At 45.9% G+C, this 63346-nt stretch overlaps 2 protein-coding genes across 2 annotated transcripts; both read left to right on the top strand.

The window, feature by feature from the left end:
• Positions 1-26223: 26223 nt before the first annotated feature.
• On the top strand, positions 26224-27657 carry LOC311167461 (ataxin-10-like; the record flags this gene model as incomplete). Its single annotated transcript, XM_084228481.1, has 1 exon — positions 26224-27657. One exon carries the CDS (start codon positions 26224-26226, stop codon positions 27655-27657), a length of 1434 nt encoding a protein of 477 aa, XP_084084607.1.
• A 12880-nt stretch (positions 27658-40537) lies between these two features.
• TRIM27 (tripartite motif containing 27) lies at positions 40538-55848 on the top strand (the record flags this gene model as incomplete). Its single annotated transcript, XM_084228482.1, has 8 exons — positions 40538-40957; positions 42054-42149; positions 44426-44656; positions 50202-50224; positions 51695-51810; positions 51930-51962; positions 53706-53732; positions 54801-55848. The coding sequence occupies 8 exons, from the start codon at positions 40538-40540 to the stop codon at positions 55394-55396; spliced, it is 1542 nt and encodes a 513-aa protein (XP_084084608.1). The 3' UTR covers positions 55397-55848.
• Positions 55849-63346: the final 7498 nt, after the last annotated feature.

Here is a 63346-nt window from a genome sequence, read left to right as displayed (position 1 = left end):
AGACTGAGAGGGGACCTAAATGGACACTTCTCCAAAGAGGACATTCAAGTGTTCTACAAGCATGTGATAAATACTCATCATCATTTATTACAAGGGAAATACAGGTCAAAATCAAAATCAAAACTGGCCTATACCCCAGTTCTTGTATGCATAAATAAATAAATAAATATTTTTAAAAATTACAATGAGGTATCGCTTCACCCCTGTGAAAATGGCCTATGTCAAAAAGACTGAAAACAACAAATGTTGTCAAGGATGTAGAGAAAAAGGAACTTCATCCACTGTTAGTGGGAATTTAGTGCAGCCTCTATAGAAAATGGTATGGAGATTCCTCAAATAACTAAAAATGGGAATAACATATGGTCCAGGCAATACCACTGCTGGGTATTTACCCAAAGAATATAAAAGCATTTATACAAAAAAGATTTATGCTCTCCTGAATTCATAGTAGCAGTAATCACAACAGCACCATCAAGGGACCAACTAAAATGTCCACAACAGACAACTGAATTACGAAATTGTGGTATATACACTCAGTGGAATGTTACTCAGCTACTTAAACAGATGAAATAGTGCCTTTTGGAACACAATCTTGATGTTACAGGACAGGGAGAGGGAACCCAGAACCCCCAAACCTGCCTGCTCTAAATAGGTTCCGCCATCAGCCACATCAAGACAAAACATATAAGCTCTTTCATGGAAAGAAACTTTAAAATAATTACTGTGCAATACAGAAAAGGAGAAGAATATAGTTTCCAAATCAAGCACCCAAAGTTACCCATCCCCTCATGGGTAAATGTCCACCCAAAAAAATAAAAATAAATATCCACCCAAACGGGATTGGCCCAGAGCAAGGCCAGAAAGCTGCCACAAGTTTAAAGCACCTTCTGGCAGGTACCCATAGAAAAGGGTCAAAAACAACCAGAAAATTCTAGGAGGAAAAATTCAAAATCAAAATCAAGATGCAAGCTGCCAGGCCTCCCTGGTGGTGCAGTGGGTTGAGTGTAGGGCTGAGAAACTTTCAATTCCCAGGTGGCCAGGGAGCTACCCACATGGCGGGGCAGACCTCTCCTGTCTCACCCACTGCTCCTCTCAGCAGTGTATTTCTGCCTGTTCTGTTCCCCGCTCTGTCTCTGGTGAATCCTCTCACCCCCCTACCCCCCGCCCCTGCATTTCTGGCCTGTAGCCCAGTTCTTGTATAAATAAAAATAAAAGTTAAAAAAAAAAAGATTTATTTAAAAAACAAATACAAGCTGCCATTGTTAACCTCCCCACGGGTCTCTCACCCACATCTGTTTTACCCAGTCCAGGACCAAGAAGCAAATGCAGCTTCTTCACATGTCTCTGCTCTCTGTGCCTCCTCCAGGTCTCTTCATTGCTCCCCATCCTTCCTCCCTCTTTCCCAGCTTATTCTCCCTGCTGAGCTCCACCCTCCCTTGGGTGAAGCAGGGAACCTGGAACCTCCCCTTTTCCTGGGAACCACCCTGTTACACTGAGATGATTATGCTAAATGAATTGAGCAGAAAATAAAAACCAGTCACCTATGGTTTTCCTCATTAGTGGACAGTAAATAACAAAAGATAACAAATTGACAAAACACAACAAAAATAACTGTTAGTCTCTGTAGAAAAAATACTGATTACCGGAGGGGATGGAAGAGAAGGGGAAAAAAAGGCGGGGGGGGGGGGGGGTGTGAAGCACATATATATATATATATATATATATATATATATATGAATGAAGGGTGAAGTTGTAATCCCAAAATTATAGAATTGTGTAGAAATTAACAAATTAATAAAAACTTGAGAAAAAATAATTTAAAAAATTGATCTAGGGCTTCCCTGGTGGCCAGGGGTTAAGGAAAGCTCTGTCAATCTACTGCCAGCCAGTACAGCACTGAGTTCCATCCCTGGCCAGGGGGCAACCCACATGGGGCAGCAGACCTCTCCTGACTCCCTGCTGCTCCCCTCAGCAGTTTACTTCAGTACATCTGCCTGTTCTGCTCCCCAATCGCTCTGTTGGGTTCTCTCACCTCCTGCACCTCTGGCTTGCACCCCAGTTCTTGTATGCATAAATAAATAAATCTTTTCAAAAATTAAGTCTAAAAATAAGACAAATTAGACTGTTTCTGTTTTAGGATACAGTAGCAGCAGCAAAAGAAACGCTGTCAAAGAATCACATAACTATCAAGTGTTTTTATCGGACTTAAAATGCACATTTACAGTAGTCACATAAAAACAGTGCGTCACATGTTACCCTCCTATGAGTCATTCAAATAGTAAGAGAGCCGTTTTAGTCCTTGTTATTCTTTTTTTTTTTTTGTATTTGTAATGACCAAAGCAAAACATTTAAAATTTGAGTCCTTGTTATTCTTACTGATAAGAAATGTTCCATGAACTTGGAGGACCAGCATGGCACGTTTCTTTCCTTATTGTCATTAATTTCCAACTTAATCATCATCCCTAGTTGCAGTATTAACAGAGAGTACAGTGTTTCCATTTGGGGACCCCAATGACCCTGAAGGATTCCTAAATTTCAAATTAGAAAGCCAGGCCACTGAGTTTGCACGCCCAGCGGGAAGGACCCGGCCTGGGTTCTCCGCTGCCATTCCTGGGGCTGCCACCAGGTGGCGGTGCTGAAAACGGGCCCTTCTCTGCACCAGCCTGACCATGCACAGTGATGCCCGCTAAATAGTCCAGATTTCTGATCACCCCCGGTGCGCCTTCTTAGGAGGTAACCCCCACCCCACCTGCCACCTCTCCACTTTTTCAGGGCACATGCTTCCCTCCGTTAGGGGTCTCCAGCGGCAGATAGTCATTTTCACGTCTTCCAATCTAAAAAGCGCCCGTCTCCATCAGCAAGCCTGCACCCCAGTAACTGTACTGTACCCCTGATCAGTGGTCTCTTGCTCCTTGGGGAATCCGGGATCCCTGGTGTGGAGCAGTTTTTCCTTCTCAAGCAATCCTCTGACCAGGAAAGGGAGTGGGGTGTGACTGTCCCCCTCCTCCGCGGGAGGGCGCTCCCTATCCGCGCGCTCTGGCGCCCGCGGCGAGTGCCGCTGTCTTAACGGGCTTGGAGTCCCTTTCACTTGTCATAGCGACCAAAATAACTTTCCAGCACCTTTCTGTGAGAGTGGGAGTAAGAAGGGGTAGAGGGGACCTGCATTTACTCTCCCGGAGGGCATCCCACTACTTGTGACGTGTGCGTAAGGCACCAGGAGGCCCCAATAATCTTCTAGAAGTGGGGTTGGGTGCCCAGAACGTCCGCAGCTGGGCCTGCCTTTCCCTGTGACCCTAAGGATACAGGCAGGAGGCCAGGTTCTAGCCCTAGTCCTATTTGTCCTCACTGCCCCAGAGTCATAGGCTGGAATCTTGCCTTTTCTGATGCCTAACAGGCGAGTGCAACCCTGGGTAAGGAGGGGTTGACCCCTCAAGGACGACCCCATCATCCCAGAGCTGCTGGCTGATAAGCCCAACTGAGGCTTATCGCTAGGAAATCCCTCCAGGCCCCAGGTAAAGCAAGTCTCAGTGAGCAGTCTAACAGGGGATTTTTGTCTTCCATGCCCTCTGAGTTGCTGGAAGTGATGGAGGTTAAGAGTAGAAAGGTTGGAAAGGAGGAACCACTAGACCAGAAACCTGGCTCCTGCAGTATGGAGAGCTTTATCCCTGGCCTAGAGGGATTTCTTAGCACTAACCCTTCAGGCTCAGTTGGGCTTATCAGCCAGCTGCTCTGGGATGATGGGGATGTCCCCAAGGGGTCAGGCCCCTCCCTACCCAGGGTTGCTGGAGGTGGGGGGGAGAAGTGATTAGCATAGCTGTGGAACCAGCTATAAGAAGTGAAAAATCCTTAGGCATAAACTGCTATAGCAAGTATCAGAGCAGGCCAGAGGTGGGGATATGCAGATGAGGGCCGTTATAGAGAATTACTGATGCTTACAACTCAACCTCATCACACTCCAGCAGTTATGAGGTTAACAAAAGTTAAAACTACACAAAGGAGCAAGACCCTCCCAAAGAGAAGACAATATCAATGCAGTCTCTGCCCTCGCATGCGGCAGCAGTTCTTCTGCCCCACTGTGACAATGCAGGTGTTTCTCTTCACCTACCTTTTCCTTTTGCAGAGCAGGAGCAGCAGCTTCTCTGCATGCTACCTTTGCAAAGCAACTGAGGCAGCTTCCTCCCCAGGCTGCCACCTGTGACTTTGCAGGCCTCTCTTAGCAAACCTGGCCCTTTCAGGGCAACACTTTCTGCCCACTTGTGTCTATGCAAGTGTCCTTTCTTCTCCTCTCCCTTTTATAATAAACCTGACCTTTTGGATACAACATCTCTCTCTCGTGGAGAAACTTGCCTGGAAACTCGTCTCTGTACAACCTCAAATATGGCACAGTTTTGGAAATTGTGAATTTATGTGAGGGAAGGAGGGAGGTAAGAGAAAGCAGAGTATGTGCAATTAATTAGCAAGAGTACCTCTTCATTTAACATGATCATAAAATATCATATCCCTGTGTTACAGGGCAACCCCAGTGTGAAATGGGTTTGCCTGACCCACCCATGCTTAAAAGGGACTTATGAGACTCAACCACAGGTACACACAAAAAGGGTAATAAGGTCAGGAAGGACACAGGGCAGGTTTTCTATGATCCAGCAGACCGGGTAATGGAGGAATCAGAGTACTCAGTGGCTTTTGCAGGTCTTTTATTTAGATTTACCAGGTACATGGCAGGCAGGGGTGCTGGGGGGCCGGGAGGCTGACAGGCCTCCCAGCCCCCAGCAAGTCTTCACTCTATCTGGGCTCTCCGAGTTCTCTGCTTCTCTCTTGGCTTCTGCTGCTCTCTCAGCTTCTGCTGGTGTCCCTGTGACACCGCCCTTAAAAGCCCAGTCTTAGCCCAGGTGAATCCCATCTACATATGCCCACACCCTACTCTAGGTGCCCGCCATCAGGCATGCATTTAGGACCGCAGGGTTCCATCATTTATCCTAATGGCAGGAAGGCAGAAAAGCCTGATACTTTTTTCCTTACCCTACAGGCTTATTTACCAAAAGGGTGGGTGTAGGGGCAAAATGGCCACATAGCAGGTTTTCTGATCCAGCAGACCGGGTAAAGGAGGAGTCCTGGAGCCCTCAGTGGCTTTTAAAGGCTTTTATTGGGATTTACCAGGTACACAGTAGGCAAGGGTAGTGGGGGCCCGGGAGGCTGTCAGGCCTCCCAACCCCCAGGAAGTCTTTACTCTGTCTGGACTCTCCGATGTTCTCTGGTGGTCTCTGCTGCTCTGCTCTCTTGTGGTTCTGCTTCTGCTTCTCTGCTCTTCCATTCCTTCTCTTCTGCTGCCATCTCCGTGATGCTGCCTTTATAAGCCCAGTCTTAGTCCAGGTGAATCCCATCTACCTATGCCCACACCCTACTCCAGGTGCCCGCCATCAGGCATGCATTCGGGACCACAGGGATCCACCATCTATCTTAATAGTGGGAGGGCAGAAAAGCCCGATACTTTTTACCTTACCCTACAGGGGGGATGAAGAAATGGATAACTCAGGAAGGAAGAGAGAGAGAAATTGGTGAATGCATCCTACCAGTTCCACTGAGCTGGAACCCCAATAGCACGCTGAAAGCCGTGGAAAAACCAAGCACCCCCCACCCAGGCCCACATGTCCGATTATATACCAAGCCTGGCTGCTTAACTCCACCCCAGTTCCCACATAGAGCAAGTTAGGGTAATTAGGCAGTTTTAGGGACATTGCAGGAGGGGACCTCCAAAGAGTTAAGGAAGGCTTCAGAGATAAGGAATTCCACTGGGAATAATAAACCGGTAGGCGCCAACCTGTTTTTCTTCAATAGCTGATGTTTAACTTTCTCTTCCTTAAAATGCAGGGGTGCTCATCTGGAAGACTGGACCATAAAGATAAATCTATCAAACAAGGGGGAAGATGCAACAAATGGGGAGAGAAAAACCTGTTAGATAAGGAATGTGAAGATCCCCTGCTCAATAGCAGTGAGCCCACCTGGAAACTAACCAATCAGGGAGAGACCACTAAATAGATAATGAGGGAAAGAAGGTACATATTCCCTGAGACATGACTCTATTTTGGCTTCCTTGCCCCTCCCTGGCCTGGTTACATGGCCTGGTAGTCCCACTTTATTTCTGTTCCTTTTCTCCTCAATAAACTTTTCTTTCTAAGACAAGATTTGCTTCTCTCTGCTTACTTATCTGAAAAGTCTGTGAATTCCTTTCTACAGCTTCATGAGACAAGAACTTGTGGTAAAGCGGCAGCAGCAGCTGTTATAGTAGCTACACACGCAGGCATCACTTCCCTCAGTGGGGATGATATTACTGGATTTGTAGTCCTTGGTGTCTTTGGTCTGGGGTGGGGGCAGAGTCCATAAAACCTACTTGTGGAGTTGTTCAGGACATCCTTTCCTCCCCAACACTTGTATGTTGGTAAAGTAAAATCAGGGGCACCAGGGTCTTTGGAAGCTTGTAGACAGACATGCGTGCATTGAACTATTCTAAGAAATAAGCAGGAAATTTTAAGCAATCTGTGGCACATCAAGTAACAAAGACTATTTATAGACTAACAAAGATTCAAGGTCCAAAACTTTCAAAAGGAGCTAGTAGTGTTACAGGGCAAACCCCAATATAAAATGGGGTTGCCTGACTGTGGGGCCTCACCCCCACGCTTAAAGGGGACCTATTAATGCTAAACTGCAGACATACACAAAAGGTTGATAAAAGGTTTATTTACAAGGGAAGGGGAAATGGAGAAATGAATAACTCGGGGAGAAAAAGAGGGAGATAATTTCATAAATGTGTCCTACCCATTCCACTGACCAGGAATCCCAAGGACGCGCTGAGCTGGCAAAAACCTAGCATGCCTCCTGGCCAAGCCAGCCACCCCAGGCCACATGACCAGTTAAATACCCAAACCTAGAGCCTAGTTGCTTAACTCCGCCCTCAGGTCCTAAACCTTCCCTTTGGTGATCATGGGATTTGTAATTCCCAGTGTTGTGGGGGTGGAGTCCACAAAGCCTGTATGGAGTTTGCTCAGGACATCATTTCCCCCTATCAGTAGCACAGAGGCACCAAACCTTGTCAAAAACCAGGAGGGTAACAAAGCCTGCTTTTTTTCAAGTGTCTGTCAGTTTCTCAGGTGTGCATTCAAAGATGCTGTAGACACCGTTGGCCTGTGTCTCGGTTTTGTGACAGCAATTTTCCTGTGATACTCATGGCCTTCTATATTGCCTTTCTTAGGGGGGAAAAAAAAACAGATAAATTATACTTGCTTTGGGGAAGACAGATGGAGGCCCTGAAGAGAGCAGGTAGCCCAGAAACCACTTTAGCCCACAATTAAGTTACCATGTTGGTATTTCTAAGCCAGAAGCTGTGAACCCACAAAACCCAAGGGTGACAGAAGAGGGGAGAAGGGGTGAAGAAGTTGCATTTCAAAATTCCAGCCACTGTGCAGGATTCAGAAACTCACACACAACCATCTGAGACAAATCTCTGGAAATGACTTCCCTGTTGCTTTTCACTTGTCTTCTCAATTGTCTTGTCATGAAACCTTTGAAAATGACATCGCTGGTCATTGTGCACTTGGAATACTAAAACTGTTACAGGGTTTCTCGTCAGGAAATTCTTCATATGAAAACTGAAAGTTAACATGTGTAATTTAATGTTTAGTATTAACAAGTTTGCCTTCTGTCCTGGGGGGCAAATGTGGTGGGGGAGAGCAGTTAACTCTTCCCTAACCAGGACTCAAAACCTTCACCTTGCCTCCTTATTCTGACCACAAAACCAGGGTAAGTGAAGTTTTCTGAAACTGGTATTTGAGAAATCCCAGTGTATACAAACGTCACTCCCTTCTCCCTTGCCTAACTAACCAGCACGAAATGATACCCGATTATGCAAGCCCCCCTGTTCTGCCCCAACCACTAAAATTCGGACAAGTGTTGGCAGCTGCAGAAGATGTAATCAGGAGCGTGTGGAGGGTCTGTTCCCGACGTGTGATATAAATTGTAGATTAAAGTAAATCACTAAGGTAATCCTTCCGACACTGACAGTACCACCTTGTCTTTCTCCTCATACATTATTGGTAAGTTATTTGGAGACAGAAATCTGTTTTGCCATGGTGTTTATTAAATAAATGCTGACTCATTAGTAAAGTCGTAAACGATAAAGTCATTCTAGCTTGTTTTGAGACAGAATGGGCAGAGCCGAAATAGCTCAGTTGGGAGAGCGTTAGACTGAAGATCTAAAGGTCCCTGGTTCAATCCCGGGTTTCGGCAGGCGAGATATGTCCTTTTTAGAACCTGTAAATGTTTAGGATCTTAAAGTTACCTGTGATGTATACCAAAATACTCTTTGAGCTGCAAAAAAAAAAACCAACTTTTTTTTGAAACTTGTAATAGAAGACATAAGAGGATTGTGCAGTAAAATGATTGTTCCAGTGGGAGTAACCCAGGCTTCACTCCATTATCTTAAAAGATAAAAGGCAGAGCCAAAGGTGCTGAGAGAAAACAACTGTCCATTCTCCTTTACTATATTTAATATCTTCTTTCTTGATTATGTTCCTTTTCTCCAAATCTACCCTTTCTTCATTCCCATAAAGTTATTCCCATAACCTAAGGGGCCTGAAAGATATTTCTACTTCGTGACCCCATTCCCCCCCAAGCCTATCTGTCAACTTCATACACACAGGGGATCGGTCTTCAAGATCAATATGGAAAAGAGAAGTTTAACGTGAGGGATATTAATTACATTTTATTTTTGACTTCATGATTTACCGATATTTATTAAGTGGAGCCCTATGCAGCTTTGAAGAGAAAGAGAGGCAAGATAGGGAAACTGAAAGTCATCCAGGCTGAAATGAGTTGGTGGGGGGGGGGGGGATTGGGAAAGACAGAAACTGAGCCTTGAAGGAGAGGAGAGTCCAGATCTTATTCCCTTTGTTTCCTTTTCTTTCACCTCCTAATATGCAAACCCTTTACACATCCCAGCCTCAGCCTTCTTACTCAGAGGGTAAGTTTTCTCCCATTTCCAAAGCATATTAATACTCCATCTGAGCTTTTGAGCCTTCTCCCCCATTCCTTTCTGCCATTGTGTTTGATCTCTCTCTCTCCCTTACCCCTCCTAAATCTGCATATGTACAACACCTAAATCTGCATATGTAGACAACAAAAATAGAATACTCTCCTGTCTTGCCCTCAACCTTCTTCCCCAGTCTCTCCTTCCACCGCCTACCAAACTTGTTGCTACAACAGTATTTGCTCCCGCCTGTTTGCCTCAGCAATTGCTCATCAGTTGAGGTCTGGCCTCCAGTCCTAGGAGACCATACTAGCAATCTCCCAGCTTTCAAATGCTTGGCTCTTTGTGTATGTGGAGGGGGGGGGGGGCTTAACTTAATTTTGTGTAGGATGCAAACTATTGCCAACTCTTCCTTCACAGAGCAATCTTCCTTTGGAACTTGGGACCTGTGGCCTATTCTTCCCTGTACACTCTGTCTGCTTCACATCAGTCTCTCCCCCACACCTAAGAACACCTTAGGAACAGCCACTTCTTGCCCAACAATGGAGGAGTGGATAGAGACATGACATGTATACATAATGGAATATTACTCAGCTATAAAAAAGATGAAATCTTGCCATTTGCAACAATGTGGATGGAACTGGAAGGGATTATACTATGTGAAATAAATCAGAAAGAGAAAAATACTGGATAATGGTTTCACTCATATGTGGAATATAGAAAAACAAAGGAACAGACAAAAATAAACCAAAACAAATCCTAGAAATCTTACAGTAGAATTAAATGTGAGGATAAAATGGAAGAGGGCCTAGTGGGCTATGGTGGAGGATTATAGATGCTTTAGTATTCAGCTAGGTGTGGTAACACAACTAAGGAGGTGTGAACCTATGACCCCTATGTAGTGAACAGTGTTTTAAACCAATGTTAACTCCATTTTTAGAAGACACACTTTTTTAAAATGGAAACAACTACTTCTCAGAGTTTTGACCTCTGAGAAAATATTTTTTTAAGATTTATTTTATTTATATGCATACAAGAACTGGGGTACAGGCCAGAGGTGTGGGGGGGTGACAGTATTCACCAGAGACAGAGTGGGGAACAGAACAGGCAGACTGACTGAAATACACTGCTGAGGGGAGTAGCGGCGAGTCAGGAGAGGTCTGTTGTACCATGTGGGTTGCTCCCTGGCTGGGGATCAAACTCATGTTGCAGTGGCTGTGGCAAACTTCATAGGTTGCGTCTTAACCCCTTGCGCCACCAGGGAGGCCCACTCTGAGAAAATTTTTAATAATTTTAGATAATTATAAATTCACACACAACTACAAGAAATAATACAGGGATCCTATATACCCTTTACCTAACTGTCCCAATAGCAAAGCTATAATACAGTATCACCACCAGGATATATTGATAAAGGCATGATACAGAACATTCCCCATCAACACTATAACCCTTCATGCTGCTGTTTTACAGCCACACCCTCTGAAGCAACCACTAAATCTGCCTTCCATTTCTCTCATTTTGTAATTTCAAGAGTATTGTATAAATGGAACCATATCATTTGTAACATATTGGGATTTTTTATTATATATTCACTGTAATTCTCTGGAGATGCATCCAGATTGTTGAGTGTATCAGGACTCCTTGGTATGAATAACCACAGTTAGAATATTCCCATTGAAGGGCATCTCAGGGCTTTCCAGGTTTTTACTACTGTGAATAAGACTGCTACAAACATTTCATACAGGCTTTTATATAAACATCATTCTTCACTTCTCCCAGATAAATGTCTAGGAGTGTGGTTGCTGAGAGATATGAGACTTGCGAGTTTAAATTTTTAAAAAACTGTCAAGCTGTTTTTCCAGATGGCTGCACCATTTTGCATCCACCAGCAGTCTATCCCTGTTTTATTTTAGCTGGTCTGAGAGGAGTAGTAACCTCTCTCTTTTTTTTAAAGATTTATTTATTTATGCATACAAGACCTGGGGTGTAAGCCAGAGGTGGGGGGAGGGAGGGAGGGAGGGAGGGAGAGAGGGAGGGAGAGGATTCACCAGAAAGAGTGAGGAGCAGAACAGGCAGATCAACCGAAATACACTGCTGAGGGGAGCAGCATGGGAGTCAAGAGTAGTAACCTCTCCTTTTGGTTATAATTTGCATTTCCCAAGTGGCTGATGAGGTAGAAAAGCTTTCCAGGTGCGCGTATGCCATAGATATAACTTTGGTGAGATGTCTCTTCAGGCTTTTTGTCCAACCCAGTAAGAACATTTGTGAAGTGCCTGAGTGAAACCTGAAATTCACACCTGTTGCAAATCTGTCCCTGCAATGCAAATCTTAAACAGTTGTATTTACCAAATGTGATTAGGTCACAGGGCTCGGGGAAAGGCCCAGGGCAGTGTGGAGAAATCCCCAGGGCAACACGTCACTAGGAAGAATTTCTTGCATTGCTGACTGCACCACCCTTCCATGCCTGAACAACCTAATGTCAAGCATAGGGTAATCTGTACACTGCCCCACACCGGAGATACGAGGGCCTCTGTGCAAAAAAAAAAAAAAAAAAAAAAGGTAGGGAATAAGCATTTTAAATCAGAAAAATCCTAAAAAAGGAAAATTAAGAGAGATCGGGTCTCGTGTCCGGTCTAGGCCGGGTCCCCCTCCTTAGACAACCTGGTACCCACGAGCTCCCCCGAGAGCCACATGTGGTGCCAGGCCCGGTGCGGACGCCCACCCTACACAGCGCCAGAGTTCCGAGCCCCCGAGCACCCACGACCCGCCGACCGAAGCCTCCCCGGGAGCTGGGGTTACAGGCGCGCGCACCGGGCCCTGCGGCGCGGCGGGCCCTGGAGGCTGCGGGGCGCGGCGCAGCCGCTTGGGGGCGCCACCCTCGTGGCGTTTCTCGGCCCTCAGTCCTCTGCCGCTGCCCATCGCCGCAGGAGGCTGAAGAATCGAGTTGAAAGCGCCGGCAGACGTGCCAATAAGCACCGCTGACCAGGCTGTCTTTGCAATCGTTGCCCCGAAGGTCTGTTCAACAAATGGCCTCATATTTAATAAGGGAAAAGGCCGTGTGGAGCGAACTTCAAAAACGCCCGTGCAAATGCAAAATCACGTGGATCTTGCTAAAATGCAGGGTCTGTGCTGTGGGTCTGGGACTGCTTTTCTCAGACCCCTCCGAGCTAGGTCAGGCTGTCGATGTTTTGGAACCTAGTAGGTTCAAGACTTTTTCATGTTAACAGTCACGGCTTTGTGGTATTGGAATATTACAGTGTAAGAGAACTATAAGGTACCCCCAGTTCCAGCCCCACAACTGATTATATTGATTTCCCTTGTCTTGTCCCCAAGCATACATCATTTTTCATGTAGCTGAAACTATGACATTTGGACAATGGCATGTTAGGGGCTTTTCCGTGTTGTGGTAATTAATAAATACAGGCCAGGAATTGTCCCATCTCTCCTTCTGTCAGCCCGCGTTTCCTTCCTTGTGTCATCTTGAGTAGATCCAGCTGGGAGATCTGAGAGTACGAGGTTCTGCTCAGGAGAATCTGGTGAAGAATAGAGACAAGTGGGTGAGGTTTAAGTTGCACCCATATATTCTTCAGTACTGGCACCTAACCTAAGCCTGGGATGGTGTACTGGGGAGGTGATAGTTAAAATGTGTTTTATAGATGAGCTATAATTAGGTAGATAAGGAAGGAAGGGGAAGGATTCCTTCCATGAAGCATCAGCAGGTGCACAGCAGAGAAGGTGTGTGTGAGAAATCGCTAGTTCCTAGTTCAATAGACCTCAGCAGAGAACCAAGGCACATGGACCAGGGGAGTAAGAGAAAGAAGAGGCTGTATGTGTGGCTACTCTCCAAAACTGACCCAAAGTAGTATGTCTGTCGGTGATCACAGCCTGTGTTAGCTCCCGTCTAGCACAAACTTTCGATAACCTATGGAATTTTATTGAGGGGACACTTTGCTGGTTCCAGGCCTGGGTTATGGGAGAAACCCTCCAGCTTTGACTTGTCTTCCTGGCTGCTCAACCTTGGAAAACCCCCTCTCAGAAGTTAGCCATCACCCTGGAGAAGTTCAAATCATGTAGACCAGCCAGGCCTAGGTATTCTGGGCAAAAGCTTTAACCAAACCACTAGCAGATCGCAGGCCAGCCCTGTCTGCCAGCCCCATGAGTGAGCTGTCCCAGACACTAAGTCCTGGGGGGCTGGAGCTCACACAGACATCTCACAAGCTCAGGGAGCCCCATGAGCCCACAGAAACAAGAGAGATAATAAAATGACTTTCTGTGGCTATCCCAACATCACCACCAACCTCCTGGCTTTTTAAACAAAATAGATGTATTATCCTAGAGTTTGCAGTCAGAAGTCTGCTGTGGTCTCACCATGGTGAAATCAAGATGTTGGCAGACTGCATTCCTTTCTGGAGGCTCTGGGGGAGAATACATTTCCTGCTCACATGGACAGAGTTTGGTTCCTTGCCACTGGGGGCTGAGGCTTTGTTGTCTTGGCAGCTGCAACCTAATGGCTAGTCCCAGCCTGCAAAGGTTGCTGCAGCCTTTAGCTATTTAAAGCCATCAATGGTGAGTCAAGTCCTTCTCAAATCACATCTCTAGGGCCTACTCTTCTGCTCCCCCTGCCACTTTTAAGGACTCTTGTGATAAGGACCCTCTCCCCAGCTCAAGTCCTTAAGCTTAATCACCTCTGCAAAATCCTCTTGAATATGTAAAGCAACATTCACAGGTTATGATACAGGCAACAAGGGGCACTAAAACTGGCCAAGGACACTGCCCCAATAGTTTACCAGTCACTTTCTGAGTTCTTTACCTGTGCACACAATTGCAAGACTACTCAGGTTCAGAGAACAACAATAATGGGTTTTATTTCAAAAACAAGGGAAAACAAAGAGTATCTGAGGCTGCAAATGTCCATTTGCCTCACCCAATTGCAAGGGCCTGAAGCCAAAGACTGCTAACAGGAATCACAGGTACCTTGTGGGTGGAGAATATTGGCAGTCCTGTGTCTTGGAATTTGTTACATATTAGTAGATAATGAGGACACATTGTGAACTCTAGCTGGACAATCTAAAGGCTTTGAACTTTACCTCAAAGGCAATGAGAAGATCAAGCAGTGTCCTGAACACAGAGAACTGGGAACCGTATTTTAGCAATCTCGTCCAGCCACTGCACAGAGCGTCCTTGTGCAAATTATGTGTTAAGAACCCCCTGGGATGGATGGATTACAGAAGAGCAAACCTCAGGGCTGGTGAAGTAGAAAAAAGGGAAAATGCTTCCACTCTCAAGAGTCCATGACCTGGTTCTCCGAGCTCAGGTCAGACTTCAGCCCCAACTCACCATCTCCAACAGTGTCTTTTGCAGGGAGTATGCCCATCCCGTGTAGAGAAACAACAGGAGATAAGCAAGATTAAATTTGCCTGCATTATTCTATCAGAAGTCATCTTCTAGGGCCTCTCTGGCGGTGCAAGGGGTTAAGCACTGTACTATGAAGCATTCCGAAGCCTCTGCAGCATGAGTTCAATCCCAGCCGGCCAGGGAGCAACCCACTTGGCGCAACAGACCTCTCCTGTCTCTTCCACAGCTCCCCTCAGCAGTGTATTACACTCAGTTTTCCTATTCTGTTACCCATTCTGTCTCTGGTGAATCCTCTCTCCCACACCACCCCCCCCCCGCCCCCACTCCCGCATCTCTGGCCTGTACTCTAGCTCTTGTGTGCATAAATAAATAAATATTTAAAAAAAAAAAAAAGAAGTCACCTTCTAGCACTTTTCTCTCTGTGGGCATCATGACACTGGTGAGGGGGGAAAATCCTACTCATGGTATCTTCCTGTCTTTCCCTGCAGAGGACATACCACAGATACTCCCCAAACCTTACCTAGAAAATGGTTTCAAGCATGAAAGAGGAGTGGATTCTCTCAGATGTTTTTCCCATCCTACTCCACTCCCCCTTCCCCATCCTAGAGTTTTCATTTCTAAACTATTTTTCTTTCTCTCCAACTCTGTTTTTCAACCATTTTTTCTGGTGGGATCTACAGTGACAAATGCAGTCTGGATAATAGCCCTCACTTGTCATGCATTCTGTTTTCATTAAAATCAAAATTCTAGTCATGACACACTAAATTGATTTCATGTCCTACAAAGGCATCACAATGTGCAATTTGAAAAGTCTATTGCCCTTGATCTTGCATTTAACCTAAACTACAGGCCAAGATGTAAATTTCAACCAACCAAACATGTAAATTTCAATCATAGTCCATACTGACCACCATTTCTTCTCTTTTTAGCTCATTTCTCTTGCCCACCAGCAACTTATTTAATGTATCTTTTTTTCTCCTCACATCTTTACTTCCTCTTCACACAGTTTACATTCCATAATAATTACCAGAATTATTAACTTGCATGACTTTCGTCTCCTTTGCCCCACTATGCAACTTTCTCCCAACCTGAATCTGAATACCCCTAACTGTGTGGTTCTCTACACTCACTCTAAACCAAATATGTATCATCCCCACTGTACTGAGATTTCTTTAAGTCCCTCAAGAACCTCTGTCTGGCTAAATCCAATGGTTAGTTCCTTCTTCAATCTGTTCTGCCTCTCAATAGCATTTGATACAGTTAACAGTTCCTCTTCATGGATACACATTCTTCACTTGGCTTCCAGGACTCCACTCTTGATTTTCTTTCTACTTAAGTGGATCTCCTTGTTTCCTTCTTCCTCTTCCCAATCTCTAAGTCTGGAGTTCTCCAGGGCCCAGACCTAAGTCTTCATATACTGTCACTATACATCTTCTCCCCTAAGTTTGCTAGCCTGATTCTATGATTTTAAATACCGTTAATACCCCAGTGGTTCCCAAGCCTAAACCTCCAACCCCATGTATGGATTAAGAAATATCTACACCTCCCCTTGTGGCGCAGGCAGTTGAGCGCAGCGCTGTGAAGCTGTCCGCAGCCTCTGCAGTGTTGGTTGGATCCCGGCCGGCTGGTGAGGGTCCCACCTGACATGGCAGACCTCTCCCCCCTGCGCCCGCTGCTCCCCTCAGCAGTGTATTTCCTCAGTCTGCCTGTTCTGTTCCCCGCTCTGTCTCTGGTGACTCCTCTCACCCTCCCACGCATCTGGACTGTACCCCGGTTCTTGTATAAATAAATAAATAAATCTTAAAAAAAAAGAAAAGAAAAAGAGATATCTGATGACATGGCTAACATCTTCACCCAATGTCAAAAACTTAACAAAGATCTCTGATTTCCTCCTTACCCTCCAAACCTCCCTTTCCACATCTCCTCATCTTGTTAAAATCACAGCAGCAATTTCAACTTGTGAAATGCACAGCTATCAAATAAGTTATACTTTTCAGAAAGAAATGGAGAAAGTGCTGTTTAACTTGGTCACCTGGCTGTCCTTCTCTGGTAACCTTTAAAATTATTCATTCTGAAGCAATCTTATTTCTTCCTTGTGCCCCACAAAAGAGTCTTTTTTTTTAATGTATGAGATTTTGTCACAATCTATATAACAAAAACATATAATGCTGTGGGAGAAAAAACATATACCATTCCGTTTCACTGTGGTCCTTTTCTCCATTCTCATTTTTGAAATATTTCCAAATTAAAGGACATTCTTTTTATCCTGCAGTTTGAATACAAAATTTTACAGCCCACCAATGTTTTAACAGTTTTTTCCTATGACCAGCAGCAATGATAGCCTCTTGTAGGCATAGCCTAAGGAGGTGATTGATTTCCATTTCTATAAAGCAAAAAATCTCTTCTGCACATTTTGAAGGAACTAAAAAATAACCATACACCTCAATAAACCAGGAATGTCTCATTATCAAGAGTAAGCAAACTATAATCTTTTGTAACACTGTTGTATAAGGGGGGGGGCATTTAGAAAATAGGATCTTTTCATCTTCTTTATAATTTCTTGTTTACAAATCTAAATGGAATTTGCCCAACTTTACAACTGCACTGTCTGGTGAATATTCAGACAGATGAACCACATCTGACAGGTTTATATTTGAACAAAAATAGCCACAAAATTTTTATATGTCTGCAGGTTTCATGAAATCTTTGTGCAAATCCCAAAGACAAATTTGAAAGTCATGTTTCAAATTAAAGCCCTGGAGAGTCAGGAGAAACAGGTTTTGTTGCCAGTATTTGATCATTGCTTGTTGATGCATTGTAAAAAGCAAAGTGGTCTGACAGATTCAATGTTACACTGCAAAGTAGATACATAGTATGGAGATTGCCCCCTTGGGTATACCCCCTAGTTGCAATCTTCAGGAAACAGATCAATCAATAAGGTCACTGTTTTTTCCACTAGTCTTATGCCCAGTGATATTGAATGCATTTGTTGTTATATTGCAAGAGAAGAAAACCTTGAAAGGAGTCAGAAGTTCCAGCCTGTCTCACTCCAGGGAATTGTGAGATTCGGTACTGTTACCTGCCCTTCTCCACCACGCACAATCCAAATCACTTCTATAGATTGAAGGGGTACTATCTTTTTTGATCATTGACCTCCCTAATCCAGTTGTTTTGATCATTGACCTTTCATCCATCATTAAAGTAACACATGCACTTAGACCTTTTCAGTGCTGTCTGGATCTTGCTGGCAGTCACACAGCAATCATTCTCATTTTTACCATCAAAAGTCTTAGAAAATAGGTTCATAATACCCACAATGTTAAAAATTAAACTAGTACTACTTTGGCACTAATCACAAGAGTTAATTGAAAACTGTAATGCTCAGGACTACAAAGCTCCTTGCATACAGTAATGGCCCTTATCTGGGGTTTCAATTTCCCTAGTTTCCATTACTGAGGGTCAGCCGTGTTCCCCTCATGGTCCAAAAATAGAAGGTGCAACAAGACATATTTTGAACATAAAGAGAACATAACAATATCTACAAATATTTATTTCTAGGGCTGTCAGGAAGGAAAAGGTTTAGATCTAAATATCTACTTTGCATTTGTAACACTGATTCTGTCACAATATATTAACTTCAAGCAATGAGACAAATACCAGCAACAAAACATGCTCCCCCTAGCTCTCCAGGACTTTAATTTGAAGCATGGCTTTTATGTTTGTCTTTGGGGTTTGCACAAAAATTTAAACCTGTGGGCCAGGTTCACCATGCTGAACCACGGTGATACCTTTTTGACAAGGAAGGAGGGCAAAGGCAGAGTGAGGCTCAAACTAGGGGCCCCACTGTCTACAGGATGAAGGAGGAGACTTTTTATTACAGTATAATGTTAAGATTGTTCTATTTTATTGTTGGCTGTTGTTCTTAATCTTACTGTTTGTAATTTATCAGTTAAACTGTATTTCATAGGTATGCACAGGAAAAAAAAATTTCTTTTTTTTAAATGTTTATTTTATTTGTGTTTGGATACAAGAACTGGGGTGCAGGCCAGAGGTGTGGGGGTGGGGTGAGAGGATTCACCAGAGACAGGTTAGGGAGCAGAACAGGCAGACTGACTGAAATACAGTGCTGAGGGAGCAGTGGGCAAGGCAGGAGATGTCTGTTAGCTCCCTGGCCTGGAATTGAACTCATGTTCAGACAGCTCTTCATACTGCTGAGACTTAACCCCTTGTGCCACCAGGGAGGCCCTAATTTCTGTTGTTTTAAGGCACTTAGTTGGTAGTGATTTGTGATTTCTTTTTTTTTTTTAAGATTTTATTTTTATTTATACAAGAACTGGGGTACAGGCCAGAGGCACAAGAGGGTGAGAGGATTCACCAGAGAAAGAGTGGGTAGCAGAACAGGCAGATAGACCAAAAGCACTGCTGAGGGGAGCAATAGGCAAGACAGGAGCGAGACAGTAGAGGTCTGCTGCACCATGTGGATATCTCCCTGGCGGGCCAGGATTCTAACCTGTGCTGCAAAGGCTGTGAACAGTGCTGCACTCAAACCGCTGCACCACCAGGGAGACCCTGTTTTTTATTTCTTCACAGCACTTATTATTATTTTTTAAAGACAATTTTTAAAGGTTTTTATTAGTAGTACTTTTATTTTTTATTTTTTAAAGATCTATCTATTTATGCATACAAGAGCTGGGGCAAAGGCCCGAGGTGTGTGTGGGGGGGTGGGGATTGGGAGGGTGAGAGGACTCACCAGAGACAGAGTGGGAAACAGAGAAGGCAGACCAACCAAAGCACACTGCTGAGGGGAGCAGCAGGCGATTCAGGAGAGGTCCCCTGCACCATGTGGGTTGTGCCCTGGCCGGCTGGGTATCGAACTTGGGCTGCAGAGGTAGCAGATAGCTTCATAGACTGCATCCTAACCCCTACCCCCTCCCCGTGCCACCAGGGAGGCCCCACAGCACTTATTATTATATGAAGTTGCCTTTTATTTGTGTTAACCCTCACCTACTTCCCCCACTCCCACCTCCCCACCAGATTGCAAATTTTATGTGTGTCACCACTGGGTGGGTTTTATCTACTCTTGCACTTCCAGAGCTTATAACAGCATCTAACAGGCAGTAAACATGTGTCAAACAAATCAATCCATCAGCATATTCATTTTTATTCTTTTCCTTCCATATTCCCCATCTCTATCTTACTCTTGGCACTCAGTGTTTTGAAATTGAATTCATCCTGGAGGTCAGGTCTGCACTAGGCACCACAGGCCAATCCCTGCACCACCCTGCACACAGTGTGGGCCTTGGGCTGTTTCTATTTCAATATAACTCTCTCAAAAGTTGGTTTTGATGCAGACTTAGGGAGGCATATGGTTGGGGACATCTTAATTGTGCCTTCTGAACCTTCAGCCTCTGGCTCCTGGAACAACCATGCATGAAATCATTTGAGAGAGGTCAAAGAGTGGAGTGGCTGCTGATTCAGACAGCTGCTTAGAATATGGTTGCTCCTTACAGAAGACATTATTATTGAGATCATCTGTGCCTCTATTTTGTAGAATCAGAAACTATTTTTATCACCCAGACTTTTCCAGACTCACAGGTCTGCCTCACAAAAACCAAACATCAGAGACATTCCAAGTCAGATAAACATATTGTAGCCATATAGTCTCTCCTATGTACCAACCAGGTAGATACCACATCGCTTTAGAATGTTGCTTTTGTACCTTTCATCAGAGTAATGGAGCAATAAAATAGTAACAACTATGATATCAAACAATGATGATCTGATGCATTCACCACCAAGAAGCCAAGTCGTCAAGTTTACTTAAAATCAAGGTGGCTCAGATGGTCGCCCTTTGGCAGAAATGGAACATGGAGTTCTGATAATATCATGCTATTTCCTTACAGTCAGAATTTTCAATTCTATGTAATTTTCACTCTTGTTGCCTTTACTGAACTTAGATATCTAGAATTGCCTCCCCAGCCACTGACTCCCCTAGCAACTCTTGAGTAGATCATTTGTGTTTCACTCTTAGAGAACAGATGGCCAACCACGTCTTTTGCAAAGATGATGTAATATCTTCACTCTGACTTGATGTTTGTAGTTAAATGAAATTAAATGGTAAAGGACATGGTTCTGGCACAAAACTGTGTATCTAAGATGTTCCTTACATGTTCATTCTCATCAAAAAACTTGGAATCATTTCACTGGAAGAGGCCATGGAATCCAGGTCACTATCTTTCTTATATTTGTGTTATTTACACATTGGTGAGGTAAAATGTCTGACTCTTTTTGGTTGGTTTTACAACCTACACAATGTGTCCTGTCCTGATGAAATGATGTAGGTATGTTTTTCAGAAGTGAAGAGCTAGAGGCTAAAATTACAGGTGAAGCGCCTGAACAGGGACTTGAACCCTGGACCCTCAGATTAAAAGTCTGATGCTCTACCGACTGAGCTACCCAGGCCCCTGTTGGTGGCTCCTCTCTGTGTACTCTAGTGTGAATAAAAGTACCCAGATAAACTCCTTAACTTTCTTTTTAAATTCTCTCCAAATTCCTCTTTCTTATTCCCAACCCTATCCCTGCCCTTTCTCTATAGCTTGTCTATTTCTGCCCCCAGCACATGCTTTAAAGAAAATTAACTCCCATCCTTAGTTAATGTAACCTAAACAATATCTTCTCAAAGACACATTATAACCAGAGACAATCATCTAAGCAGTCTTCTTCATTTTCAAAAACTGGGCTACAGGGTCTGCCCAGACTATAAGAATACCTGACACAAAAGACTCTCAACGAGTGGTTATAGAAATCTTGAGCAAGGAGCTCTGCTTTGCCCCTGGTTTACAGCAGTGGTAGTTTACCCTTTAGTAGGCAGTTGGTCATTAAATGAGGACTGACATCAGACACATTTAGACAGTGATAAATGCTCCCAGAGGCAAGGTACAGGTTACAAGAGGTTTAGAGAGACAAAGTATAGTCTCATGACCTGAGTTTCCAAAAGAAAGGAGATAACACAAATATGCTGGAATAGTGTCTGGGACATGATGACCGTGCAAGGAAAATTAAGAGCTAGCATCACTATTACTCTTTTTATTGCCAAACAAAAGATTTGGTTGTGCCACTTTAAACAAATGACTTACTTTTTGTTCCACTTACCTCTCTTGAATCCCACAACAGAAATTTCTTCCCTCACAGGTTGAGATACACACAATGATAGCCAAGTGTGATATTTCTAATAAGTGACTATTTATGCCACAATTTGAAACTGGATTTAAGGTGGTCTACACAGCTACACTATAATAAGATAAAATACTATTAGCTCCCCAGCCCACACCTCCGAGAGTCGGATTCAGAAGGGAGGTGATAAGAGAAGACCTCTCCCAGAAAGTGATGTTTCAACTCAGAACCAGACTTAGAAGTAATCCATTAGGCACTGCTGCTCCACTGTTTCAGGAAGAGCCAAGAGTCACTGTCAGTACTCAAAGAAGGTCTGAGGTGCTTGAGATAATTGGGGGAACGTATATGGATGGGGTGGGGGTCGTTGGTGGACAAGGCAGGGACACACCAGAGACTGACAGGCTTGGAGGCAATGGCTAGGAGTGCAGAGTGCAAACAAGTCATCACCCTTGCAGCAATATAAAGTCACTGGGGAGTTGAATGAGGGAGGAAGTACATAATTGGGGAGGTTTCAAAAAGATTATACAGGTTTCACAAAAAAACAAAACAAAACAGGTGAGAGGACTTGAAAACACAAATTAGGCCACAATATGGATTTTAAACCTGGATAGTAACTGTGTGGCAGGAGAATGGGGGACATTTGGAAAGAGGCAAAAGATTTGGGCCTGAGAGCATAGGGGCACAGGAGGTGTCAAGGTCATTTCTTCCTCTTAGTATTTCATTTCCCTAGTAATTTCTTTCCTGAAAAAGGCAGAAATAAAATAACAGGAAAAGGCACTTTGGATCTTTAGAGAGATATCTGGGAAGTTGGCAGATTTGCTCTGCTCTGAAACCCCTGCAGCTAGCTCTGCCCTGTGGGCCACCCCTGAGTAATCAGACAAAAAGCAAAGAAAATCTGGAGAAGTCATCTTCCCAGCAAGTCAACATGGAATGTGTTCAAGGGTCCAGAATTCTAGAATAATGTTCAACTGATTACATTCAGATCTCATAGGGTGGCTGTTAGGCCTCCAGATTTGCAGATTCCATCTCAGAACCATCTAATTAGAATATCCCAATCATGAGACCTGGAGAATCAGTATTTTATTTTATTTTATTTTTTATATATTTTTACATCATTTTTCATTTTTGCCCACTGTATGCATTTTCATCTTGGTTATATTCCCCATAAAATTCCCACCCCCACCCCCTTATTTTGACCCTAATCCCTCATCCCCTTCCCCCAGAATCAGTATTTTAAATAAAACTCTCTTAAGTGATTGTGTTGTACAAATTTAGAAATCCAAATAGATTTTATCTATTGCTGTGTAACAAATAATGCCAATCAGTAATTAAGAAAAATGTATTGCACATCATATTACTTACTGTCCACATCTCCAGCATAACTCTATGCACTGCTCCATCTCAACCAGTAAGTTTCTTCACCCTATTTTTTATTTATTTATTTTTTGTTTATTTATTTATTTATTTATACTAGCACCGGGTATAGTCAGAAGCGCAGGAGGGTGAGAGAATTCACCAGAGCCAGAGCAGGGAACAGAACAGGCACAAGGACCGAAGTACACTGCTGAGGGGAGCAGCAGGCAGCAGGAGAGGTCTGCACATCATTCTTCACCCTATTTTGTATTAAAGACAATGATTAAAAGATGACTGGATCAAGAAGATGTGGTCCATACACACCATGGAATATTACTCAGCATTCAAAAAAGATAAACACATGCAATTTGCAGCAACATGGATGGAGCTGGAAGGGATCATGCTCAGGAAAATAAGCCAGAAAGAAAAAGAAAAATACCGGATGGTCTCACTCATAGCAGGAATCTAGAAAACTTAAATAAGGGACCAGGAAAATGAATAACTATAAGAAAGAAATTATCAAAATCAACAAACAACTATGAACCATAGACACTATGGGGGTTGGGGGGCGGGGAAAGGAGGGCTTGGGTCAAAATAAGGGGATTGTAATTGTATGGGGAATATAAAAATAAAATTTAAATTAAAAAAAGACAATGATTAAGTAAGCATATTTTAATGGCTTTTTTTTGAAACCTAGTTTTATTTACAACTGGTATAAGATAAGCTGGAAGAATTTTGGAGTATTTTATTCTTAGTGAAAGATCATTAATTTGTAACTGAACATTATTACATGGTTGGGCTAAACAGCAAATGACCCGTTCAGTCACATTAAGGCAATTTCCTCGTGTTAAAAAAGAGAAATAATGGCGTACGCTTTTACACGAAAACAGAAAAAGGACAAAGATTTTTAACTTCATTATCTTGTTTCTTCCGAGTTGGGAAGAAAAAAAACGTTGCGCTGCCCCCTCTGAGGTTCGAACTCAGGACCTTCAGATTATGAGACTGACGCGCTGCCTACTGCGCTAAGGAGGCAACTGGCTCCCAGCTTTGAACAAAGCCCCTTCCAAGATCGCTGGGTAACAGAGTCATCTCTAAATTCTCTGACTCAAGAGTATTTCCAAATAAGGCGCGATGGTGAGCTAATTCGTATCTAAAACATCCAAAGTTGGGGGTAGCAGAGACGCTCAGGAGAAATCAAGGGCGAGCACCCGGCACCCAGCACCGTCTCGGGAGGGCTGCCGGGCAGGCTTCGGGAACAAGAGCGCAGGTGAGTCCTGCACCCCGCGGGCAGCACACGCCGCGTCAACCCGCAGGACGGTGCCCCCCTGGGGAACGTGGGGGGCGCTCTCCGGGGCCAGGCGCCCGAGCGAGGCAGGACCGCGGCGGCGCTCGGGGTGCTTCCCTGGTTTCCTCCCGAGGGGCGCCGACTCAGGCCGAGCTGCCGGGCTTGCGCGCCTCAAGTCCCGGGGCTTGCTCCCCGCAGTGAAAGCCCACTTGGGGTGCACCGCGTGCCCCCGAGCTCTCGGTGTACGTGACCCTTTCCCCGTGTGGGTGATAGAGGGGAGGGAGCCTCCTCCAAGGCCGCCTGCGGCGTTCCTGTGCCGGGTCGACTCGGGAGCTGGAGGAAAACGAGCGCTGGGCCGCCGGCGGGTCCGGGGTTCGGGGTCCGCCCCCGGAGGGGCCGCGGTGGGGGCGGCGAGGAAGGGGTGAGTTGGGCAGAGGCGGGAGCCAAGTTCAAGTTGGGGGAAGTGCAGGAGGCCAGTCAACCCACGGGTGGTAGCGTGGCCGAGCGGTCTAAGGCGCTGGATTAAGGCTCCAGTCTCTTCGGGGGCGTGGGTTCGAATCCCACCGCTGCCAAGTGTTTTTTGGCGTCCGATGTTATTGGTTTTGTGGACAGTTCTCCCAGGACCCGCGCTTAGGCCACTTTCTCTCCTCCTCCCACCTGTGTTTCCCAGAGGCTAAAGACCCATAGCTGCCACCCCACAAACTGTGCAGCACACGGTGGGCCTTGCATTATTTCAGTTAACAAGAATGCGTTTCCACCGCCCAGGAGGATGACCACAGAACAGACGTCATTTCATTCATTCGTATCTTTTTAATTTTTTTTATTCGAGTCCTACTTTCTTAGCAGCTATTTGTTTCATCTTTCAGTAAATGATGGACGAATGGCTGGCTGTCAGTTTCCCTGAATCGGCCGGCACCTGGAGACAAGCCCTGCTCAGCCGCAATTCTCACCCCGCAGTCTCCTCAGTTCATAGTTTGACCCTAATTACGTTGATCTGAGCTGTGGCGACTCTACCCCAGGCTCCCCGACTGGTCCCTCAATTGCCCCTCACGTCGCACCCACGCAGGGCAGGAGAGACGGTCATGTCACTCCTGCTGGGATATTAGAACGAGGGAACGTTCACTTCATTAACTCAGTCAAATCACTGAATCCACGACTTCATGAATGAGTCGTTTTCAACCCCCAGCCATAGATACAGGAACGGGAAAAGGCAACCTGCTGCGAAGTGCAGCCCGGCCTTCCCGTCCTCTGCCGACGCTCCGCGCCCCTTAGCTGGGCCTCGCCGTGGGCGCGCCTGGGGCGCCCCGACCTCTCCACCCCGCGCGGGCTCAAGCGCTCGGTTGTCCGTGTTTCCTCACACTTCGTGCACTTTGTCAGACCCAGAATCATGTTCCTCTTGCTTCCCCACATCATGAAAACTAAATAAAGATTTGAGGGCGATCCACTCCTCCCCGCTCTCGCGATCAGGGGCGCGTTCGCGGCGCCGCGCTCTCCCGCGGGGTGGTGGTGGGCTGGAGACGCGCCTCCTGCCGCCGCTGCTCCTCCTCCCGCCGCTGCTCCTCCTCCCGCCGCTGCTCCTCCTCCCGCCGCTGCTCCTCCTCCCGCCGCTCCTCCCCCTCCCGCCGCTGCTCCTCCTCCCGCCGCTGCTCCTCCTCCCGCCGCTGCTCCTCCTCCCGCCGCTGCTCCTCCTCCCGCCGCTCCTCCTCCTCCCGCCGCTGCTCCTCCTCCCGCCGCTCCTCCCCCTCCCGCCGCTGCTCCTCCTCCCGCCGCTGCTCCCCCTCCCGCCGCTCCTCCTCCTCCCGCCGCTCCTCCTCCTCCCGCCGCTGCTCCTCCTCCCGCCGCTCCTCCTCCTCCCGCTTCCCTAACTCTACCTCCTCCAGCCTCTCTTCCCGCTCCACCTCCGTCTCCTCCGCTGCCCTCCTCCCCCGCCCGTCCTTCTCCGCCCCTCCTCGCCCCTCTTCGCCCCTCCCTTCCTCCTCCTGCTCCCCCTTGCGCAGCTCCTCGGCTCGTCGCGGCGCGAGCTGCAGGCGGCAAGATGGCTGCGCCCAGGCCCCCTCCTACCTGGCTGTCGGGCGTCCTGGTGCAGGTCCCCATCCAGGACCTGGAGGCTCTCCGCGCGCTGACCGCGCTCTTTAAGGAGCAGCGGAACCGAGAAACAGCGCCTAGGACCATCTTCCAGCGAGTCCTGGACATCTTAAAGCGGTCTTCCCATGCTGTGGAGCTGGCCTGCAGAGATCCGTCCCAAGTGGAGCATCTGGCCTCCAGCCTGCAGCTGATAACCGAGTGCTTCAGGTGTCTGCGAAATGCGTGTATAGAGTGTCCCGTGAACCAGAATTCAATCAGGAACCTGGATACCATTGGCGTTGCTGTGGATTTGGTTTTTCTTTTTCGTGAGCTGCGTGTGGAACAGGAATCCCTGTTGACAGCTTTTCGCTGTGGCCTCCAGTTTTTAGGCAATGTGGCCTCACGAAATGAAGATTCCCAGTCGGTTGTTTGGATGCATGCTTTTCCAGAACTCTTTTTGTCTTGCTTAAATCATCCAGACAAAAAAATCGTCTCCTACTCGTCAATGATATTGTTTACATCCCTTAATTCTGAAAGAATGAAAGACCTGGAAGAAAATCTCAACGTTGCAATTGACGTCGTAGACGTCCACCGAAGGCAGCCCGAATCAGAGTGGCCCTTCTTGATTATTACCGACCATTTTCTGAAATGCCCGGACTTGGTAAAAGCTATGTATGCCAAAATGAGCAATCAAGAAAGGGTTACGTTGTTGGACATCATGGTCGCCAAAATAGCGGGCGACGAGTCCCTGATCCAGGATGACATCCCTGTGTTTCTGAGCCATGCTGAGTTGATTGCAAGGGCTTTTGTGGATCAGTACAAGACTGTCCTGAATCTGGCCTCGGAGCTGCATACTGAGGAGGAAGAGGAGGCCCAGGCCACAATTAGGCTTCTGGATGTCCTGTGTGAAATGTCAGCTAACACTGATCTGCTCAGCTACCTGCAGGTCTTCCCTGACTTGCTGGAAAGAGTGATTGATCTTTTACGACTGATTCATGTCACTGGCAAAAACACCACAAACATCTTCAGCACCTCTGGCTGCCTGAAGGCAGAGAGAAATGTCTCAAATATGGCTGAGGGGTTTAAGTCTCATCTCATTCGTTTGATTGGAAACCTGTGTTACAAGAATAAAGAGAACCAGGACAAAGTGAGTGGACTGGACGGCATCCCCTTGATCCTGGACAGCTGCGGCACTGAAGACAGCAACCCCTTTCTGAGCCAGTGGGTAGTGTATGCTCTCCGAAACCTCACCGAGGACAACAGCCAGAACCAAGACTTGATCGCAAAGATGGAAGAGCAAGGCCTGGCAGATGCCTCGCTGCTTAAACAGATGGGTTTTGAGGTGGAGAAGAGGGGTGGCAGGCTGATTCTGAAACCTTCCACTGACAGGCCTCAGCTGGAATGAACTCTGCACGCAATTATCTGAGTTTTCGGGACCTGTCTCGTAGAATTTTCATCTTCTGCAGCATGTGAAATTGCAAGTGTGTGAAGATTAATAAGTGCAAATTCAGGAACCCATGAATCTTTTAGATAATAGGTAAAAGAGTTAAATTTGTATAAGCTTAAAAGTGAAAGTACATGAACATTCTGTTGTTGTTTTCTTTAAAATGTAACTGTCTGTTTTGCCTCCCACCCCATACACTGAGTTTAAGTGCTATATTGTGCTTTCTGTGGCAGCAAATAATAAACTCTCTCATTGAGAGCCCATCCCTTATTTGGCTAAAATAAATATTTGTGTCTTATTTGGCATAAATAAATATTGGTGTTAAGTTTCAATGAGTGTCTACATGAAAGACTATCTTCCTCATCTGTGAAGTGAGCAACATACACAGAACTAAAGAGCTAGGAAGACCCTGAGATCTGCTGTTTTACTTAGGGTCATATGTCCTTAAACCCCATTTCTTTTCTTTTAATTGAAGCGACATAACATTATGTGGTTTCAGACATACAGACATGTATCAACGTCAGTATATACTATACTATGCCCCTTAGAGCCCTGTTTCTCTAGGACACTCCAACTGAACTTGTCCTGGACTGCTGATGATATTGCTCCTTCTGGATTCAGCTCTGCTACCTGGTGACTCCAAACCCTCAGCTCAGATTACCAGGGAACAGATTGTTTTGGGGCTCTAGGGTCCAATCATCTCTCCCCCAGTGATTCCCTTCGGTGCTTTTCCTGTTTGCCATCTCCTTGAAATATTTGTGAAACAGCCTTGGACAAATCCAAGGTAAAGGTGCAGCTTTCTGAACTCCAGACTGAACAATAAATAAAACAACCCATGGCCATCTGTCCTATTTTTCCTGGTATTTACTTACTATCCTCTCCTGGAGGGTAAATGTGCTCAGGATGAAGTCAGCCATGCACCTTCCCCCTTACCTATTCCCAGAGAGCATATAGTTGAATTCTGAGCTTCTGAGTTTCTGGTATCATTTTAAAGCCAGTGGGTACTTTTCTTTTTCTTTAAGGAGTAAGGTTGTGGCTCTTGGAATAAAAAGTATGCCATCTGTGCCAGGGAGGAAAGATCTGGTCTCTTATTAGCTGGATTTGAGCTATCTTGGTCCATGAGTATGGAGTGTTTATGTGTATGGAGAGAGGAGTAGACACTTAGAAGAACTTTATACTCACCTGGCCAAAAGTCTTTGAATTTCACCACTTCTCACTTCCCAAAGATAATATTCAATTCAATTCATATTTTTTGATGAGCTACGTTGTGGTGGGCACTTTGCTTAGTTGGCACCACAACAGAAGATGCATGTCTGAAATGGATTCAGGTGTTCCTGAGCAATTCTGACTCAGGAGACTACCAGAGACACATGAAGGATAGATGACCAATAACGAATATGTAGATCCACTGATGAAGGAGTTTGGAAGGCAGCTATGCTCACCATTATATCACCAAGGCTAAGGAAGCCATTAGCAATTGAGTATTTCTCCATGCTGGAGTATTTCAGGCTACTTAGATGATCTCTTTGTTAATATGTTGCTTTGATAGTTACTAGGTAAATAATCATGTCACATTGTAACAAAAATGATTCTGCCCAGCACTGTGACACCCTCTTGCCACACCTGAGCACACCTATATGTGAAGCTGGAAGCTGGGGTCTGGAGAGGTAAACAAACAAGAAAGCTAGAACAGTTATCTCTTTGCACTTGTCCCATTTAGCCTATGGAGTGAAAACCTAAAAGAGGCTGTCCCACTAGATATTGGCTCACTCCTCCACTCCCTCATCTGTTCCTCCCTGTGCACACAGCGAGCATTGAATAAGCTACTTTGTATCAGACCTCGGGTGTCAAGGAGGAATGAGATCCCGTGGTGCAGTGAAGGCATTTAGGAATGGGAAGACAGTTTTAACTTTCAAGCCCAATATAAAAACAAACCAAGAAACTCCGAAGGGGTCTCAGGGGCACCTGCATGCAGGTAACCTAGAATGAAAACCTAGAGTGAAGCGGTAGAAAAAAAGGTTATATGTTATCTTTCCTCGTCTGAGTCACGAGATTAGAATCCAATTTGCCTTTGACTAAGTCGAAAATATTCTCGGATGAGGACCCGGCCCTGCCACTGATTTGGGCGAAAGGAAACCTGGAAAGAAGACGCGGTGGAAACTCGGTGACAGCCCTTCCCACCTGTGTCGACTCTGCCATTGCCCTGCGGCTGAGAAGTGCAGAGATTTTCCGCCCGGAGGGGGGAAGGGGAGAATAATGACCCGGGGATTTTTTTTTTAATAGATCAATTAGGGAAAAGAGAAGTATTCTGTTTAAAGTGATATTTCATTTTCGGTTGCATTAATTTCAAGCGTATTAATTTAAAGGGTGTGGGGGGGAGATACAAGGGAAGAGCTGTCAGATGGACCGCAGGTTCGAGCAGCGCCAAGGCGGGTTCCATGGTGTAATGGTTAGCACTCTGGACTCTGAATCCAGCGATCCGAGTTCAAATCTCGGTGGAACCTTTCCTATTTCTGCTCATTTTTGCCTTCCGATCACTCTACTTTCGATTCTAATACTTTGAATTTTGATAGCTCAGGCAGTGCGAGAGGACACACAAGTACGGTGTCAGCGGTTCTTGTGCTCAGCATCAGGCTGTGATCAGTGTCTCTGTCCATGTCGCTGTTGTCACCAGAATGATTTTTCTTCAAGGGCCCTCCAAGTTAATGTGCATGCAGGAAACGCGCCTTTAATGAAGATGCCAAAGTGCTGTGCCGAACGTGATCCGTGATGAAATAGCGACCAGGAAAAAGTAGGAAAAGGCGGTGGACAGACCTCATTGAAGGGCCGTCATTTTTGATAGAATGGGAAAGGAAAAGGTAGAGAAGTGAATATTTTTTTAAAAGAAAATAGTGTGTCAGAAGTGGGATTCGAACCCACGCCTCCATTCGGAGACCAGAATCCTCTACATGAGGAAGACAGAGCTTGAGTCTGGCGCCTTAGACCACTCGGCCATCCTGACACCCGGCTCACTTTTTTCCCCTAAATAAATAAATGCTTCTAGGGTGATGATCCTGTGGCCACTACGTGCCATCTGTCCTCCTGGCTGATAATTTTATTACTGTGGCCTGAGCACTGGACACTGCTCTGCTCACAATGCCTCAGTAACCCTCAGATGAGCACACAGAGTTTGTGCTCCACAATTTTATCACCATTGCTCTCCCAGATCCGTGGATTTATCTGCTGAAATTTATCTGTAAGGCCTGTCCAATTTCTTTTCACACATTCACTCTCAGCATTAGTCAAATCCTCCCCAAAGTTTACTACTTGCTGCTCTTCTAGGCAGTCACAAAGGACTCCAGGTGGGTAAAAAAGAATGTTAGCCTTGGGGTCAAAATAAGGGGTTGCAATTGTATGGGGAATATAAAAATAAAATTTAAAAAAAAGAGTGTTAACCACACAACAAAAATAAAAGTTGTAAATTGTGAAAAAGAAATGTTTGAGGAGAAAATATGCTGGGTGAGCCCTTGGTTTGTAACCCGTTGTAATCTCATCTCGACTGCCTACCTACTTGAACTTTTCCTAACTTTCAAATTTTCTCTAGTATATTTTCTGCTGAATAATTAATACATGCTTGCAGTAAAAACAGACATTGCAAAAATATATAACCTAGAAAGTTAAAGTCATAATCTATCCTCCCTCCCAGGTCTTCCAACACTTCACACCCTGATTAATTTGGTTTATACTCCTCAGACATTTTTTCAGTATATACATTAGTATATTGTATTTTTTCTTTATATCCCCAAATTAATTTGGGGTAGAATTTTTATTTTTTATTTTATTTTTTCAAAGATTTATTTATTTATGCATATAAGAACTGGGGTATAAGCCAGAGGTGGGGGGGCGTGAGAGGATTTCCCAGAGAGAGTGGGGAGTAGAACAGGCATATCTACTGAAATATACTGCTTGAGGGGAGCAGCGGGTGAGTCAGGAGAGGTCTGCTGCACCATGTGGGTAGCTCCCAGGCCAGCTAGGGATTGAACTGGTGCTGCAGTGGCTGGCGATAGCTTGACAGCGCTGTCTTTAACCCCCGTGTCACCAGGGAGGCCCAGCATTTACTTTTTTATACCCCCAAATTAATTCATCCTATATAATGTATTATAACTTTCTTTGGACTATAATGTACTATAACTTTCTTTGGAGGTAATACTAGTTTACAACAAGGCTGTGTCTCAGAGAATCAAGTGAGGAAGTCTCTATAGGGAAGAAAGAAATGTGGGGACATACAGAAGTGGGGAGAGTTTCAGCATTTTTTTTTGAAGATTTATTTATTTATGCATACAAGAGCTGGGGTGTAGGCCAGAGGTGTAAGGGAGGGGTGAGAGGATTCACCAGAGACAGAGTGGGGAGCAGAACAGGAGGAATGGCTGAAATACACTGCTGGGAGGAGCAGGGGGCGTGACAGGAGAGGTCTGCTGCACAGTGTGCGTCACCTCCCTGGCCGGGCATCGAACTCATACTGCAGTTGCCGTGATAGCTTCATAGTGCTGACACTTAACATCTTGCACCAACAGGGAGGCCCAGTTTCTGCATGCTTGTGTACGGTGGGTGTGCAGGCAATCTAGGGTCAGTTGATGACAAGACTATTGATCTATTTCTATAGAAGTTGTTCTTTTCTGTGTTGTTAATTAAAAACCACCCTGTGTTCCTCAGGCACTGATGTTATCAGCATCCTTCCCTTCATTAGGCAGCTGGTCACCATGGCATTGGAGAAGTTAGTACAGTGGCTTCTAAGGCTGGGGACATGTCATTGTTCTTGGTTGACGTGCCACTTTAGTGCATGCATTCTTTTTAATGACATCTTAACATTGTAGCATGGGCCATCATTTTAAAATTAATACACTTGGGTGGTTTTTTCCATTGTTTTCTTTTTAACTACACCGCTTCTCACTCCTAGTTTTTCTCACATAGACTCAACTAGATTTTTCTCACATAGTCACAACTAGATTTAAAAACTACATACAAATAGGAAATAAATCTGAGAAATCACAAAATGAGCACTATTTTACAATGGAAGTTTCCAGAAGCTGTGGTGGAATGGACAGACCATGATTACAAAATGCCATCTTCTCTCATGCTTCTTTTCCAGTTAGAAGAAATTGCAGAGCTTATTTGTAAAGGGAACAATATTTCTCAAAAATCAAAATTTCTGAAACAAATCTTATTTACTCAGGCAAAATCATTTTTATCATTTGAAATTTAAAATGGAACATACACTTCCCTATGCAGAAAGGAGAGCTTTAACCCATTCGTGTCTGTTTTTAAAAAAAAAAAATGTGTTTGGGATCATGAAGGCCTGCATATAGTACAAAATTCAAAAGATCCACCAAAATTTTATTCCAAAGCAGAAATGCTTCTGGGTTACTAGGAATCTTTTTACCATTTCTTTGCAAAGTGATCACATTTGTTACTTGTGGACCTAGTGCTACAGGGCAAATTTTGGGGCGGTGGGGGTGGCGCGGGCGGGAAGGAGAGACAGACTGGCATGACTAGATTTGTGAGTCCTCACCCAAGACTTAAGAATACAGGACCAAAAAAAAAAAAAAAAAAAGAAAAAATACAGGAGAAGATCCAAAGCAGACACACAGAGAGAAATTTTTTAAAGATGTAAAAGGGTTGATTTACATGTGGATTAAGTAAAAGGGAGAGAAGACAAAGAAAATGTATGGTCTGGCATGCAGCTGGGCATGGTCTGTCCTACCCACAGATGGCACTGGCTGAGCAGTGACCGGGTGCAACTGGAAGTCAGCCAAGAAGAAAGCTCAGCCTTTCTGTGTTCTCTTTTAAAGTCCCCATGGCTGCTCTGCTCTGCCCCCAGCTCCCAGCTGTTCCCATTCAGGAAGTCAAGAGTCCAGCAAGCTCTACCTTCTGCCATGGAGTTGGCTATGAGCATAACCCACTGACCTGGAGGTTGTTCCTCTTCCACTAGGGATCCTCTCAGCCTTGGTTTCTGCAGCCCCTCCCCCAATCATCTACTACCTCCACATTAATGAGACAGCAAAGGCAAGAAGCTAAGAGGGCTGCAGTGTCTCCTACTTTATCACCTTTTACAAGATTCCCTAAAGCACTCTTTTGGGCTACAGTAAGATGAATCATGGAAGACGTTTTACTTACACTAAGCTTGAAACATTTCTGATATTTTACTGAATATTTTCTCATCTATGTTCATGGCATTTGTATAATGAGGAATTTGGCCTCACCTGAAGAGATGTGACCTAGGCCTTCTCCTGGGAGGTAACCTCTGAGCACGGAAATTTCCCTAGTGTAGGAGTGTCTGTTATTCCTGTTGTGTTCCTCAGAGCACCAGGACAGTTTATCCTAAAGAGATGATTCTGCCTGGGACACAAAGATTTCTCTGGTCTACTTCTTGGAGGATTTTTGACTCTTGACTGCTGGAAAATGCTGGAAAATGAAGAGTTGAAAAGATGAGGACCAAGAAGGCTTTGGCCATGGCCATGGTACACATATTATTTTGAGTGCTTCTGGAAGGAAGAGTGAAAGCCAAGAGTCAAAAGGAGGCATTTCATTAAAACTCTGTGAAATTCAGGTCACAAAGAGTGCTGATTCAGAGCTGGTGACCAAAACTGATAACAAACTACTTCATAGCCATCTCATTCTCTTCCTTTTTTGCTTACAAACCTATATTTTTATCCAACTTTGCAGTGTACTCAGGAAGAGTGCACTTCCCAAACTTCTTTTGCAGTGATTGATGATACTTACATAGAAGTTGTTGTGGAGTAGATGAGTCTTCTGAGCAGGATCTTCCAAACCAGTCTGATGATTTGTCCCAGTTTGTCTGGAGCATTTCCTGATTCTACCTGCTGCCCTGGAATAATTGTTAAAAGCATCCTCTTTCTAACTCATCAGTGCTTAAATTCAAACAATGAGTTAAATGGTCTCATTTAAAAAAGGGGGAGTTCACTCACTTGTGGCAGGTGACCTTTATCCTTCCTACATACTGTCTGGATTATGAAACTCCAGCAGCCACATAGTATTATGACGACCTTGAAAGTAGTTTTTTTTTTTTTAAGTTTATTTATTTATTTATGCATCAAGAGCTGGGGTGTAGGCAGGCCAGAGATGCGGGGTGGGATGGTGTGTGTGTTTGTGTGTGTGTGTGTGTTGAGAGGATTCACCAGAGACAGAGTGGGGAGCAGAACATGCAGATCCACTGAAATACACTGCTGAGGAGAGTAGCAGGGAGACAGGAGAGGTCTGCTGTGCCATGTGGGTCAGCTCCTTGGCCAGGGATCAAACTCATGCCACAGTGGCAGCTGATAGCTTCATTTTGCTCAGATCTAACCCCTCATGCCATCAGGGAGGCCCTTGAAGGTAGATGTTGAAGCAGAAAAACACAGACTGTGCCATTGAGGATGATGAATTTCCCATGTAGCCTTGAACTGCTTTCTTTTACATGAGAAAAATCAAAACCGTCATATTTAAGCCCCTTATTTGGTTTCCTCATCATACCCAGGAGTTAATCCAAGAGACCAAAGAGAGTCTGGATAGGATAAGGGGAAGTGGGAGATCTTGAGTGGGTTCTCCTAGCACCCAGTCCAGTCCCCTCCACAGTATCCATGGGTTTGTGGAGTTTTGACTGAAGCATGTCTCTTGACAGGCATTGACCTGAGAGCCATATCTCAGTCTCCCAGCCACAGTAGTTGGTTTAAGGATGGGTAATTACACCAAGCCTGAGCCAAGCAGCGCACGCATTCCTCTGTCCAAGGTAAGCCTCCAAGTAAGAACAAAAAATAGGGCTTTACTAGCTGGCAGAAGACAAGGATGTTGTGACCTGCAGAAAATTGTTTTAAACTTTTTATTTTGAGGTTATTGTAGATTTACATAGCGTTGTAAAAAAAAAAAAAAAAGAAGAAGAAGAAATTTAGTGTACCCTTTACCCAATCTCCTTGAATGCTAACATCTTCCTAAGGACAACACAAATCACAAATAAGAAACTGACATTGCTCAGCAGCCTTGTTCAGTTTTACTCATTTTTATATGCATCAGTGTGTGTGTGTGTGTGTGTGTGTGTGTGTGTGTGTTTAGTTCTGTACAGTTTTACCTTTTGGGTAGGTCCCATGTGTGACCAACACCATTGTCTAGACTCTGATTATTCCACCACAGGCTACCTTTCACCAACACAGACACCTTCTTTCCTCCCCTCCCCTACACTGTTACAGTCAGTACTTTGTTCTTTACCCTTATAATTTGTCATTTCAAGGATGTTGTGGATGAAATACACAGTGTAACCTTTTGAGATTGACTTTTTTCACTCAGCATAATTCCTTTGAGATCCAAGTTGTGCATTTCAAGTTTCTTCCATTTTATTGCTGAGAAGTAGTGCATGATACGAATGTGCCAATTTGTTTAACCGTTCACCACTGAAGGGCACTTGGGTTGACTCCAGGCTTGGCTATCACGAATAATGCTTTGTGCAGATTTTTGTGTGAACATAAGTTATCATTTCCCTAGAATTAATGCCCAGTGATAATGCAGATATGAGACTCAAAACTACAGCAATGATTTGTTTACCTCACCAGAGAGACCTCCCCTTACCACCCATGATCACTCTCCATTATCCATATCCTGATTCATTTTTCCTTCATACTCTGTATTCATTCCTTGGCTTGCTTCCCATCCATCTTCCCCTCTAAAAAGTAACTCCCTCCAAAATGTAACTTTACCTCTAAAAAGTGGCCCAAGGGGTTGAGCACCGCACTATGAAACTATCCGCAGTCTCTGCAGCACAAGTTTGATTCCCCACCAGCCAGGGAGCTACCTATGTGGTGCAGTAGACCACTCCTGCCTCTCCCACTGTTCCCCTCAGCAGTGTGTTTCAGTCAGTCTGCCTGTTCTGCTCCCCACTCTGTCTCTGGTGAATCCTCTCACAACCCCACACCTCTGGCCTGTACCCCAGTTCTTGTATGCATAAATAGATGGACCTTTAAAAATAAATAAATAAATAAATAAAAAGTAACTCCAGGAGGGGCCTCCCTGGTGGCATGAGGGGTTAAGACGCAACCTATGAAGCTATCCACATATACTGCAGCACGAGTTTGATCCTCAGTCAGCCAGGGAGCAACCCACATGGCACAGCAGACCTCCCTGCCTAGCCCGCTGTTTCCCTCAGCAGTATATTTCTGTCGATCTGCCTGTTCTGTTCCCCAATCTGTCTCTGGTGAATCCTCTCACCCCCTGTGCCTCTGGCCTATACCCCAGTCTTGCATGCATGCATTAAAAAATCTTTAAGAAAAAAAAAAAAAAAGTAACTCCATGAGCCTGGGAAACTTTATTTTGTTCCCTTTATCTTGGAACCTGGAAGGGAGCCTGGCACAGAATGGACACTCAATAAACAAGTACTGGATAAATGGAGTCTTAGACATTCTATATTAGTATATACAGCCAAGCGTCAGTAACTGTGGGGTTATGTTCTGAGAAGTGAATTGTTAGGTGATTTCATTGTTGTGTGAATGTCACAGTGTGTAACCACATACACTTAGAGGGTACATCCCAGGCCTGATGGTAGCCTATTGGGACCACCATTGTATCATCCATCACCATTGACTGAAACATCATGAAGCCATGAATGACTGTATGTCGCAAACACATTCTTTTTGGAAGCTGAATAGTATCCTATTGGTGACCCGCAACTTATTTTAATTAACTTGTCCCCTACTAAAGCATGTTTGTGCAGGTTCCAGTATTTTACAAACCAAACAATTCTGTAAAGACAATCCTTATGCAATCAGTCAATTTTTTTTGCAGATGGGAGAAAAATGGAGTAGCTGGTTCAGGGCATGTGCATTCAATTTTTTTTTTAGCTACAGCCAAAATGCTGTCAACAGTGGTTCTCCCCATTACCTTGTCTGCTTCCCCATGTCATCATCAATACTGAGTACTGTCCAGCTTTCTAATCTCACAAATTTAAAACAATACCACAATATTTTATTTAATGTGAATTGAGGGTTTTCCCCCACAAGTTTATTAAACATTGGTTCTGCCCTATACCATCTGTTCATATACTTTCCTTATTTTCCTCATTTTCCCTCTTTGCATTTTAGTTATACTTGGGAAAATATTTTCTCTCTTGGAAATTCAACCTTTGTCTTATTTGCTAAAAATAACTTCACCAGGGCCTCCCTGGTAGCGCAAGAGGTTAAGACACAGCACTATGAAGCTATCTGCACCTCTGCAGCATGAGTTTGAACCCCAGCCAGGAGCTACCCACTTGGTGCAGCAGACCTCTCCTGTCTCCCAGCTGCTACCCTCAGCAGTGTATTTCAGTTGATCTGCCTGTTCTGTTCCCCACTCTGGTGAATCTTCTCACCCCCCATACCTCTGGCCTGTACCCCAGTTCTCGTATGCATAAATAAATAAATCTTTTTAAAAAATACCTTCTCCAATTTCTTTATCATTAGATTGTGCCAAGGTAGTTTCTATAAATAAGTGATTTAAATTTTAATTTTAATTAAGTCAAATGTATCCATTTGTGTCTTCTGGGTTTGGGGCTACATTTAGAAAGATCTTCCAGACAACAAGATTTTTATATTACTTTTTTCTAGAGCTTTTATGGATTTATTGTTTACTTTAAATGTTTTACTGATCTGGTGGAAGAAGTAAGATGGAATCTCTCCCTTCCCCTCAAAGCTAGCTAATTGTTCCAAGATCATTTTTTGAAGCTTCAGCACCAAATTGCAATTGCTCCTTCGTCTTTTACTGAATTCTTACTCACATTTGGGCCTACTTCTCAGTTCCAATGCTATCCCATTGATTTGTCTGTGTATTAATTATTGTAGTCTTGTTTTTCTTGACTATACTTTATTATTATTTTCCCAGTTAACTTTAACATCACTTGGTAAAGGCATATCAAAGGAGATAGAAGAAGCAGAAATATCTTAGGTTTTCATTAGAACCCATTCAATCTGCTGCCTGGAACCAGTTTCCAAGGTGGAACCAGCCAACAGTGTCAAATGCCTTGGAAATACTAAGGTGAAGCTTGAAAACTGTCTTGTGGATTTGGTCAATAATAGCAGTTCACTGGCAGCCTTAGGGCAGATAGGGTTGAGTAGAGAGGGTAGGTGGGAATTTACAAATAAAACATTTTGTTAATATAATTAGATCAATTTGGGTTGGTTTTTGCTTAATATGCAGAAAATTCAAATCAGCACCTTAAGCAAGATTGTGTCTTTAGTGTCTCTCATCTGTATAGTTTGGATGTAGGTATTCTGCAATGAATAAGGACCTACATTTCTTCCGCCTTTTACCTTTTGCTAAGCCATCTGCGTGCTGACTTCTGTTTTCAAGCTAGCCTCAGGACCCAGGGCAGCTGCCGTGGCTCCTACCGTGGTGTGTCCATTCCAGGCTGGGAAAAGGAGGAAGGGGAAAGGTTAAAAGACTATGTTGCGGCCTAACCCAAGTACAACTGTACATTTTTCTGGAAGAGGACTGAGGGCTGTTTGGGACTGGAATTTCAAAGACTCAGACTGCTGTTCAGAAGGGGATATGAGCTTAGAGTTGGCAAACCCATTTATTTTGTTTTTCAGCCTTGTTGCTCCGTGGGAGGGGATACCAGAGTGGGAACCTCTAAAGTCAGGGACCTGAAGCAGGGTTCAAATTCAAGGGCTGCACTGAGAAAACAGCAAGGAAAACCAGGAAATGCCAAGGCTGGGATGAGGGGCAACAGGAGCGATTTGTCAATCTCTAAGTCACCTCAGGACCATCTCCCCAGGTCTGACCCCAGACAAGACTGTTAGGCCGGGGGCGTTGTATTATTTTAATGAAGGAACGTCCCATGGCTCAAAAAGGGAAAAGATGTAATGAAACCCTCCTATTTGCTGGGGGATCATGATCGCCCGCATTTCCCCAGAGGGGAAGCTGAGGCTGCGAAAGGGAGAGCCCCTAGGTTGGGCTCCGAGAGGAAGGAGCAGGACGGGGCCTGTCCGCGTCTGTTCTCGTCCCGCAGTAGCGCGGCTGTCTGACAACCGAGCCTTTCTTTTTCGAAACGAATCGCCGGTCAGCGGGACGGCGCGATACAGCGCCTCGGAGCCGGATCGCCCATCCCTCCGGCCTCCCCGGCCAGAGGTCTGCGCTCCCCCTCCCAGCACAAAGCCAGCTTTCTCTCGCCCGAGCGGAGGCCTCGGCCCCCGCCGGGAAACCCAACAAAAGAGCTGGGGTGCAGGCCCCGGGCCGCCGCCGCTCGGCGGGGGGCAGGAGCGTGCCGGGAGGGGCGGCGCCTCCCCACCGCGCCCCGCGGGCACGTCCGCCCGTTCGGGCCCGTCCCCGCGGCCGAGGGTCGCGCCGCGCCTCCCGCGGCCGGTGGTCGGACGCGCCGCTCTCCCGCCGGAGACGCCCGGGTCCCGCGGCCGCGACGGCGGGCGGCGCGCGCCAGGCCCCGCCCCCGGGCCGCCCCTTCCGCTCGCGCCGGGGTGGGGTCTCCGCGGCGGCCGGGATCCGCTCGGACGCGGCCACGTTGTCTCGCGCGCCCCGAGCGCCCGGCTCCGCGAGCCGGCCCCGCGGCGCCCCCTTCGCGGCCCCCTCGCGGAGCCGCCGGGCCGGGTGGGGCCGCCGCGTCCCCGCGATCGCTCGGCCGGGAGCTGCGGCGCCGGGAACGGCCCGGCCTGTGCGAGGGGCCCGCGCGCGGGCGCGCCTGAGAGCGGGGCCCGGGAGGCGCCGCCCTCCGTCCGCCCGGCTCGCCGCCCCGCGCCGCCCCGAGGCGGCGGAGCGGCGGGCGCGCGGTCGAGTCGGGCTGCGCGCAGGGCCGGGCGCCGGGGCCCATGCTCGTGCGCCCCCGCGGGCCCGCGCCATGGCCTCCGGGAGCGTGGCCGAGTGCCTGCAGCAGGAGACCACCTGCCCCGTGTGCCTGCAGTACTTCGCCGAGCCCATGATGCTCGACTGCGGCCACAACATCTGTTGCGCCTGCCTCGCGCGCTGCTGGGGTGCGGCCGAGACCAACGTGTCGTGCCCGCAGTGCCGGGAGACCTTCCCGCAGCGGCACATGCGGCCCAACCGGCACCTGGCCAACGTGACCCAGCTGGTGAAGCAGCTGCGCACCGAGCGGCCGTCGGGCCCGGGGGGCGAGATGGGCGTGTGCGAGAAGCACCGCGAGCCCCTGAAGCTGTACTGCGAGGAGGACCAGATGCCCATCTGCGTGGTGTGCGACCGCTCGCGCGAGCACCGCGGCCACAGCGTGCTGCCGCTCGAGGAGGCGGTGGAGGGCTTCAAGGTGAGGGCCGCGCGGGGGGGCGGGGGGCGCGCGCGGACAAAGGCAGGCGAGAGCCAAAGGGGCTGCCTTTTTTCCGCCTAGAAAATGGCTGAGCCGGACGTGTGGCGCTCAGCCGTCATTTCCTCTCTGTCCGCTCCCGAGCCGCGGCACTCACAGTGGGGAGGAGAACCTGTGGCTGGTGAGGAAGTCCGAAGTCTCCTCACCCCACTCTCACTCTCCTCTGGTGACCGGTCCGCGGGCGCACGATCCGTAAAGACGGGCCTGGGAGCGCCTCCTTGACCGCATCGGAGATGTGCGTGAGGCCGCGCGCGCCGCGACCAGCTCCGAGACGCTCATCCTCCCGGGGCTCCGAGATGCGCTCTGACCAGACACCCCCCGACGTCGCCGGCGGCCGACACCCCCGGCTGCTGCCCACCACGTAGGCTAAGCGTGGCCCGGCACGGCCTTGTGCTGCGTCCTGTTCTAGAAAAGCTCCACGAGCCGAACCGAGCTCTTTCCCGCTGGAGCGTGTCGCTTAGCCACGCCGAGACGCCTCGAAGCTGTCACTTGGAAGAGTAAAAAATAAAATGATGAGCGGAGCCCATGGGGAACTGTCGAACCAACAGAGCAGCTGAGAAACAGTAACACGGACACAAAGTATTAAGTGTAAAACGGTTGTAACACAGCGTTCCCGGAGTGCCCGCCCCTGTGTGTTGGCTCTGTGAGGGCTGCAGGAATACACACACAGTTATGTGCATGTTGAAATGTGAGTACATTCGTGCATAACTAATCCCTTAACGGTTATGGTGCATTCACATGTATGACGTTGGCGGTAACCAGTAGTTTGGGACGGTGATGTTCCCCATGTCACACTTGAGAAAAATAAGCCAGGTGAAGGCCTTTTTACTGTATGCCTCTAAGAAGAACTCCGATTTAACTTTAAGCAGCAGTCACCCTTGGAGATACACAAACAAAGGAGAGGGGCAGTGACTTCCTTTTCAAGTGCTTTGGTGAGGGCTGGTGGTCAGAAGGTGGGTTGGCTATGAGAAGCAAAATAGCCCTGCGGATGCTAAGGGCCACCGATCTTGAGCTGCCCGACTCTTTTTGCCATTCTCAGGAGCAAATCCAGAACCAGCTGGACCACCTGAAAAGAGTGAAAGACTTAAAGAAGAGGCGTCGGGCACAAGGGGAGCAGGCAAGAGCTGAACTCCTGGTAAGGGCCACAGCCAATGTTGCTGCTGCTGTTGATGGGCTTTGGGGGAGCCTGATATTAACTTCATCCACCTAGGCTGCCCAGAACTTCTGAGAGTGCAGGTGAAACTTCCCTTGTTGCAGTTGGGAACTCAGCTGCAGAAGCCAGGGCTTCCCATATTTGGGGGGAAAGGGCAGGAGAGCCCAGATTGGAACCCCTGGAGATCTGACCTGTTGAGGTTTGACCTGTCTGCTCTGTGCAGGTCAGGCTGGCCTGTGACAGCTGAGAGAAGTGAAATTCTTGAGCACAGCTTCCTTTAGTATCTTCAGATGCTGAGGGGGGCTGCGTGAGCCCCACTATCACTTAGCTGGAGTGTCCATTTCTTGACAATGCTTTGATTCTGTTCTGCCAATTGGTGGTTGGGGTATTTGCAGGTTTTGTTTTGAAACCCAGTGGGAAAAGCCAATGGATACTGAGACTTATATACTTATCTACCACCTAGGAGCATTTTTTTTTTTTTTTGATAATAAACACTACAAGTCTGCACCCATTAGAGGTATTTACAACTGAAGAGCAAACTCTTAGACTAGTATTGACAAGCATTTTCTTATGAAAGGTTTTGTCAGGGCTGGATGGGCTGTAATAAAGACCTTATGGATGGGAAACTTGTTCCCATGATGGCCTCAGGTCCTACCACTTGTTCCCCACGTAATCAGTTCAAACCTCAGCTCCCCTGCTCACTGGAGGGTCTTCTCAAGTGGGTGTACTGAAGTCACGATGGACACCAGTGTCCTCCTGGGCGGGGAGGATTGTCACAGAAGGGCATCTGAACATACCTCTTGGCTTTGACACGAGCCAATTACAGATGGAGAGAGTAATGCAGTCTCTCTGGGCTCAGTGTCCTCATCTGTGAAATGGGTAGACTGGACTAGGCTTGTAGTTCTCTCTCGTGACTAATACTGCGCTCTCCTTTTCCCCAGTCTTTTGTGGCTGTTTCTTGTGTTGGCACTTGACTGGCACTTGAGTGGATGAGGATAGTGGCCAGGGTGCTGTATGTTCTACATGCAAAAGACAGCCCCCATTCAGGCAGCAGCGTCCCTACCAGGTGCTGATAGCACGTTGATATTTAAGGTGTCTTTCAGCTTTAATTTTTAATTTCTAAGATCATACTGCATGGGTTATGTCTTAAGTCTTCTCCAACTGAGGACAACTGTGAGCTTATGAAAAGTATTTATGAACAAAGGTGTGTGTGCATCACCAACTTGCATGGGAAGTGCATAGGAAGGGTGGCTAGTGGGGAAGGAGTTTAAACGGGTTTAAAACAGGTGTTAGCAAACATCTTTGTAAAGGATCAGATAGTGAATATTCTTAACTCAGTGGGCCTTATCTCTGCCACAATTTTGCTCAGAGACAGCCACGATATAAGCAAATGAAAGGGTGTGGTGATGACCCATAAAACTTTACTGCTAGGAACTAAACGAATAGACTTTGCTGACTTTTGGTTTAGAGTCAGACTTTAACATTGGGAGGTGGGCTGGAGAAGGAAGGGCAGACAAGCTTTGGCCAACAAGTTTGTGCCAAGAGGAACCCGTTTGCAAAGCCAGTGAGGTAGGGTGTTGCCAAACAGCCTTGAAGGCCACAGGTGAGGGGCCTCGGGGGACTGGTCAGGGTTATCGTGCATGGATTGTAGAAACTGCTTGAGTTCTCCAGGCCATCCTCCACCCGGCTCATCTGATCATGTCACTTTCCTGCTTATCTTTCCTGGCTCCCTGTTGCATTAAAGTCCTTGCCTCAGCCTGCCAGGCAAGTGCGCTCTGCTCTTGTCTTCCCTTTCTGGCCTCTTCCCTCAGCATCGTGGGCTTCGCCATGGCCTTCTCTCCCTGCTCCCCCTTTGCCCACCTCATTTCTTCTACCTGGAGGCCACGCAGTGAACTTCCGTTCATCCTGCGGGAGGCATGGACTTTGTTCCAGGGAAGGCTCCACTGACCTCTCCCACCACGGGCGCCCATGCTCTTTGCTTGTCCACCCTGGTGACATGTGTCATGTGCACCTGACTCCCACAACACACTTGTCCTTGAGGGCAGAGGGCTGTGTCTTGGTTATCACTGGGGCAATTCAGTTCTCTATCGGAATATATCCATTCAGTGTAGACTGGGAAAAGCGAGTCAGTGAACAAGTCACACGTGTTTTGTCCTGGAACCCAGTGATGGGGCCTGGGGGTGCAGAGCTGGGGAGAAATGCAAAGGGGCCTAGAGTGAGTCTCTCCTCTCTTCACTGCCCTTCCCTGTCATCCTCAGAGCCTGACACAGATGGAGCGGGAGAAGATTGTTTGGGAGTTCGAGCAGCTCTACCACTCCTTGAAGGAGCATGAGTATCGGCTCCTGGCGCGCCTGGAAGAGCTGGACCTGGCCATCTACAACAGCATCAATGGTGCCATCACCCAGTTCTCCTGCAACATCTCCCACCTCAGCAGCCTCATCGCCCAGCTGGAGGAGAAGCAGCAGCAGCCCACCAGGGAGCTCCTGCAGGTAAGCCCAGCGCAGCTGCCAGGAAGCCTCCCATCTTTGCCACTCGGCTTTGTCTTTGACTCGCTGAGCTCTGTGGGGCACGTCACGGGGAAAGCATGTATGCTGGAGGCCGTGGGTGCACGTCTCAGATAAGTCAGTTGCAGAAAGGCGAAGGGCCTGTCCTGCACAGGTGGTCTGATGCGCTCTCTGAGCCTCTTTCACCTCAATTACTCATTACATCATGTGGGGTCTGACCCATGTGTTGGCAAGACATGCATGGTCTGGGAGAAGGAAGATGAGGGGCAGGAGGTAGAGGCAGGTTGTCAAGTTTGGTAGCAGAAACCCAAGACTTTATATTTATACTCTTTTGAAGTTGAAAAGCTGGATCATTTTGTTGCTCTGAAGGGGGGGGGGGGTTTGAAAAACTTGGGAAATAGGGGCTTTGAAAAACATGGGAAAGAACCTCGTGATTTCAGATTCACTAACTCAGGCATCTTTCCCTGGACCATGGTTGCAGTTACCTACCTGGCCAGCTTGTTGTCCTTGATTTTCAACTGTGAAATGACTTGCAATACACAGAAAAGCTGCTAGAACAAAGAGCTCCTGTACACTCTTTCCCCAGGCTTGCCAGGTTATTATAAGCATAGTTATCTTCAGGATCATTCAGGAGATCGCTGCTTGTATTCTACCACTTTAGACTTGGGTGTGTGTATCTTAAGATCAAGAATGTTTTCTTATAACTAAAGGACAGTTATTAAATGCAAGAAATTGAACATGGATACATTTATCTCACCCACTGCCCATGACATAATTGAACCAACTGTCCTAATAATGTTAATTAATAATGACCTGTTGAAAGGGGAACCATTCCTTGGCGTAGATTTGTCTTTCATGATATTGACCTTGGTTCCATGCAGGCTAATTATTTTTTAGAAAGTAACTAATTTATGTTTTTCAGATATTCTGCTTGTGGTTGTCAGTTATTCCTCTTGTCAAATTCAGGCTGTGCCATCTCTGACTAGTGTGAGACAGAGGAAGACTGTTATGTGAACGTCAGTTATCCTTGGCCGGTGGGCTGTTTTATGACTTTCTCGTCTGCTCTGGTGTAGTCACAGGGCAGGCGGCTGGTGGGGCCCATGCAGGATGGGGGCTCTGCGAGATGAACTTGTTTTATGTTTCATTTTCATGTGATTAGTATCAGAGTTCAGCTCTCACCCATTTCACAGGATGGCTTTGTGTCAGCTCTAAACTCAGTGATCCATCTCCGAGCGTCACCTCAAAAGAAAACCCTGTACTGTTAAACAGCCCCTTCATTCCTTCTACCCACTGCAGCCACTCATCTGTGTGTCTCTGTGGGCTCCCCTATTCTGGATGTGAGCTAAGTGGGGTCATCAGTCTCTTCCATCTGGCTTCTCTACTTAGGATACTTTGTTCAAGTTTCTTCTATGATGTATATTTCAGTTCTGTTTATAGGACAGAGTATTGCCCTGTACACATCACTTGATTATACTTTCATCAGCTGGTGAGGGTTTGTTTTCACCTTTTGGCTATTGTGCGTAGTGCTGCTGTGAACTTTAAAAATATAAAACACTTTATATGTGACTTTAAAACTATGACCCACTTAACAAATGTGTCCATTGTGTGTGCATGTGAGAGTGTCTCTGCCTGGTTCCAATTTGAAAATACATCTGTGCTGCTAAAGCCAGCACTGGAGGCTTTAAAATACTTTTTTTAAGGTAGAAGGTATTTGTGAGATTATTTTTGAATAGGTAGACTGTGCATCATTGAATCTATATGATAAGAAAGGTGGAGGAAGAAAGAGGTTGTCACCTTCAAAGGGGAGAGGATTTTGATCCCAAACAGAGTGGTGACGGTTGAAGTCGGTGGAAAAACAAGCTGAAACTTCCTTAACAGGGAAATTCAAGCCATGTTCCCACCGAGGTCAGGAACAAAGCATGATGCTCACTGTTGTTTATTGGTATGGATGTTTATATGCTTTTATGGAGGTCACACTGGTTTACAACGCTGTATGATTTAGATAGGTTTATACCTCCTCAGATGTCTATCACCACACCCACCAAAGCACTCAGAGTCTTCCTCCCTAGTAACCTCAATGCTGCAGTCATATTTCTAGAGGTTTCTTTTGGTCTGTTTTTGTCAGTTCCATTATTTTGTTTCTCTATATTCCACATGAGTGAAATCATCCAGTATTTGTCTTTTTCCTTGTGACACATTTCACTTAGCATAACCCCCTCCAGTTCCATACATATTGTCAAAAATGTCAAGTTTATCTTTTTTATGGCTGAGTAGTATTCCATAGTGTATCTAGACCACATCTTAATCCACTGCTTTTTTGATGGGCATTGAGGTTTTCATAACACTTGGCAATACTAAATAGTACTGTAATGAACACTGGCATGTATCTGTCCCTTTAACCTGGTATTTTTGCATTCTTTAGGTCAATACCTGGGAGTGGACTTGATGGGTCATATGGTCTGTTTTTAATATTTTGAGGAACCTCTGTACTATTTTTCATAGGGGCTGGAGTCTACTTTTATTAGCATCGTACTGGAGGGTTTTTGTTTGTTTTTGTGTGTAGGTTTTAACTGGAAATTTAATTTGCTTAGATCAGAGAAAAAATTACAAGCAAGAATTAGAAAAGAAACTCTTACTTGGAGATGATATGATAGATAATTGTAAATTAAAGAACCAGTGATAGTACTAACTACAGAATTCAGCAAGGCAGCAAGAAATAAAATTAACAGACAGAAATCAGCAGTGGGCACAGAGAACAGCCACTAGAAGACATATCAAAAGAGAAAACCCCATTTCCAATTAAAAAAAAAAAAAACAAGATAAAATACTTGGGAATAGGGCCTCTACGGTGGCACAGCGGTTGAGCGCTGGGCTGCAAAGCTGCCCGCAGCCTCTGTAGCACTGGTTCGACCCCCAGCTGGCCGGCAAGGGTCCCACATGGCGCTCAGACCTCTCCTACTGTGCCCGCTGCTCCCCTCAGCAGTGTATTTCGTCAGTCTGCCTGTTCTGCTCCCTGATCTGGCTCTGGAGAATTCTCTCACCCTCCCATGCTTCTGACTGTACCAGTGCTTGTATAAACAAATAAATAAATCTTTAAAAAAAAAATACTTGTGAAAAAAAATACTTGGCAATAAACTTTTTTTTAAAAAAAAAAAGATTTATTTATTTATTTATACAAGAACCTGCGTGCAGGCCAGATGCGCGGGAGGGTGAGAGGATTCACCAGAGACAGAGCGGGGAACAGAACAGGCAGACTGACGAAATACATTGCTGAGGGGAGCAGCGAGCGAGACAGGAGAGGCCTGTTGCACCATGTGGGACTCTCGCCAGCCGGCCGGGATCGAACCAGTGCTGCAGAGGCTGCGGACAGCTTCACAGTGTGGCAATCAACCGCCTGCCTCACCAGGGTAGGCCCAAGAATAAACTTTTAAAACCTGCATGGAGAACATTATGAAACAATCCTCATAGGCTCAAAACAAACTCAAGCTAATAAAAAGACATCCTTGCTCTTGGGTAAGATATCTCAGCATTGTCCGTCAAAATTGTCACTTTTTTCATAGTAAATTTAAGAAAGAATAAATACATAAAAAAGCAAGGAAGCACTGAGAAAGAAGAGCTATGGGTTGGGGACTGGGTTCTAGTAGATACTAAAACATCGCATACAGAATTGATGGCTCTAGAAACTGAGGGGAAGAAGGATGAAAGATCAAAATTCTATAGGAAAATGAGCAAAAGATATGAATGGCAAGTTCCAAAGAAATAATAATTAGACCTTTGAACATGTGAAGAGATGTTCAATTCTACTCTTAATAAGGCAAATTAAAACCAGACTAAGATACCCCTTCTTACCCTTTAGAGTAACAAATTTTTCTTAAAGATGAGGGAGACACACTCATATGCTGATGACAATGCAGATTGTGTTGACAGAATTTAACAAAACTATATACAGGTAGAATTTGACCAAGAATCCTCCTAGAAATTTATCTTGAAGATATACCTTGAAAACGTGTATAAAAAGGCATATGGACAAGGTTACTTGCTGTCAAGCTGTAATTACAAAATATTGGAAACAGCTGCCCAACCTAGACGATTGTTTGTTAAACGCACGCATGCACGCACGCACGCGCGAATACTATGCAGCTGCCAAAAGGAAGATGGTAGATATCTGTGAACTGATTGAGAATCAGTTCTAGGAAACAGTATATTGTTGAGAGAAAAATATCAAAGTGCAAAATACAGAGTATGCTAGCTTATGCATGTGAAAGAAGAGAATTGGATAGTACATGTGTCTGCTTATTTTAACAAAGGAAACACTGGAAGAACAAACCAGAGAATAATATGGAGGAGAGAATGGGAATGGAATGAATAGGAGAGTGACAGAGACTCTTGCCAAGTCTTAGACATTTGAGCACCAAATAAGAACAGTGGTGGGTTATAATCCAATAAAGAAAACAAGAATGTAATAGTCTTTAATAATAATAAGGAAAAATCCTTCCAGTAGAAAGCCAACTACATAATATAGACAGGATTTTGACATTTAATGGTGGATACCAAATCTAAGGGGGGGGTGAGGTTTGCTAGGAATTACATTGTTAACATAATTTCAAAGATTCATAGATGACTTAATTCCAAAAGGAAAAAATAGTACCATACAGTGATCAAAATCATTATCACCTATAAGGGGCAAGGTGATACCATGTACCTTCAGAAAGATACAAAATGCACTAATTAAAGATGGTACAATCTGAACTTTAACCCTGGTGAATGTCTGACAAACACAAATGGGGGATGTCCTGTAAAACAGCCTGTTACTGCGTCAAATGCAGTGTCACAAAGAGAAATCAACATTAAGGAACTGTTCCAGATTAGACACACATGCCACGCTAGATAAATGCAATGGCTGACCCTGGATTACCTGAGCAGGGAGGGCAGTAGCTATAAAGAAGGTTATTAAGACCATTAGTCAGATTAGAATACAGGTGCATGTTTGATAAATGAGTTGTATCCACGTTCAGTTTCCAGAGTTTGATAATTGTATATAGTTAGATAAGAAAGTTTTGTTTTTTCTTTGGAAATAGGGAGTGTAAAGGGGTATGATGTAAACAGTGATGTCTCACATGGTCCTAAAGATAAACGTTTATAATAATCTGGCAAGTCTAGGAAAACAGTATTTAGGAGCTTTTTGTTCTAGTGGGTTTTCTGTGTGTTTGAAATTATTTCACAGTTAAAAGTCAAAGCAAGCTGAGTGGGTAGATGACTGTCTGTGGAGGATTGCTTAAGTTAGTCTGGAATCATGAGGTCCTTGATCACGATGGTGGGTGCGGAGGACACAGAAATGCTGGTGTAGCAAATAGCGTGCACCCCAGTCTCCTCTTCCAGATTTTTTAGTTCTTCGACTTTGAATTCTGCTCCATTTCTCCCAATATCTGCCAGGAGGCCGGCCTGTGGTTGGGTTTTCAGCAAACATCTATGCCAGAGAACTGCAGTTATGAATGGCTTCTCATGGTTTTCCTTTTCCTTTCTCTTGTAGGACATCGGGGACACACTGAGCAGGTACAGTTTTCTCTCTCTCCAGTGTTAAATCAAGTACAGGAAGATCAATTCCCTGGCCCTTAATAAATCCTGAAAAGAACCCAGACCTGAGGTGGACACTGTACTAGACCACACGTATCTGCCTGTCCTTGAGTCGAGTCACTAATGTACACAGAACTAGGCAGACGGAAGTTCTTCTCAGTACCACTGAGGCACTACTGACAAGTTGAGGTGAGAGGGTGGCGTGGAGGGTCAGCGGGGAGGGTGATGCAGGTTTATGAGGACAATTCCATGAGGGGTAGAGATTTACAGGGATCTGGGCAAAGTACGAAGGTCCTTTGTGGTTGTTGCTCCCCAATTCTCCTGTTCCATCAGGAGGAAAGTGAGGAAGCACTCCCTGGGGGTTGGGGCACGAATGAGCAGAGTGAGCTTGGAGTGGGCAAGACAGAAAGGCCGAGCTATGTTTGCAGGGTGGAGAACATGGGCAGTGGAAGAGGCCTTGGAACATCACATCTGGTGCAAGAGAGCCTGTAAGGGGCGGAGACTGACTTTGAGGGAGCTGAGCTTTGAGGCTGATTAAAATCCTGGTGGGTAAAATCCCTCCAGAAGAAAATGTAGCTTCAAGAAGTGGATCCTTTTGAGGAGGTGGACTGGTCTCCTGGCCTCCTGGCCTTCTGGGGCAGGTTGACTGAAAGGACTATGTGGAGAAAATCATGTTGACAGAATTGAGATTCTTGAGGTAGAGACTAGAGGTTGTACAGTTCCAGGCAGATGACCTCAGAAAGTACTGTCTTTACCTGTTACTTTTTGGGGCCAGCCTAGTGTCGGGGAGGAGTAGGTAGTTCTGGGGATGACTAAGGAGGTAGATCCCTGAGACACTAGCCCGTTATGACATTAAGGTTTAGGTTTGGTTATTTGAAATGGGAAACCCAAAATTTCACTGGTTTAAAACTTAGACATAATTAAAAAAATTGTCACCAGGTAAGAAATTTACGCATACATAGTCAGAGCTGGTGTGATGGGACCATCAGCCACTCAGCTTTCTTTCCATTCACTTGTCTACCAGTTAGGGCCCTCATGCTGGCAGTCCAGACTGCTCTGCTAGAATGCCAGCCAGCAGGGAGGAGATAAGTCATAGCACATTCCTCTATAGGCAGAATTCTCAAGCTGCCAAAAGGGGTTTGTTAACTGTCTCTGACCAGAAGGCAGTCCTGTGTGACATCTAGATCCCTCACCCATGAGCCCAGTAAAATATGGAAGATGGGAGAAGTGATACTGGGTAGGCAATTAGCAATCAGTCGTGCCTTGGACCCCTTTAGAGGGTGGCTAAGTGGATATTGTCCAGAGTGCCTGTCTGTCCGAAGCTGTCATTCTCACCGTGTTTGAAAACCGCAAGATAGTGGGTCGCTGCCCACCCAGACACAAGGACTGTCATGGAATCTAGTGACTTGTGATTCACTCCCCACCTCCCTTTTTTTTTTTTTAACTTAGAGCTGAAAGGATTAGGATCCCTGAACCTTGGATCACACCTCCAGATCTGCAAGAAAAAATCCACATTTTTGCCCAAAAATGCCTGTTCTTGACTGAGAGCCTGAAGCAGTTCACAGGTAATGTGAGAGCAGGCCCACAGGGGTGCAGGTTGGTGCTCTGATATCTGTGCTGCCTGCAAGGGTGAGTTCTGCTGGGTAGTGGGGTACAAATTGAATATCTTTTTCTCTCCTCTTAGAAAAAATGCAGTCGGATATGGAGAAAATCCAAGGTAAAAAAAAATTTTTTATTTAATGGGCTTTTGATGTTGAACATTTCTGGGAAGATGAACATCTCATTAAAAGTAGGGGGAGGGGCTGCCCACGGCCTCTGCAGCGCTGGTTCGATCCCCGGCTGCTCCCCGGCTGCTCCCCGGCTGCTCCCCGGCCACCAGAGGAGGGTCCCACATGGCGCGCCGACCTCTCCTGCCGCCCACTGCTCCCCTCAGCAGTGTACCTTGGTCCTTCTGCCTGCTCTGCTCCCCACTCTGGCTCTGGTGAATTCTCTCACCCTCCCGCGCTTCTGACTGTACCCAGTGCTTGTATAAATAAATAAAAACAAATCTTAAAAAAAAAAAAAAGTAAGGGGAAAGACAAAAGGGGTGACCCCACTGGCCAGGCTTACCTGGGATTTTATAGCTTGCTTCTGCTTTGTTCCTTTTCTCAGTAGCCTCTTGTTTCAGTTTGAAGTCTCTTAACTCCATCCAGTCACGTCTCATCTACAGTGAAGGAGAAAAATAACTCTTTGCTGTTAACCCAGAATGAGTTTGATCATTTTTGATTTTTCCTCCTCCTCCTTGGGAAAGAGAATAGGCAGGAACTGCCTATTCTAGTAGGTTTCATTTGAACAAATATTTAACAACTGACTGACCCTTCTGGTTGGCTTGTGTGCCAACCAGGTCAGGAGGAACTTGGCAGGCCCCCCAACCCAGGCGCTCCACAGGGGGTTCCGGGCCCAGCTCTGCTCCTTTGGATTCTGCTCTGTAACATCCTCTTCCATAAATGAGGCAAAGTGCAGTTCTAACCTCACAATGTTGTATTAATTAGTTACCATGTCTAAGGTCTAAAAACTGGAATGTGACACAGAATAAACCGAATTTTATGTTTGTTAAAGTATTGTAGGTACTTAGGGAAAGCTCTTCTCAAGATATAATGTCCTGCTTGTGTGCTACATTCAGTTAGAGGTTGGCTCCATATTAAGTGTACACTTCCCAGGCTATCTGGTAGATTCTGAATCCCTTTTTCTGCTTATTACAAATTACGGATCTCCATAATCTCCAATGATTTAGGGGTTATCTAGCCAGATCCTTATTTGCTTTGGATCTTTCCAGAGACAGGCTTTTTTGGCAGTTAGGGACACAGATTTAGGGGACACGTGCAAGGCCTCCACAAGCACAACCAATAGGGAGAAACCCCACATCTCCCCTGAGTGGATGATTCCAGGAGCTTTATTCCGCCTTGGCCATCCTTGATTTGGTTCTCATTTGCTCCTAGGCCATTTAAAAGTTTCGCTGAGAACCTGTCTGTGTAGATGCTTTGCCAGCTGTACAGTGCCTTTTCAGTGAATGGTCTTACTTGTCCCAGTTGGGTGTCTCCCCTGCCACCCAGGCCTAGGACAGAGGTGGCTTAGAAGAGCAAAGAGCTGTCCGTGGTATGGGCTTGGGATCTGTTGCCCCCTGTAGAGCCAGCTGGCCCCCTGAAGGGTGGAGTCCTCCCTCCATCCTGATTTCACCCAATATGCGCCCAGTGACAAGCCTGTGGTTATGCTTCTACCCAGCGCTCCCAGCCCTCTTCCCTTCAAACTCTTGACCCGATGGTGGATTCATGCATCATATGAAGAATCGGTGCCTGGCCGACAACAGGCGTTCCCAGTGGAGACCGCCTCTCTGTAATGATTCCGACCCAGCTGCTTCAGTTTGGTATCTTCTGGAATATGCATATGAGTTCCATAACTTCTTTTTTCCTTGTTCTTTCAGAATTGAGAGAGGCTCAATTATACTCAGGTAGGTGACAGGTGATCAAACCATCCAGGGGAAGGAGTAAAAAATCCTTACGAACCTCACCCTATGGTGAATGATTTTGGAAATCACCTAAATTTGGATCCTTCAGGTTACATATAAAAATGATAAACCACCACCACAAAAAAAAAAAATTGGTGATTTCTGTGTGTTTATAGCATCTCTGCTCCTACAATGCTTCAGAGTTAAAGTATGGACCTTTGAATTAGGAAATCAAGCGAAGGATTATAGTGAGGAAGCATCAAATCCCAAGGGTTGAATGCTTCTAGGCCACTGGTATCTGCCCTGCCTTTTCAAAAGCTGTCTTCTTCTAAAGAGAGTGGTTGAGTTCAACTCTTGTGTGCTGGGGGGCATCTAGGAGATGGTGTCATTCCATCACTGTCTCTTGGGGCAGGAGTTGAAATGCCCCCTTCTCCTTGATGAACATCTTCACCTAAGGTTCAGAGAAACTGGGTAAATCTGTGACCCAGAGGTACCAAAAACTGAAGTGTGCACTTCCCACAGTCACAGTCAGGTGAGGTGGAGTCTTCATGGAGAGAGGGGCATCACATAAGGTGGTTCTCCCATTGCTGCCCAATTGTTGTGATGCATATTCAGTTCTTCCAGCAAGTATGAATTGAATGCCTTGCTTGGGTCCCATGGTGACTAACGTATAAGGGACAGAGAGCAATAAGACACTACTCTTCCCTGGCAGCTCAGTGTCTGGCTGGGGATAGGGGGTATACCTGTAACATGAGGAGAGACTGGGAGAGTGTCATGGACAGATTGTTGAAGCCAGAACGGGGCACCTAGGCATCTGTGAAAGCAAGCAAATGGAGTAAAATCTTAGTACTCAGACGACTCCCTGCTGTCTCAGCTTTAAAAAGGGTTACCACCAACTAGTCCAGACAGTAATTTTGGAATGTTAACTTTAGGGTGCACTTCATCGGAAGGTGGGTGCAGCCTGGAGAGGGAAGCCTTTGGTCTATTCTCAGGGAAATAGGAGAAAAGCTGGGTCTTCCAGTGTGAGCTCTCCTGGCCCCCGCTAACACTCCTTCCTTGCTGTCTCTGCAGTGGACGTGACCCTGGACCCAGACACGGCCTACCCCAGCCTGATCCTCTCCGACAACCTGCGGCAAGTTCGCTACAGTTACCTCCAGCAGGACCTGCCCGACAATCCCGAGCGCTTCAACCTATTCCCCTGTGTCCTGGGCTCTCCGTGCTTCATCGCTGGGAGACACTACTGGGAGGTGGAGGTGGGAGATAAGGCCAAGTGGACCATAGGCGTCTGCGAAGACTCGGTGTGCAGAAAAGGTGGAGTAACTTCGGCCCCCCAGAATGGATTCTGGGCAGTGTCCCTGTGGTATGGGAAGGAATACTGGGCGCTGACCTCCCCAATGACAGCCCTCCCCCTGCGGACCCCTCTCCAGCGGGTGGGGATTTTCTTGGACTATGATGCGGGCGAGGTCTCCTTCTACAACGTGACAGAGCGGTGTCACACCTTTACCTTCTCTCACGCCACCTTCTGTGGGCCTGTCCGGCCCTACTTCAGTCTGAGTTACTCGGGCGGGAAGAGCGCGGCTCCGCTGATCATCTGTCCCATGAGCGGGATTGATGGTTTCTCCGGCCATGTTGGGAATCATGGTCATTCCATGGAGACCTCCCCTTGAGGAGGTGAACTCGGGCCAAAGGGGCTATTGGCCATAATCCCACCCCAGGCAGAAGGCATCCTGTTGCCTCGCTGCTTCCTGTCCGTCACAGCCGGATGTCCCTGCCACCGTCCGCGCCCTTGCGGTGGGGACAGGAAGTCCATGTCCGCTACCATCCTCTCCCTTCCCATGCAAATTGTGAGATGTAATGAAAAGTATCAAGATGCCCAGAAATAAAAAAAAAAAAAAAAACAACCCACAGCTGCCCACCTCCAGTGTTTCCCACTTTTTGGTCATACATTCCTGGAGAGGATAGAGAATATGGACGACCTTTGGATTTGGAGAGCCGCACAAGACGCTCACGCATTGGCTCGGCCTGGCTTCCTCTGGTTAACCCCCATGATGATCCTGGATACTCAACATTTCTGGACTAGGGTTCCTTTTTCAGAACCAAGAGAGGAGCTGCAAGGTCCCGTCAGCATGGCTCCCTCTATCCCAGATTTTCCTTCTGGGAAAAGTACCTCTATCCTGATTCCCAATCTGCTGTAGTTTTATTAATTCCATGAAAGAGGCCTCTGTATGTGTTGATTAGTTACAGTTATTTGACAATAATGGCGGGAAGTGACCTCATCTTGGTTACGAGATAATGTTCTAATCAATGTGCTCTTTGCCTCTGTATCTTTCCCGAGGGCTCTGTCTGCTCACTTCACTCTCATGAAAGGTGTGTCCAGGTGCTGGATGCAGGTCACCCAAGATCACTTCTTCCTAACACTGTCCATTGTTCCTTGATCCTCTCCCACTCATATCTGTGGACTGACGGTCAGTCATGCACCATCCCTGGAAGGGTTTTGGGGCAGCATTCCAGGGATTCATTGACTTTTTTGCCTCCTTTTCTCCATCTCCTTGGGGGGATGGAGGAACTGACCTTCTTAACACGTGCACCACCCAGCAGCGGCACCATCCCGTGGCCTGTGGGTCCCCAGGCATTCTGGCGCAGAAGACTAAGGCAGGTCACGTTGAGCAAGCCCCCATGATGGTTTTCCGTCCTACTTCTCTTTGGGTACATGCCCCTCTGTTTGAAAATAAAGTGAGTATGGATGTTGTTTACCTGGCTGTTGCTTTCTGGCTCTTGCTATGATCGGCTATTGGGGTCACAGATGGGGGCATGGAGTTGGAGGTGGGTCAGTCGTGTTCATTTCCCTGTTGGATCCAGACCCTGCTCTGTCCAGCATTTTACTTTCAAGTAAGCAGTAAAACTTTCTCAGTATCATGCCCCTACTTCTAATGGTGCTGAGAACACGTTAAATTTCTACAGCCTATAGTTCTGTCTTGGCTAATCCTGTAATTCTCTAAGAGTGTTCTCTCAAGTCCTTTTTATAATTGGCAGTAGGGAAATGCACCAATGGCTGGCATAGTTTGGAGGGCCCAGAACTTGCTTCCCAACCCAGGCTCACCAACCTGAGCTTTTGGGGTACTAAGGTCACCATGTGCTGAAGAGGAAATATCAGCCTGAGAGAACATTTCCCTTCCTGGAGATTTGGATTTTTCTCTGCTTCTGGACATTCTGCAGAATCCTGTCCACAGAATATAGGGTCCGGGGGTCTGTACTTAGTCCTGTTAATAGGGGTTCAATGGCTGAAGATCATAAATTGGTAATGTCATGTCCTAATTCATTCATTTATTCACCAGATTCAAGGGGAATACAACTGGGCCAATAGAGGGGATTCAGTGCAGCTAGATTAGCTTTGCTGAATATTCTTAGATGTAAATATATAACATGCATATTAAGTATACATGTAAAATATTACTAACAGACATATACCAGTGTTTGATGCACAGTGATTTGTTAAAGCTCATAACACCCCTATAGAATGAGAATTATTGCCCTTGTTTCACAGATGAAAAAAACTCAAGTACATAGAGGGTACATGACTTGTGCCAGGTGCATGGCTAGAAACCTGCATGGCACGTGACCACGTGCTGATGATGACCACATGTATCCTGCTCACGATACACATAGGTTATGCTTTTCTGCTTGGGAAAGCAGAGCAGAGACTGGGAGTCTTGCAGTCAGGTCCATTGAGCTGGGATACCTTTAATAGTTCGTTTACTCAAGCATCAACAACTGGGAAGCTGGGTGAAGGCGCCCAGTCAAAATCACATTTCATTTTCACTTAGTTTGGTCCTTCACAGCAGAGAGAAATAAGGACCCAAGGATACGGAAGCTTGCTTGCTGAAGGAAATGTGCCTGTGGAATGGCCTCCTGGACCTCACTGCGGAAGTACTGGGCTGAGAGGGTCTCACACTGCACCTACTTCCTCCCAGCAGGCTCTTCCTCCCTCTAGTGCTCTAAGAGCAGCATCTTAATGCATTTTTATCAGCAGCAGAGCAGCTGGAGCAGTGACAAGCCAAGCAACCTTGGCTTTAACAAAGCTACTGCAGTTAGAGAGGAAATGTACTCAGGAGTGAATCTTACCAGCAATGTTGAGTGAGTGATGTCTCGGGAGAAGCCACCTTATAATATCCCTTTCATAATACAGATAAGATGATCATGATAACCTGTGGGGTGAGTGGGAGGATGCAGTGGAAGAGGTAGGTGTAATTTATTGGTCATTGGCTATTATGAGGCCTAGATTATTATTTTTTTTTTTTTATACACTGCTGAGGGGAGCAGTGGGCGCAGCAGGAGAGGTCTGCGCACCATGTGGGACCCTCACGGGTGGCCGGGGATCAAACTGGCGCTGCAGAGGCTAAGGGCAGCCTCGCAGCCCAGTGCTCAACTGCTGCGCCTCCGGGGAGGCCTAGCCATAGATTATTTTTAATTTGTAGTTTTTTTTTAAAACCTGCCATTTGGATGAGCTTGAATGAATCTGTGATTATAAATTTACTCATCGGCAGACAGGTAAGCAACATTTGAATTCATTGAATCAGGATTTGGGCCCCTTTCAGCAGACATGGCTGGGATCGAACTCATGCTGCAGAGGCTACAGCTAGCTTCTCAGTGCTGTGCTTAATCCCTTGCACCACCAGGGAGGGCCCCTGCACTAGAACTTTGACCACTCCTCATTCTCTAGTTCTTTCCTGCCCCAAGGGAAGTGTTTGCACTGGTCAGGCAGGGAGAGAAGAACACCCTTCCCAAGAGTAGACAAGGTCCAGATGGGCCAGGTTCAGAGAATAAAAGGAAACGTGCCCTCCAAAGTGTACAGCTGAGAAAATGAGGGAATAGTGGTAACTGCCTGCCACTGAAAGGTGTAAAATTAAGAGCAAATGGCTATCATGTGATAAATGAGAGCCATTTGTTAATGCCTTTGGTTATCTGTGATCCTGACAAAGAGCATAAATGGAAATTACATCTCCCTGCAAAATAAAACTCAAAGAGCTTTTGGCATACTGATGATAGTGAGCTGCCACTTCACAAATGAAAATTGATTCCTTCATACCAATATGCAGTTCATCAAGATTGGGCTCCTAAATGAACTTGAGGTTTTTTTTGTTTTTTTTTTTAAAGATTTACTTTTTATCTATGCATACAAGAACTGGAGTGTAGGGAGAACAGGTGATCTACTGAAATACACTGCTGAGGGGAGCAGCAGGCAAGACAGGAGAGGTCTGCGGTGCTAGGAGGACTAGCTCCCTCCCTGCAGATGGAAGGCCTTAGTGGCTGGCGATAGCATGATAGCTCTGATACTTACCCCTATAGGCCACCTGGGAGGTCTTGAATTTGAGTCTTGAAGAGAATATGGCATCTATTCCTGGAAGAGTTAATAAAGTGAATTAAAAGGGGGAAAAAATCACATAAAGTACAGAGCAACAAAGATGACTTGTGGATGAATGAAACACTGTCACAGGAGACCTTAGCATGGAGCGTGGTGGTCTGAGAGGAAACTGAAGTCCCAGGTCTACATTTCTTGGTACCATTTTTCTTGGGACTGAGAGGCTGGTACCCGCTAAGAAGGCACTTGAAGTAAGTTTTGACTTGATTAGTAATTAAATCAGTAGGCCCTAGAGCCTTCTTTAATCCAAGAATTTCTCCTGGGATAGGTCTCTTTGAAGGAAAATGAGAAAATCCAACAGCGGTGGTGTAGATTATTGTAGAAGGAATTGGCTTTGCCAAGGTGTTAGTAAAGTAGCTTGGGTTTCAAATTGTGCAAACAATTGATGTTATTGTACCAGTTAGATTCCCTTTTTCCATATCAGAGAGAAAATGTAATTTTTTCAAATCTGGCTTATTTGTTGGTTTTTGCATCTGAAGTCTGAAATCTAGCCAGAGCATTTGAAAATAACCTTTTGAGGTACACTCATCTCTCCCAGATTCCTCATTCAGAGCACACACAGCTGGATAATAGTATGGAGTATAATTGTTAAGCACTGTTTAGGGTTTCAAACGCAAGAAGAATTGGAAGAGAAAAAACAAATTTCAGTGTAGAGAGATTTCACACTTTTCAACCTACATATTTACAAAGAGCTGGAAAGAACTGTACCAAAATAGAAAAATGCTTTTGATGAGATTGTGAGCAACTTTTCCCCTCTGTTATTGAACTCTTTGCTATGGAAACCTTTAAGCACACATGAAGAAAACACACCGTGAAACACCCACCCCCACACCATCTCCCACTTTCATCAACTATCAGCTTATATCAGTCTCACTTTGAATACAATTTCATCTCCATTTTCCCCTACCCCTATGATTTTAATATTTCTTCAGGCCTTTCAAAATCCTACTTGGGGTCTCCTTGGTGGCACAGGGATTCAAGTCTCAGCTCTATCAAGCTATCACCAGCCACTGAGTTCCATCTGAGTTCCATGCCCGGCCAGGGAGGTGACTCACATGGCACAGCAGACCTCTTCTGTCTTGCCTGCTGCTCCCCTCAGCAGTGTTTTCAGTCAATCTGCCTGTTTTGCTCCCCAGCTCTCTGGTGAATCCTCTCACCCTCCACACCTCTGGCCTACACCCCAGCTCTTATATGCATAAGGAAGTAAAAATCAATCTTAAAAAAAAAATCTTTCTTGTAGAAGATATTTTCATCCAATTGAGGCCTGCCTCTGGGGAGTCCTCTTGCACAATAAGTATTGTTAATAAACAGTAAAGATATTTACATATTATATTCCAGAAAGTGCTTCAAGCCATTTTAAACATAAAGTCAAGGTAGCAGGAGTTTAACTTGACAGAAAGAAAGAATGGGACAAAAAAATGAAAAGGGAGAAAAGTAAATGTAGGACATTACAAGGACACTAAAAGTGGGACACAGTTTGTTCTCTGAAGGATCGACATGGGACCTTTCTTAATTTCATAGCTCAAAGTGTTTCCTGTGAGATAAGAACTGATTGCATAATTAAGGGACTTTTTAAATAAAAGATAGGAATTTCTGCCTGGCTCTGGGTAAATGGAAATGGTCACAAGGGTTTATCTTTCATACAATGAGTTTTAAAAAAGAATATGGAAAGATGAGCACCTCAATTAAAAATTGATAAACAATCTACTGAGAAAGAAAAATAATTTAAACATTAATGGTGAGCTTCACTAGTAAAGCATAAAACAATGCCTTACACTTTTTACTTATTAAAATATTTTATTGTTGGGCCTCTGTGATGGTGCAAGGGATTAAGTCTCAGTACCATGAAGCTATCCACAGCCACAGTAGCACGAGTTCCATCCCCTGGCCAAGGAGCTAACCTACATGGCGCAGCAGACCTCTTCTGTCTCCCACACTGCTCCCCTCAGCAGTGTATTTCAGTAGATCTGCCTGTTCTGCTCCCCACTCTGTGTCTGGTGAATTCTCTCACACTCTGTGTCTGGTGAATTCCCTGCACCCCCTATCTCTGGCCTACACCCCAGCTCTTGTATGCGTAAATAAAATAAATCTAAAAAAATTTTATTGCTAATTAATCATAGTCTTCTGTGTTGGTCACAGAATTTCTTCAAAATTTTTGGTAGAGAGAGAGGTTGATAATATGTATTTAAAAGCTTGTAAGGGCCTTCCCTGGTGGCACAGGCGGTTGAGCACTGTGCTTCCCGCAGTGTATTTCCCCAGTCTGCCTGTTCTGTTCCCCCCTCTGTCTCTGGTGAATCCTCTCACTGTCCTGCGCATCTGGCCTGTACCCCGGCACTTGTATAAAATAAATAAATAAATCTAAAAAAAAAACTTGTAAAACTGGAAATCTTTGATCTAGGATTTCCATTTAATAAACTGAAGAAACCATTACAGACGTTTGAAAATGTCTAAGGATGTCCTTTACAATATTGCATATGAAAATGAAAAAATAGAAATAATCCAATGTTCACCCACTGGTTTGACATGGGGTTGCTGCAGTACTCTGCAATTAGAAAAAAATAATATAAAATTTGAGCAGGTTACTATACCCAGGTTGGAAATCACTTCCAACCTGGGTATAGTAACCTGCTCAAATTTTATAACAACTTCCTTCCAATATATGAAAGAAAATAAGCAAATCTCATATTTTGAAAGGAGATTAGGAAACCCTGTACTTCTCACTCCCTGTTCTCTAACTCTCAAAAATAGGGTATCTATTAAAAAGTGGAAATCTAGGCGAGGGCCTACTGAAACTTAAATTTCATCCTGGAAAAAAAACTACTAAACTTTGCCCTACAGAAAAAAATAAGGGGGGTGGATAAGGGGAAAAAGGAAAACCTTTGTTAAAAAACCAGAAAAAACCTATAGGGACAAAATTTGCTTACAACGCCCCCCCCCCCCCAATCTGAACCCCACAGCCCAAAACACGGTAGTTGCACGGGCCAGATCGTCGACCCGGCCCCCCACCGGGAACACGTACGCACGCCAGGCGCCGTCCTGGGCAGCCACCGGCATACAAAGGCAATTTCGGTACCGTTGACGTGACCCCTCTGGGCGCCCGGCCTCGTTAAGGAATCATCTCTTATTGTTTAGTCTCAGGGCTTCATTAAAATAAGTGACCTCGGACCTTCCGGGCCCAGAGCTCAGCGCTCTTGGTTCCAAACTGAGAACCCGGGGAGAGGCGGACCCGTCAGCCCGACTGTCACCCCGACCTGCCTCTGGACGCCGTGGAGGTTTAGAATCCGGAACAGGTGGGAGGGACGGGAAGGTGGCCCCGGGGGCTCCTCTGGACCTGGGACGCGTCACTCCGGGGGGACAAGGCAGTGTGGGGGGGATCAAGGGAACCTAAAAAGAGGAGGTCAAGTTAGGTGAGGCCACACTATCGGGCCCTTTGTATATATATGTTTTTTAATTTCTCACTATCTTAAAGCAAGAGACGCTAGGGCGCCACCAAGCACACCTGAGATTTAGGGGAGGAGAGGCCTTGGAGGGCCGGGGAGAGCGGTGCCCACCTGAGCGCGCGGGTATAATACGTCTCTCCTTGGCCCGCAAACTCTTCCACCTACAGGTTGGGTTTTCCTTTGGGGACGGTTATCCGGGGACTCTGACGCCGACGCAGGAACTACGTCACAGAGGCGCCGCTCCGCCAGTCTATTTCAGCAAAAGATCTGCCGCTTTCCTCAGGGTGTCAGGATGGCCGAGTGGTCTAAGGCGCCAGACTCAAGCTTCGCTTCCCCGCGCTGGGGATTCTGGTCTCCGAATGGAGGCGTGGGTTCGAATCCCACTTCTGACACATACTTTTTTGTCCCTCTTAATTTCCCAAATGAATGCAGCTGTGTGAACAGAAGGCCGTAAATAACGTGCCTACCGAAATTGACTTTCCACTTTTTTCTCAAAAGGATAACGAACATTAAAAAAAAAAATAGAAGCGGAAGCATCGCGATACTTCTCGGAAGTCGCGGGATTTGGGTCCAAAACGTTTAATAATGAGGGGCGAGTAACCCCTCTGAGAAATCGCGAGATTATCGGGAACCCGGGAGACTCGGGACGGATTAGTTAATTTCCTAGTTCTGCGGGAGGAGGTTGGGCTCTACCGCGGGTTCTGGGGCGCTTTTCCTCAGTGCCCCCGCGTTATCCCAGACCCTTTCCCCGCCCCCCC

The sequence above is a fragment of the Talpa europaea genome (genome assembly GCF_964194135.1).
Source record: "Talpa europaea genome assembly, chromosome: 2".
NCBI lineage: Eukaryota > Metazoa > Chordata > Mammalia > Eulipotyphla > Talpidae > Talpa > Talpa europaea.
The sequence above is the reverse complement of the archived record's forward strand: the minus strand, read 5'-3'. Positions and strand labels throughout refer to the sequence as shown.